General features: G+C 38.8%; 2 protein-coding genes across 9 annotated transcripts; both read right to left on the bottom strand.

The window, feature by feature from the left end:
- Positions 1-15,261: 15,261 nt before the first annotated feature.
- On the bottom strand, positions 15,262-47,689 carry arap3 (ArfGAP with RhoGAP domain, ankyrin repeat and PH domain 3). Of its 6 annotated transcripts, XM_079629985.1 has the most exons (35): positions 46,956-47,516; positions 39,009-39,092; positions 36,391-37,427; positions 35,604-35,650; positions 35,148-35,230; positions 34,990-35,051; positions 33,843-34,061; positions 33,516-33,585; positions 32,427-32,547; positions 31,654-31,838; positions 31,307-31,413; positions 30,237-30,436; positions 29,797-29,882; positions 29,472-29,654; positions 27,351-27,492; positions 26,724-26,828; positions 26,097-26,253; positions 25,892-25,994; positions 25,619-25,814; positions 25,430-25,493; positions 23,895-24,058; positions 23,581-23,793; positions 22,884-22,989; positions 22,659-22,806; positions 22,192-22,260; positions 22,006-22,080; positions 21,447-21,564; positions 21,176-21,304; positions 20,594-20,730; positions 20,433-20,515; positions 20,297-20,332; positions 18,797-18,860; positions 18,565-18,714; positions 18,431-18,469; positions 15,262-16,825 (listed from the first exon to the last, which is right to left on the bottom strand). In XM_079629985.1, exons 3-35 carry the CDS (start codon positions 37,353-37,355, stop codon positions 16,415-16,417), a joined length of 5,037 nt encoding a protein of 1,678 aa, XP_079486111.1. In that variant the 5' UTR covers positions 37,356-37,427; positions 39,009-39,092; positions 46,956-47,516; the 3' UTR covers positions 15,262-16,414. The 6 variants fall into 6 exon arrangements, with proteins under 6 accessions (XP_079486111.1, XP_079486109.1, XP_079486110.1 ...); XM_079629983.1 differs by lacking the exon at positions 39,009-39,092 and having other exon boundaries at positions 26,097-26,256; positions 46,956-47,689; XM_079629984.1 differs by lacking the exon at positions 39,009-39,092 and having other exon boundaries at positions 46,956-47,689.
- An 805-nt stretch (positions 47,690-48,494) lies between these two features.
- Positions 48,495-57,394, bottom strand: stard15 (StAR-related lipid transfer (START) domain containing 15). Of its 3 annotated transcripts, none has more exons than XM_079631007.1 (7): positions 56,869-57,392; positions 54,426-54,573; positions 53,606-53,709; positions 51,128-51,245; positions 50,292-50,344; positions 49,337-49,599; positions 48,495-48,871 (listed from the first exon to the last, which is right to left on the bottom strand). In XM_079631007.1, the coding sequence occupies exons 1-6, from the start codon at positions 57,013-57,015 to the stop codon at positions 49,381-49,383; spliced, it is 789 nt and encodes a 262-aa protein (XP_079487133.1). In that variant the 5' UTR covers positions 57,016-57,392; the 3' UTR covers positions 48,495-48,871; positions 49,337-49,380. The 3 variants fall into 3 exon arrangements, with proteins under 3 accessions (XP_079487133.1, XP_079487134.1, XP_079487132.1); XM_079631008.1 differs by having other exon boundaries at positions 48,496-48,678; XM_079631006.1 differs by lacking the exon at positions 48,495-48,871 and having other exon boundaries at positions 49,012-49,599; positions 56,869-57,394.
- Positions 57,395-72,089: the final 14,695 nt, after the last annotated feature.

Below are 72,089 nucleotides of genomic sequence, written 5' to 3'. Positions count from 1 at the left end.
TTGATATGAATTGCATTCATTTCAGGGTTTATATTTGATCAAAACTGCATTCAGCTCTTAGCAAGTTGAGGAAGAAGCACAAATGTCATTAGTCTAGCCTTAGGCAGCTTCTATCATTTCACTTCTTCTATCATATCACCATTTAAAGGGATTATGATACTACCTGTGGGGGTTGATCATAGGACTAGTAGTTGTGTAGCCTTTATTTGTCAATTACATTATCTAACTAATGTCAGGGGATTAAGCTGTGCCATCTGGTGTAAGTGCCAGAGTGCTGAAAATCACAAACATGAGTAGAAAAGAGTCATGTGACCGGAGATATGCACTGGCATGCAGCTAAAAATAGCTAATGAGATATTAGGACATTAATTCTAGACATATTTAGCCTGAATTAGAATGTAAACACTTTAAATCATTGCAAAGACAATTCGCCAAAGTTGGGAAAGAAGCAGAGAAAGAAGCAAAAAAATATATATTATATTGATATAATTAAATGAATGCCACATCGTTTATACTCATGAAAACCCTCAATGGTGGTAGAGATTAAGTTTGCAAAAAGGCATTATAAAAAGCTTATTTTAACTGATTTAGAAGGAACCAAAATGAAGGACCTGGGGCACAAGGTAGTACAGCAGCACCATTTCTGTTTTGGCTTGGGCTAGCGAACCAACCAACAACCCAGAATGCTCTATCATCCCCATAGCAAACACTTTATACCCCTCGGAACATTTTAGCAACCATGCTCACCCATCGGCAATACTCTATGACCGAGTTTTACATGAAGTGTGCAAAATGGAGTGTTATATATTTGATTAGTTTGACATTACATTTGTACATATGATTTCATGAATTGCTTTGTGTGTAAAATGTAGTCTGACAAGTTTGTTTTACATCGTTTATCCGGCTGCACAAAAATCCACATCCACAAGCAGAACCACCTGAGACCTCAGACATGATTGAAAGCGGTCATTTGCCCAAATTTGTGCAAACGTCCTCAATATATTTAGAATTAGACTTGAAATAAAAGGAAGAAAAGAGAATCATTTGCACACATGAACTGACACAAATGCTCACTGAACCCTCCATAACAAGGGTCTGCACGGGTGACAGTGGCTTCGCTCATCTCACACCCTCATTTTAGGCGGACGACAAAGAGTTAAAAAAAAAACTGGAAAGAGCTTTGTTTGATAGAACAAAAGTCGTCTCTCAAAATTATGAAAATGCACAAAAACAGGGAGTACCCTTGTCTTCCAATGCACCATCAATCATTCCCAGCTCTCAGTGTCCATTCCAATGCAATCTATGGGCATTTGACTGGAGATGTCAGTCAAAATGCCTGTTCTGTTCATCTGTCACTCGAAGAGTAATTGCTCTGTCTGTCTATTATTGCACGAATTATATTCTCTCGTAGAACTTTTAAATATTATCTCTGAAAGGATAAAAAAAAAAACTGAAAAGCCCACCTTGTTACACACCATCTGCATTCGCTCCTCAACAACGTGGAAAGAGCCAGACATGGCGCAAGTCCGGGGGGAGCCCGCCCGCCCGCCCGCCCGCCCGCCCGCCTGCCTTTGGCCGAGTGTCACACGGCCCATTGAGAGGATTTATGCTTGTGTACTTTATTTTGTTTTGTATAAACAACGGCGCTACGCAGTACCTTTATCGGCCGCGGCGCGTTCTGATTATTCCTCCCTAAAGTCCTCCCATCTGTCCCCGATTCTGTAGCCCGAGCCTCTTTCAGAAGCCTGACAGGGAGTAGCGCTGGAAAAAAGTAAACTGGTAGGGGGCCCTCATTTCACACCAACCCCTCGATTGTGCCCTTTCGAAGCAAAGCACTCTTCTATAGCTTTTTGATAGGCTTTCAATCCCAGCCCCACTGACAAGGTTTTCTTTAGGAGGAGTAGGAGTTGTGGCTTTTTTGGCTCTGGGGTAGGGGGGCTTACCGCGGAGACTTAAGCGAGAGCAGAGGTGATTTCTTCGGGGAGGGGGGCCGCCGGTGGAAAGGAAAAACTGCAGCAGATGGGGCTGATTGTGCTCCCTACGCAAATTAAGGAGAGAGACATCTGCAGCCGCAACATACTGGTGGTCCGAGGCAATTAAGGCAGGGGTACGAGCGTAGGGGAGGGGGGCGCAGGACAGAGGAAAAGACAGTCCTGCCTGCCGGTGCATAGAGATGAAGTCAGGCTCACATTACAATGAGCCGGGCTACAATAGAGGGAGCCGTCCAAGTGGAGATGGAGGGGGGGGGGGGGGACAAGCGGGGGGTTGAAGATTAATGTACGGAGAAGCCGGCAACAACACTTTGTGCAGCCAAAATAAGAGGTGGGGCCTTCGGGGCTGAATTGAGCCCGAGTTATAAAGTGTGTCCTTTTCTGCTGTCTTCCCCATTCGAGGCCTGAGGTCATTTACAGAGGTGACAGCTTAGACGTGCACTGTTGTGGATTTAATGTGGAGCGTTTTCCCCCATTTTTCTCCCCACCCGTCCCCCTTCAGCTCTGGAGAGGTGACGTGACAAAGCGGGGTCATCCCCGGGATTAGACCCCTTTAACGTTGCCTTTATTTATCGACTGGGCGCTGAGGGGGAAATTCGGGGCCGAGGGAAGAATGCCGCCATGGTGTTTACAGGCTCATCCCTCCAGGGATATATGTGTGCAACAATGCGGTCCCCATGCAGATTTGCATAATTCAGGCACATCTAAACAGGCTCAAGTTGTTTTAAATAACTGGGGCAACTAACAGGATGCAATTGTTTTGTGGGGGACGTTCTGGCCAACTAAAGACAAATCGTACTCTCATTAGTGCGAACGCACGCCGTGATCGGGAAAAATGTGCAGGTGCACTGACGCTTTTCAAGGTCACATAGAGATAGTGAACAGATTTACTTGTTTGATTGTTAAGGGGCAGTCAAACTACACTTTAAGCACGAGGAATTGCTTCAGACTTGGTCACGGACGTGACACGTCATCACACACTTTTTAAGAACCATAAATGTAACATAAATAATTAATTAAATCAAAAAATGAAAGTCTGTCCTGCAAGACTGCAAACCTTCAACTTTAAAGTTTGTGTTCTTTTAATTCAGTTTAAAGGTCATGTTGTGATGCATCCATCTTCTCATACAAATTCACAGGTCAGATTTCACCAAACTTGAACTTTGGAACACACCGAGCTTGTGTTTCCGGGCTCCAACGTTCGAATGTAAAGTTTAGTGTGGCCTCCCCTTTATATTTACTTCATCTCAAACTGCAGTTTGGTTTTTCAAATAACTTTTTTTTTAAAGAATTTTCAAGAAGAAAAGTAAAAAAAAATATGGAAAATTATGTTCAACCAGTCGAATTGTTTAGTCAGTAGCCTAAAAGATTCTACTCACTTTATCTACGTAATACTTTCTTGCTCGCAGAATTCATTATGTCTGACTGTCACTACTACAATGGCATGACTTAAATCTTTTGCACAAAATCCACTCCAATAGGTGCCAGTATGAGTTCAATATTGCCTTTCGAGGTTCTGATTATATCTCCAAGTGTTGATGCTTTCAAATGTTTTAATAATCTAGCAGTTTAATGAAGAATTGTGACAACTTGTCATATTGCATAATATTAGAATGATTTCTGAAGGATCATGTGACACTGAAGACTGTGATGATGCTGAAAATTCAGCTTTGCATCACAATAAATAAATTAATCACATTGTATATATTCAAATAGAAAACAGTTATTTTAAATTGTAATAATATTTCACAATATTACCATTTTACTGTATTTTTTATCAAAATAACAATAATTGCCTTAAACATCCAAGTTGATTGTACTTAAAAATGTAAGTAATTTCAACTTAAATTACACTAAAATTGTTGAAAATTGCTTATTTTGATGAATTAAAGTAATGTGTTTTGATCATAATTTGTACATTGAGAAAATCAATGGAAAATGGCCTAAATTTGTTCATGACGTTTTTATGTACTATATAGGCTAGCTTGTTTTTCTTCAAATAGCATCTCTAAATAATATAACCATATATTCCAACGCCTTGCCCACTTACTGTATGTGGCGTCCCTTGAAGCTACATTATAGAGTGAGATGTGAGACCACATTAAAATCTGAAATTCAAAATTTCATTTTACCTTGGGCAAAAAGAGACAAAGTTTAAGGATTTGGAAACATGATTATCTGGTTTCACACATACTTGTTCATTCACTCCGTCCGAGTGTTGCCGTCATAAAGCAAACCCAATTATTGAGACATTCTGGAATTCCTGAACGTCTTGTAATTCAACCTATGGTTGCACTTTATTTTACAGTACATCCAGTTATGTGTACTTACCTAAGAAAGTACTGTTTAATATAAGGTAACTACAGGAGTTATGGTAAGGTTTAGGGGTATCTTCAGGGTTGGCTAGTTATTACCCAGTTAATTTAATTACTATAGCATGTACATGGGGAACATGACTGTAAATTAAAGTGCTACCCAATTTTTTTTTACTCAAAATGTTATGCTAATAATATGATTTGTAATGAAACATTTCACATTACATGAGCAAAATGCAGAATAGAAGCATTTTCACTCGTGCTCTCATTGTTTGTGTGTCGCCCCAAAATCAGACCGACTGTACTCCAGGGTCATATTAAACGAGTGTTAAGGGTTTGGTTTGTGACCATCTAATTCAAATCCTAATTGCCAGGCCAAAGGACAACTATAATGGCGGTTATCCGAGAGGCTCCCTTGTCTTTGAAGAAATGCTACTCAGACAAAAGTCCCAATTACACCCAATTGTCGTGGGGCTCGGAAACAGGCAGCGCCTCCTCGAGACTGAAACGAAATCCTGGTCTGCGGTAAGCCTGCGGTTTCTTCACCTTTTTGTAGCTTCCATCTCTCTCCATTGGGTCAGACACCCCGAGTGTGAGGCTTACTCCAAAACCACTGTTAAATGGGTGTAGAGTCCCCCTTCAGATTCACACTGAAGGAGTCTGCTTTCAAAGACACACTAGAGGATCCTTTTGAAGAGCGAGCAGCCCGAGGTTACTCATCCATGGACTCAATGAATCCTTTCAGAGCGGGGTACTCATACACAGACAGACTCAACAATAAGTGTTTGCTCACAAGAGGGTGCCCAGTGCAAGAAGACCGAGCCGTGTCATTACTCGACAACTGTCCATCATCTCAACGTTAGCTTTCAAGGTGATTCAACAGCCCAGAAGAGAAAGAAACGCTCGAATATTTAAGCATTCGAATGATTTGAGGTCGTTGCATTTTCCTCAATTGGTTCATGGAGTTAATAAAGTTGCACCAAAGAGAGATTTCGGTCCTGAGACCATGCATATTGGGTCACATGAGCATTAGATTGACAATCTTGACAACAAATCCTCATAATCAGCTTTTTTTTTGGTACGAGAAAGTAGTACAGAACTGACACATTGATACAAAGGCTCACTAAGGATCTTCTATACTCTTGCGGGCCGAGCAGCTTGCGTTCAACTTCATGATTTAGCGCTTTTTTTTTGTCCCCTTGTATTCGACGAGGGACTAAAACCCCGAGGATATTTTCCCTCCTGCTTTTTGGAGGAGCTGATGTTTCTTATGATTGTTCACTGAAGTGAATCAGCCACCACAAAACACTGCAGCACATTGAGACCACTAGCAGAGGGCACAAGGAAGGTGACGAATTGGCAGTGAGAATGAACTTAATCCCCTAAGCTCTTGTTGGGGCTTGTCTTTGCTGTCCCTTCTTCCCGAGAAAAGACCCCAAACTTACAAAGCAACTCAAACAAGAGCTCCCACTCGGAGCTTGCTGAATGCTCACAAAAAAATATATATATATCACACATATCTGTGTTCTGCCAAATGTAGGGGGAATGAGCGTACAGCTGCAATTTTTTCTGTCAAATTTGGAATTGGTAACATTAGAAAACCAATGGCAAGAATTAAAAACCAATAAAAATAAAAAATAAAAACGAAATATGAAAAATAAGTAAATATTTAAACGAATACATGGCTTGTAACAATGTTTTTTTTAATGTCAGTAAATTAAGTTTTTCTTTTCTTCAACATGTGAAAGGGGTGCTTAGCTTTTAGATGTAACCTAATGTTGATCACCGACCTCACAAGGCTTTGGGACATCTTTAAATATAGTCGAGAACCCTGATTTGTGGAATTGAGCTACTTTATAGCAGTAAATAAACATCAAACTAGACATTTATAATTGTAAAGACTTATACAATTAAAATACAATACAAATTTAATTAAGAAATACATTTAATTAAAAAAAAAAATCAATAAATGATCAAATTAAATCTAATATTTAAATAAAATATTTTAAAAATAAGATTTATTCAAATAAAATAGGTAACAGTTAGTTTGGGACCAAATATTGGTTCTGTAAATAGTTTATTAAACATATCTAACAGTTCTCATAATAAAAACATGGGATGTGTGTTTCTTATGTTTCAAAATAACAATAATAAATATAGCTGCAAGCAGCGATTACGGGCCCAAGCCGGTGGCACCGCCACCCTGGTGCCTTTAGTTACACTAAAGGCACCGGGCTGGCGCTGCCACCGGCTTGGGCCCTCCATCGCTGCTTGCAGCTATATTTATTTATATATATATATATATATATATATATATATATATTATATATATATATATATATATATATATATATATATATATATATATATCTATAAAAGCCGCCCACCCCCGTTGCCTTTTCGGTTCCTGTGCACGACGGGCAATAACGTAACCCCGCTTTGACTGTCGAGAAGAAGTCTGCTTTAGAGCTTGTATCAGTGTGAGTCTTTCTGCTCCCCTCCAAACACACACAGAAAAGGGGGGGGGACTCACATTAGTTACATCCATGTGATCGCTCTCTTACAACAAACACGCTACTGAAGTTTCATCAAGATCAATAAATGTATTAAGACGTTATAACAGATCGTGTTTCTCTTTTCTCGCCATAATTTAGTTTCCTCGCCACGGCCAAACTGTTCGAGATATCAAAAATCCGTCAGCAATTTAGTATCCTCAATGTCTTGTCGTCAGGCTGACCGAGTTTGGTTGCGATTGGATGAATTTTCTAGAAAGAGTGTTTCAAATTCCAGGGGCATGCGTTTTCATACCACCCACAATAGCCGACTTCCTGTTGGGCTGGCGTAAAACTTAGAGCACGAAAGTTGTTCGGAGCCCGATGAGATCTAAATGTGTACCGAGTTTCATATTATTACATGCAAGCGTGTTTGATATACGGACAAGTGTTTGAATCCCATTCCAGGGGGCGCTGTCGAGCCCCCCTGCCACGCCCGGTTACCAGCTTCAGCCCGGCCCTGATGGCCGCGGGTTCTGACCTGTGTGCAAAATTTCAAGAGTTTTCGAGCACGTTAAGGGCCCCAAAAGTGCCCGAGATTTTGCACACAGCAGAGAAAGGGTTAAACTAAACTAGCCCCCCTCCTCACACACACACACACCACACATACACAGATCCCCCCCTCCCCTCCCCACCCCACACAGACAGACACACACACACAGAATGGCAGAGAGACAGAGAGAGACAGAATTCACATTCAAACCACGATATCTGACTTTCTGTTGGTCGGAGCTAATGACTGTAAATTAGAAAGTTGTTCGGCTTGATAAGATCAATATACACGCTGAGTTTTGTAACTGTAGGTAAAACTATAACTAAGTTATAACACACTTTATGCATCCTTTTTTAATCATAAATTCGTTTCCTCGCCACGGCCAAACCGTTCGAGATATCAAAAATCCGTCCGCAATTTAGCATCCTCCATGTCTTGACTTCATGCACACCGAGTTTCGTGGTCATCGGATGAATTCTGTGGAGAAGTGTTTCAAATGCCAGAACATGCGTTTCCATACAGCCCATAATAGCCGACTTCCTGTTGGGCTGGCGTAAAACTTAGAGCACGAAAGTTGTTCGGCCCGATGAGATCTATATGTGTACCGAGTTTCATATTATTACATGCAAGCGTGTTTGATATATGGACATGTTTTTGAATCCCATTCCAGGGGGGCGCTGCCGAGCCCCCCTGCCACGCCCGGGTACCAGCTTCAGTCGGGCCCTGATGGCCGCGGGTTCTGACATTTGTGCAAAGTTTCAAGAGTTTTTGAGCACGTTAAGGGCCCCAAAAGTGCCCGAGAAGTCCCACACAGCAGAGAAAGGGTTAAAATAAAGCCCCCCTCCTCTCTCACACACACAGACACTGAGAGAGACTGGCAAAATTCCCATTAAATCACATTCAAACCAAAATATCTGACTTCCTGTTGGTCGGAGCTAATGACTGTCAATTAGAAAGTTGTCCGGATCGGGGAGATAAATATAGATACCGATTTTTGTTACTGTAGGTAAAACTAATACCCCATTTTTGACTAAAGGTGGCGCTACTGAGCCCCTTACCCACGCCCGTTTCTGAAACTGTGCACAAGTGTACTAGGCAATAAATGTAAAGTGTCTGTCGAGTTTCATGCAATTTGAAGTATGCTAAGAGTCTCAAAAACTTTAAAAAAAGAATATTAAAGTTTGATGCGTTGCCATGGCGACAGTATTAAAGATATCAATAATCCTTTCACAGGTCTACATCTGCCGTGTGTTTACATTATACAGATGAAGTTTGAAGCAAATCGGTAAAAATAAGAGGGTGATTTCAAAGCATTTTGAAAGTGACACACTTCCTGCTGCCAGTTGGTGGCGCTATAACTTTGACTCACAATAGTCACATCCATGTGATCGGCCTCTTACAACAAACACACTGCTGAAGTTTCATCAAGATCAATTAATGTATGAGGATGTTATAACACACTTCCTGTTTCCAATATTCGCCATAAATTTGTTTCCTCGCCACGGCCAAACCGTTCGAGATATCAAAAATCCCCTCGCAATTTAGCATCCTCCATGTCTTGACTTCATGCACACCGAGTTTCGTGGTCATCGGATGAATTCTCTGGGAGAAGTGTTTCAAATGCCAGAACATGCGTTTCCATACAGCCCATAATAGCCGACTTCCTGTTGGACTGGCGTAAAACTTAGAGCACGAAAGTTGTTCGGACCCCGATGAGATCTATATTTGTACCGAGTTTCATATTATTACATGCAAGCGTGTTTGATATATGGACATGTTTTTGAATCCCATTCCAGGGGGCGCTGCCGAGCCCCCCTGCCACGCCCGGGTCCCAGCTTCAGCGCGGCCCTAATGGCCGCGGGTTCTGACATTTGTGCAAAGTTTCAAGAGTTTTTGAGCACGTTAAGGCCCCCAAAAGTGCCCAAAAGGTAGTAAAATAATAATAATAATAATAAAGAAGAAGAAGAAGAATAAATATAGCTGCAAGCAGCGATTACGGGCCCAAGCCGGTGGCACCGCCACCCAACGGTGCCTTTAGTTGCACTAAAGGCACCGCGGTGGCGGTGGCACCGGCTTGGGCCCTCCATCGCTGCTTGCAGCTATATTTATATATATATATATATATATATATAAAAAACCGCCACCCCGGTGCCTTTAGGGTTCCTGTGCACGACGGGCAATAACGTAACTCCGCTTTGACTGTCGAGAAGAAGTCTGCTTTAGAGCTTGCATCAGTGTGGGTTCTGCAAAAGTGCGCATCGAGGGCACATATCAACCACAAAGTATGCGTGAGCACCCTTCTGAAACCTAAAATGAAAAATTAGACACCCTACAGTCTCATGGACTTAACGGACACATGAAATCAGCAGCCATTGTAAGTACACAACACCGAAAATTAACCAAATGTTTTTTTAAACAAAATATGTTATTTATCTGATTCATCCAACCCTATACTGCACTCTTTTACTAATACTATATTATATTTCATCGTTTTCATGTCTTGCCCTCAAACATATCTGTTTAATCTTCTTATTTTTAAGTTACACATAATACATTGATTGAAAAAGAAACTCAAACTTTTTGTTTATGGTAATATTATTTGATACAGAAAGAAATAAGTGAGACTGTGGGAGTGAGGGGAGGGTAATGACAGCCAAAGGGAGACAGAGACAGATAACTTTTGAAACTAAAAAAATGACATCCTAACTTTGATAATGTTTAAATATACATAAAAATGCAGCATATCATTAATTGAAATTAGTGTACTTTAAAACACTTGTTTAAAATAAAAAACACATTTATACATAGTATAAAACACTAGATGGCACAATTGTTCATAGTCTTTCTGCTCCCCTCCCCACACAGACACACACAGGGGGGGCTGTCTATTTGTGTGTGTGTGTGTGTGTGCCCTCCCTCCCTCCCCTCCCCACACAGACACACACACACAGATTTTGGCATGTCTTTTATATGAAACGGATTGATAGCTGAATGTTCACTCACCAAAGCGATATAGAATCAGTTTCATAAAAGAAAGATCATTCACGTCGATTCACTCCGAAATCCTTTACATCTGCTCTCCTCCGATCATCAATTCACTCTTTTCTCTCTTCGACGACTTTTCAGGCTAATGTATCCAAAGTCCAACTTTCCAGATGCACTTAATTCTGTACAAGATTCATTCATGCTGTTTCATCTAATGCGCTCTCATCTGCTCACTGCTGAAGACAGCGCCCGCGCGACCTGTGGGCGGCTTCCTCAATATGCTGCTACTATTGGCTCACAGAGGTGTCAGTCACTGCAGCACGATGTGTGGTTGGATACATGTCTTTTCCGTCTAGAACACTCTTTTTCCTTTAACCCTTTACTGGTAATAAATGCTATCTGGGTTACATATATATACCGGTATGTGTGTATATCCCCCCCCCCCCCCCCCCCTCTCTATTTTTAACATGTATATTATTATTCTATATATAATAATATAATAATATAATATATATACTCAAAAGTGCCAGAGATTTTGCACACAGCAGAGAAAGGGTTAAACTAAACTAGCCCCCCTCCTCACACACACACACACACACACACACACACACAGAGACGCAGAGGGGCAGAGGGAAAATGCTCCAAAAGTACACATTCAAACCAAAATATCTGACTTCCTGTTGGTCGGAGCTAATGACTGTCAATTAGAAAGTTGTCCGGCTCGTGGAGATAAATATAGATACCGATTTTTGTTCCTGTAGGTAAAACTAATACCCCATTTTTGACTAAAGGTGGCGCTACTGAGCCCCTTACCACGCCCGTTTCTGAAACTTCGCACATGTCTATTACACAATAAATGTCAAATGCATGTTGAGTTTCATGTAATTTGAAGCATGTTAAGAGCCTCAAATGCATCCAAAAAGAATATAAAAGTTTAAAGCGTTGCCATGGCGACAGTATTAAAGATATCAATAATCCTTTCACAGGTCTACATCTGCCGTGTGTTTACATTATACAGATGAAGTTTGAAGCAAATCGGGTAAAAATAAGAGGGTGATTTCAAAGCATTTTGAAAGTGACACACTTCCTGCTGCCAGTTGGTGGCGCTATAACTTTGACTCACAATAGTCACACCCATGTGATCGGCCTCTTACAGCGAACACACTGCTGAAGTTTCATCAAGATCAGTTAATGTATGAGGATGTTATAACACACTTCCTGTTTCCAATATTCGCCATAAATTCGTTTCCTCGCCACGGCCAAACCGTTCGAGATATCAAAAATCCCCTCGCAATTTATCATCCTCCATGTCTTGACTTCATGCACACCGAGTTTCGTGGTCATCCGATGAATTCTCTAGGACAAGTGTTTCAAATGCCAGAACATGCGTTTCCATACAGCCCATAATAACCGACTTCCTGTTGGACTGGCGTAAAACTTAGAGCACGAAAGTTGTTCGGCCCGATGAGATCTATACGTGTACCGAGTTTCATATTATTACATGCAAGCGTGTTTGAGATATGGACATGTTTTTGAATCCCATTCCAGGGGGCGCTGGCGAGCCCCCCTGCCACGCCCGGGTCCCAGCTTCAGTCGGGCCCTAATGGCCGCAGGTTCTGACATTTGTGCAAAGTTTCAAGAGTTTTTGAGCACGTTAAGGCCCCCAAAAGTGCCCAAAAGGTAGTAATATAATAATAAATATATATATATATATATATATATATATATATAAATATAAATAAATATAGCTGCAAGCAGCGATTACGGGCCCAAGCCGGTGGCACCGCCACCCTGGTGCCTTTAGTTACACTAAAGGCACCGGGCTGGCGCTGCCACCGGCTTGGGCCCTCCATCGCTGCTTGCAGCTATATTTATTTATATTTATATATATATATATATATATATATATATATATATATATATAAAAAGCCGCCACCCCGTTGCCTTTCGGGTTCCTGTGCACGACGGGCAATAACGTAACACCGCTTTGACTGTCGAGAAGAAGTCTGCTTTAGAGCTTGCATCAGTGTGAGTCTTTCTGCTTCCCTCCAAACACACACAGAAAAGGGGGGGGGCTGTCTGTGTGTGTGCCCTCCCTCCCTCCCTCCCCTCCCCCCCCCCCCCCCCCCCCCACACACACACACAGAGAATGGCAGGGGGAACTCTGTCAGAGAGAGACAAAACCACATTCAAACCAAAATATCTGACTTCCTGTTGGTCGGAGCTTATGACTGTAAATGAGAAAGTTGTCCGGATCGATAAGCACAATATAGAGACCGAGTTTTGTGACTGTAGGTAAAAATAACCCACCCACTTTAGTCAAAAGTATCTTGAAAGTAACACACTTCCTGCTGCCAGTTGGTGGCGCTATAACTTTGACTCACAATAGTCACATCCATGTGATCGCCCTCTTACAACAAACACACTGCTGAAGTTTCATCAAGATCAATAAATGTATGAAGACGTTATAACACATTGTGTTTTTCTTTTCTCGCCATAACTTCGTTTCCTCGCCACGGCCAAACCGTTCGAGATATCAAAAATCCGTCCGCAATTTAGCGTCCTCAATGTCTTGACTTCATGCTGACCGAGTTTGGTGGCGATAGGATAATTTTTCTTGGAGGAGTATATCAAATTCCAGGGGCATGCATTTTCATACAGCCCATAATAGCCGACTTCCTGTTGGACTGGCGTAAAACTTAGAGCACGAAAGTTGTTCGGCCCGATTAAATCTATATGTGTACCGAGTTTCATATTATTACATGCAAACGTGTTTGATATATGGACCAAGTTTTTCGGACCACGTTCAAGGGGGCGCTGTTGAGCTCCCCTGCCACGCCCGGGTACCAGCTTCAGGCCGGCCCTGATGGCCGCAGGTTCTGACCTGTGTGCAAAGTTTCAAGAGTTTTCGAGCACGTTAAGGGCCCCAAAAGTGCCCGAGAAGTCCCACACAGCAGAGAAAGGGTTAAAATAAAGCCCCCCTCCTCTCTCACACACACAGACACTGAGAGAGACTGGCAAAATTCCCATCAAATCACATTCAAACCAAAATATCTGACTTCCTGTTGGTCGGAGCTAATGACTGTAAATTAGAAAGTTGTCCGGCTCGGGGAGATAAATATAAATACCGATTTTTGTTACTGTAGGTAAAACTAATACCCCATTTTTGACTAAAGGTGGCGCTACTGAGCCCCTCCACCGCGCCCGTTTCTGAAACTTCACACATGCCTAGTACCTAATAAATCTGATATGCATGTTGAGTTTCATGCAATTTGAAGCATGTTAAGAGCCTCAAATGCACCCAAAAAGAATATAAAAGTTTAAAGCGTTGCCATGGCAACAGTATTTAAGATATCAATAATTCTTTCACAGGTCTACATCTGCCGTGTGTTTACATTATACAGATGAAGTTTGAAGCAAATCGGGTAAAAATAAGAGGGTGATTTCAAAGCATTTTGAAAGTGACACACTTCCTGCTGCCAGTTGGTGGCGCTATAACTTTGACTCACAATAGTCACATCCATGTGATCGGCCTCTTACAACGAACACACTGCTGAAGTTTCATCAAGATCAATTAATGTATGAGGATGTTATAACACACTTCCTGTTTCCAATATTCGCCATAAATTCGTTTCCTCGCCACGGCCAAACCGTTCGAGATATCAAAAATCCCCTCGCAATTTATCATCCTCCATGTCTTGACTTCATGCACACCGAGTTTCGTGGTCATCCGATGAATTCTCTAGGACAAGTGTTTCAAATGCCAGAACATGCGTTTCCATACAGCCCATAATAACCGACTTCCTGTTGGACTGGCGTAAAACTTAGAGCACGAAAGTTGTTCGGCCCGATGAGATCTATACGTGTACCGAGTTTCATATTATTACATGCAAGCGTGTTTGAGATATGGACATGTTTTTGAATCCCATTCCAGGGGGCGCTGGCGAGCCCCCCTGCCACGCCCGGGTCCCAGCTTCAGTCGGGCCCTAATGGCCGCAGGTTCTGACATTTGTGCAAAGTTTCAAGAGTTTTTGAGCACGTTAAGGCCCCCAAAAGTGCCCAAAAGGTAGTAATATAATAATAATAAAGAAGAAGAATAAATAATAATCCCATGGAAAACAATAGGGCCTTCGCCTTTTCAAGGCTTGGGCCCTAATAAAGAAGAAGAATAAATAATAATCCCATGGAAAACAATAGGGCCTTCGCCTTTTCAAGGCTTGGGCCCTAATAATCCTTAGAAAAACAATAGGGCCTTCGCCTTTTCAAGGCTTGGGCCCTAATAAATCATGGAAAGTTCCTCATATTGCCAAATCTGGGTCAAGCGTTTGATTTGTAGAGCCACATTCAAATAATCACAAAGATCGTATTTTCCATGAAATTGGTGACATTTAATTGTTAGTATTCTCATAAAAGGCTTCAGTGTCTCACAATTTAATACAACCCCAGCTTCAACTTTTGGTCCTCACAAACTTTTTTTTATGAGTGTCCCATTTCCCAAAAGTATAAAATCCGTAGCATCAGATATCATAATGATAATATAATATCCAAAAAAAAAATCTCATGTATCCTGTGAGGGAACAATTGAATGCTCCAAATTAAAATGATATTTGACTGATTTGGACATAAAGAGAAAGATTATCTGAGAGGAAATGAGAGGCATCCCTTCCATGACAAGGTTACTTCAGAGGTGTCCAGTTAAAAGCGTGGATAATAAGATTACTCTTAAAGTCAAATCTCCCCAGAAGACACTTTTGATTGACTGATCCTCAGCCAGGCCTACATGCTTGCTCTCATAACCAAAAATAATCCGGTTTTACTCAAACTGCTTCCTCTACACCTGAAGACTCAAGTCAATACCTCAACCCCATTTATACAGAAGTTTCACCTTCAATACATTAGGATACTAATTCATGTGACAAATAATTATCTTGATATTGATGCCTCAGCATTTATTTGTACACACAATGACTCAATATAAACCACGAAGATCTCAGAGGCAAAAAACATTTACATTTAGACTAATTCAATTCAAAAAGTTAAAACACAGAAGTGCATATGAACAAAATTAATCAATGCATGGAAACTTTTTATGCTAACTATAAACTATAAAGTATCAAAGTATCCTTATGGAGTATACCATGCGATACCATACTATACAAAATCCATTTTAGCACTATATCATACAAGCAATTCTAGCAGTAAGGAATTCAGTACAGTAGTGCTCATATCTATTGGAAAACGAGTGCCAAAAACTAATTTATACATTGGAAGAACACTCAAAAATGTTTTATTGAAATACAAAGAAAAATTCAGGGTAGGAACAGATTTATTTTGTTATGAGACTTTATAGAACTGTACATGCCTTTGATTAATGCCTGTAAAGAGAAGTGAAAACGCTATAGATTGTCATGACATCGTGTGCTGTATCTATACTGCCCTCTACTGTTCCCGTCCAAACTGAAGAAACTGCCTTCCTTCTGATAATAATGTTCCTTCACTGCGTTTCCAAACACTGAGAAATATCAAATAGCCTATATAAATAAATTAATAAATATAATAAACAGTATACATATAAAAAGATCTGGTCAAAGTCACAGGAGAACTGAAATGCACACATACGTACAGTACTCATTTAATCAGTCTGCAGTCCGGGAATATCTCTGTAAAATTATGTATTACAGACCATGCATAACGAATCATTTTTTACAGTTATAGAGAAAATACAATGTTACTGAGCCATGTTTTTTTTTTAGTTACTAAGTGAAACTTATCTTTAGGTACAAATAATAGACCGATAAAATATAATAATAACAAAAAGTGAAATTCGTTAAAATGTCGAGAGGTCAGTTTTAGTGTAACAAAGTCAACGAATGTGCATGCCGACATAGGTTTAACCAATTTATACAAAACAATTATAGCACAGATTTGTATCTTAAATCCAGTGACTGCTTTGGCACAATACTTTGTAGTAATGTTTTATGTTAATAAACAGATCATTTTAATACTAGCCGGTTTCAAACATGGCAATTTCATAACAGCAATTTCAAGTTCCAAAGCAAACATACTCTTGGGATCTGTCTAGTCTCTAAGGTTCTCGGTACTGTGCTGCTCTTCAGACTCCGCTTTCTTGCAGAACATAGTGGAGAGTTCCTGTAACAGCAGTTCCTGTTGCGGGCTACATGATCTGTGCGACCTGTGCCTACCTGGGACGGGCAGAGAGTCGTCCTGGCTCAGGGTGTCTAGAGATTGGCCAGAGGAGGACAGAGAGTGCACAGGGTGAGACCCAACCATGCGATCCAGGGAGGCGGTCTTCCTCTGTCCCAGGCTGACGGGCCGTGCGGGAACCTCCTGTGTCTCTGCGGGAGCACTGGAAAGGAAACTCGTCTCCAAAGACTTGAGCACCTGCAGACCGAAGTCGCCCACCTCCTCATACAAAGGCTCGGGGCTTTCAATGCGCTCCTCGAACGAGTCCTGCTGCATCTTCATGGGCTGAGAGCGAAAAAGAAAACAATGGCAAGGCATACCAGGAGGTCAAAACCATATCTGTGGTACAGTTCACACAACAGCACTGAGCTCAGTTATTAAACACATAACACACCATTACAGTTATAAAAAGTTGTGAAAAACACCATAGAAATAAGTTGAATTTAATTTAAAACAACAGCAACATAAGAGCACAATATTCAATGAATAATGATAATAATCATATAAATGTATTTTTCAAAAATAACATATGTATCTGTACCGGTAATTGCTATATTATTATATCATTGTAATAAATAACTTGGTGTTTATAATTTTTTTTGTAGTTTTTTTTTTTTTTTTTACTATTTCTTAATTTTATTATTATGTTTTATTTATTTTTATTATACTATTTTTAAGCTCTTTATATTACATTTTCATAATACAGTGAATATACTATTGTATTAACCTCATAATATCACATAATAATATAAACTATAAATATATTATTATAGTATGACATCACATTTTTCAATATATGAAATGAGCCAATATATTAAATTGTGTATCATTATATGGACCTTATAATATTACACTACCACTACTACTTTATTTTAATAATTTTATAAATAACTTTGTGTTTATTAATTTTATTGTATATTACATTTTTTTTTTTCATTAATTTTATTATACTATTTAAGCTCTTTTAAATTATTACATTTTCATAATACAGTGACTATAATAATATATTTTATAGTTTATACATTATTATTATTATGTGTTATATAATAGTATGCCATTACATTTTGTAATATATTAAATGAACCATATTATATTGTGAATTATATTGTATACTTAAAATATAGTGAGTACACTATTATATGAACATTTTATTACATATTATTATTATTACTTTAATTTATTATTTTTAATTTATGCTATAACTATTGTAAATTAATAAATAATAACTAAATATCTCTGCATAAACAGCTTTGAATGTATAGCGCATCCAAACACACTAGTGACTATAACCTCATGAAAATACCTAATCTGCCAGATATCTCGTTAGATGATCTACCATTATGTGAACACAAGTATTTGTGGTTCAAAACAAATGACTTCCTTTTCTGAGTTGAAACTTTTGTCTCAGTATCAGAGATAATTGCCGAATGCATTGAGGACAAAAGCATGAAGCCCGCGGACAATTTGCTCGCGAACGCTTTTGGGCTGGGACACACCAGAGGCTGCGGCACTTTCCCAAAACCCCCTGCCCTCCCTCAAGGCTACAGTTGCAGGACAATGCAGTAGAAGCATTCTTCCCACAAACGCATCCTGTCATACCAGGAAACCCTGCTTTCCCAACAGGAATGAGGGGGAAGGAGCGAGGAAGTCAAAGGGAGTTCCTAAATTAAGTATAGGCTCTTTTGTAGAGCGCACTCCTAAACTTTTGAGCGCTTGTTAAACGCAAAGGTCATTCGATACTTTTCAAACCTCCTACTTTTACATTTTGACCAGCCACTGTAATCGGAGTAATCGTATTGACCAAACGGCAACAAACTTGCATGCAAAGGTGTGAAAACTGAATTACATGAACTGCATTGGGTTCATCTGCAGATAAAAAGTAACACTTACAAAGAACATAGAGAGTGCTCTTCTCGTGTGAAGCTTTCTCTGCAAAAACACACACACAAAAAAGGTTAATCTCAAAGCAAAAACAAGCAAGCGTGACATGCACCGAGCCACTAGAGGGCGCTGTCGTGTTCTACCAGAGTCTGGTTGGCGGAGAGCATGGTGGAGTTGGAGTTGGTGTTGCTCTCCTCTCCTCGGATGGGCACTAGCGGCATGGTGCCAAACTTCTGCTTGGAGATGTCGGAGGAAGAGTGCCGTCTCATCACGGGTGGGCGCAGATCATCGTTCTGAGGGAGGACGTCATTGTGAAATTACGACTTTGAAATCTCGATGAATGTTCAGATATGTTCAGTTTAAAATGTGCTGTACCTGTGCTTTTAGTAAATTAGTCATCCAGTCCCATAACTCCGTTTCACAGGAACAGCTAAGGTACCTGTGAGGTCAAGGAGAGCGATTGTGGTTAATTGTAGCTATAAATAGACACTTTCTATAAAGCCTATAGCAGTGGTTCTCAACTGGTTCGGCCATGGGACCCACATGTTCATATGGTCATTAAGCCACGACCCCAATTTTTAGGGATTTGAACCAAAGCTAATTTATTTCTCGAAATTGGTTATTAAGTTATTGAGACTAGTCTGGGACTGCTATTTAATAGCCTAAGTTATTAAGTTGGTATGAGCCAATAGTTCCGGCAAAGAGTATAGAAGAACAAGAGGCGAAACTCTGATGCTTTCTGGGTAACAGCCACTAGGTGGCGCGGCCACCATTTTGGGGTGAAGATTCCAACTGGAGTTACTGGACAACAGCACAGATAACAGTTACCGTAACAGTTACACATAAACAAACAGAATGACAACGAAGTCCAAGTGGAATAAAAGAAAGCAGTGCTCGGCAATAAACTGCAAAAACTATCAGTGCAGTACAAATCTTGCCTTTCATCGGTTTCCCAAAGACCCTGACAGGTAAATTTGGCCTTTATGGCATGCAACTCTAACGTTAACTGTTTTTTTAGTCTAGTAACGTTAGTAAACTTAATTCCTTCTAGGAACTGCTGGTCCTAGCCATAGAAACCATAATAATGATTTATGACATGCAGCATGTCCACTTAATTTTATATATTGGTATTAATTCAGTGTTTGAAATGCTAATACTTGAACTTCAAAGAATGTCAAACCAAACTGAAGGTTTTGTGGGGAAAAGAAGACTTGTCTAAGTCTGTGAAATAAACTGTTAAACGGGATTTGATGATCACTAGTCTAGTGATTGTACGTTATTATATGTTGTCATCATTCAGTTAGGATTTGATCTTTAATGTACTTTTTATATATATAAAGCAGCTGATATTGCCATAGCGACAGCAAGAAGCTAGTGGATAGTGATGGGAAGTCCGGCTCTTTTCAAAGAATCGGCTCTTAGAGCCGGCTCCTTCGCGAACGACACATCACTAGTAGTGGACTGCCGAGTCGCTTTCACCCCAAAATGGCGGAAACGTAGGGCTGCTGCTGGGCGCTGGTGTTGCAATGGAACGTTCTATTGGCTTTCACTTCTTGTCAATATACGTTCTTTGGTTCCGGTAGGAAGAGTGACCTCTGACCTGACGTAAGACATATGACTATTGGCGAACGGGGAAGCACAGAGGATAGAGCAAAACAGCGTACAATTATTTTATTAAATGAGAAGTAATGGAGACATAAAACTAACACTGGTTAAATGTACAGTTTTTAGCCATCCTACAAAATTTAGAATGCAGAAACTGACCAATCAGAATAAAGTATTTAAAAGGCAACCTTTATATATGCATTAAAAAACATGGATTATGGATTCCTGATATATTCCATGTACAGTATAACACATTTAAATAATACTTACAATTGCTGTTTATCCAGCAATACTGTTAATCCCCATCTGCAAACAAATACACTCATTATTTCAAGTTTTATAAGGTTCACTGATGGAAAGAATGTTCATTAGATCTAAAAGCAGAATTGTGAAGCATGCATCTTACTTTGTTGGTGGCTTTAACTTCTTTCTGATCCCCATGTAAATCTTCAAGGTTTTCAGTTGCCACTCTTTCTCGGGCTTGTTGCTCTGCGATGTGGGAAAGATGCTGAAATGTTGAATTGCACCATGAATTATGAAGGAGCTGAGGATGAACTGTACACATACCTTTTTGTCCTTCAGCAGGAGTAGTCTGTGGTCTTTAATTTGGAATGATCGCTCCTGGAATTTGTTTCCTTGCAAGAGTTTGGGCGGCTCTTCCCGACACTTCAGTACTCCAGACTTCACAATCTCACTCTTATAGGCTGCAACCCACAACACAGAGATCAAATTAATGCATCCTTGTAATATATATATATGATTCAGCTTTGCATCACAAGAATAAATTAGATTTTAAAATATAGCAAAACACTAAATTGTAATATTTAAAAAATTTACGTTTTTACTGTATTTTTGATCACATAAATGCAGCCTTGGTGAACATAAGACACTTCTTTCAAAAACTCTTTTTTTTTTATGTTATCTACCCCAAACTTTTAAAAAGTCAAATTTTTATACATTATATGACCTCAAATTAGTGGAGAGATTATATTGGATATTTGTACATAAAAAAAATAGTTTGTCACAATGCAGAACCGGAAAATTGGTTCAAATATTTTCAACTTGGATTTTAATTTTGAAATACATTCATCACTTCATTATATTCTCTGAAAGAAGATAGTTCATCTAATGAAATGAATATGCTTTCACCTGTGAAAATGTCTATAGCTTCTCCTCTAGGCACCTTCTTCACCACCAGATATGCCGAGCTGGGGTCGGCCATTTTACACCACTGTAGAGCTTGTTCCAGAACCTTCTCTTTGGGGTGAAGAGGTCGCTCTGCAGAAATGACATCCTGCATTTATCTACTGTTTTTACCCAGCCTTAAAAAAACATTGATTGCTCTGCTGTTTCCTCCTAATTTTAGTAGTGATCAAAAGTAAAACTGTGCTTAAGCAAATTGGGGTGTAATTTGTTTTACCCAGCTCTCCTTCCTCAATGGCCTCAAAGGTCATCCACACGTCTTTTTCCCCAGGAGGAATATTTCTCATGTACAGCACCTGATTGGTCAGCTCCTCAGCACACATAGTGGGGGACACCTGTGGAGAGACACATAAGGGTTTGCAATAATGGTTTCAATCTGCCACCATGTGGTAATGATGTGCAACAGCAACTCTAAGTCAAAAATCAGTCACAGACATGAAGCAGACTTCTCTATAGATGAAATAAAGATTTGACTACAATATTATTTTATATATGTTAGCTTTGAGTCCATCTATATACTAGTGTACTACTAATAATAATAATAATACATTTAAACTAAATTTTTACACAATGTAGAACCGAAAAATTGGTTAAAATAGTTTTATTAAAAAAAAAAAATCACAACATATCACATTATATTTTCTGAAAGAAGTCATCTTCATAAAAATATATATATATATATATATATATATATATATATATATATATATATATACACACACATACTGTATACACACACAAATGCATTCATAATTTTTTCAAATATGATCCCTTACTTTCAGAGTGATGCAGCAATCAGGTATTTTTTCTTCTAGATAAACTTCAATAATCAAGTCCCCTGCCTGTGAAAGCTACAAGAAAAAGAAAGAAAATATAATAATAATTATATATATATACACATTAAAGAGAGATAGGAAGAGAAATACAATATATGATAAAAAATTACATATAAATTGCTCTACCTGCGTGTCCCTCCAAGTGGTTATCAAACTGATTTCCAGTTCAATCTGAGTTTGATGCTCTTCATCAATCTGATCAAACACACACACACACAAAAAACATTAAAAAAATTACAAAACATTATTAACAAAAAATATTCATATTCAAACTAAATTAAATTCCATGAAAAGTACCAAATGTTCAATGGTACTACCATATTTTTTGTGAGGTTTTTTGTACCACTGTATCATTATGGTATTCTTATTAATTTTATTAATTATATTAATTTTATAATATTAATTAATTAATTTTGAATACCGTGCAAATCATTCAGTTACATTGTATATTGTATATCAAACTACTTGGCTACTGTATCGTCATCTAATATTACCGTATAACTGCACCACAGCACTTTTTTTGCAAAGGTCTTTAACACCGTAAAATGTCATATTAGATCTTAAAATATCATGCCATGAAGTTATCCACTTACATCAAATATATACAGATAGTTATCAATGAGGTCTTCTATGATTTTGACCTCATGTTCTCCTTTTCCATCAGTCTGAAACAGGCTGGGTGCAAACAGCAGTGACAAGTTCTTAGTGCACATCTGATTCAGATCAGCACACTTCTGTACCCTAAGAAAGAGGAAGAGGCCGCAGTGTAAGAGTTGCTAGAATAACAAAAACAGACCTGATTCAGAATGAAGACTCACCTGTAGAGATGACTGATGAGTGCTGCCAAAGTAGTCCTGTTGACCCGTGGCAAACCTCGAATCAGCTCTTTGTATCGGTCCAAGCGCTGCGGCTTTAGAGGTATCTCTGAATATAGTATGAGAAATCACTGAGACAGCACAAACTATACAAAATACTGTATCCGTGTTGTCAGTTATTTTAATATTCTGGGTTGTTTTCAGCTTTATGTCTATGGTTGCGAAATCCATTTTTTTGTTATATACTTGCATTTAACAATACACATTCAATGTCAACAGATAATAATGTTTTATTAATTTAAAAATAATTAATAATAAAAGTTTCTAAAGCATGAATAATCATATTAAAATGATTTCTGAAGGATCATGTGACTGAAGACTGGAGTAATGATGCTGAAAATTCAGCTTTGCTATCACAGGAATTAAATTAAATTTTCTATATATTTAATCCGAAAACATTTTTAAAATGGTAATAATATTTCACATTACTGTTTTACTGTATTTTGATCAAATAAATGTAGAAAATAAAAAGTTTTAAAAACCCCACACTTTTGAACAGCGGTGTATGTTCCATCAAAATTATCGTTTGCAATTAGTAAGCATGCCACAGATCCACGTCATAGACATTATGCTGATAAAAACCCATAATAATGATCAATCTTCTTTGTTTAAAGGTTTATATGCAGTTTACTGTACTAACTGGCAGCTTCCCTCCAGAAGGGGTGAAGATCAGCCATGAATATGGGATCATCAATCTCCCGAAAGAACCTTTTCAGTACATCCGTCACGTCCTCTATGAAGTTATCTCCAATGCGTAGCTTCACATTACGGGCATCCCTACGAAATTCTTCCATCAAAAGCTTGATTCTGGACTTTGCACCATTTTTCCTGTATATACCCTCATGGCCCAGACCTGTGTAAGAGAGTTATACATCAGTTGGATTCTAATGTTAATGTTATAACCCAGGGAATATAATATAAAGCACATGAATCAGAAGGACATCATCTTCTCACCATACTGGGTTATGAATGCAATGCAACTGTCTACAATGATGGGGATGTCATTTCTGCTGAGCTGCTGGTCTTTAAGGTTGTTTCCTTTCCCTCCCGCAGACTTCTGGATGTCTGCGTACCACAGGGAGAAATCGGTCCTTCCCATGCCCTGCAGATGCAGAGTCCTGCAGGCACAGTCATTCTTTATTTAGTGGGACTTTTTCTTCTTTGTAATTAAAGTGCCCATATTACGCAACCTAAAAGGTTCCTAATTTAGTTTTGGAGGTCTCCTACAATAGGTTTACATACATCCAAGGTCAAAAAACACAAAAATATATATTGCAGCATCACCTCTTTTCTCTCAGTGTCTGAAACTGTTTGATAAAGGATTCATTCTCTTTAAACCCCTCTTTTCTGAGAGCCAATTGACCCTTCGCAGGGAGCTTGATTAACACGTGATCTGACCAATCGTACTTCGCCATCCACCATTTTGTCCGAGAAAGCAGTTAGGAGAGTTAGTAGATTGATTTGAACTTGAAAAACGGTGTGTACTGACGCCTTTCCGCGGTTAAAACAACATTCCTTCTTATGTTCATTCATGTTTATTTGATGCTATAAATTAACTAGAAGGAAGAAATGATCGGTTCACGAGCAGCTTTAACTGATTCTAATACAGCGATCTGTCACGACACATTAAAGAGCCACAACTGTATTTATTGTTTAAAAATTTTTATTTCTTTTAAAAAATGACCAAATTTGAAAGGTGAGACTTTGTTTAATATCAAAAGTAACCGAAAAGTAATCTGGTCTGTCCTGTCTGTCAGCGTGTTGTCAGTGTCCTCTCTGCTCCACGATGTATTTTTCACTGCGTGAGAACATGGTGTGGCGTGAGAGCGGCGTAGCTTGTCGGACATAGCGACAGTAACTAAGGGGGACGGGTCTTTGCGAATGGTCGATTCAGCTGATTGGTCAGACGGCCCAGTCTGTTGTGATTGGTCTACTGCTTACAGCGCATGTCGAAAAAAAAATCGCCCATTACTATATCTAGTATATACTATACTATACTATACTATACTATACTATACTATACTATACTATACTATACTATACTATATCTATATCTATCTTGATTCACAAGGATACAAACAGTAGCGATGGGGTCAGTTTTCACGTATCAATTCGTGCCTCAGTCCTCATCCATGCAAAGTGATTTTGCTTTCCCAGCGCAGAAAACAGCGTCTTCTTGACATGTCAACAACATTCTTGTTGTTTGAGGTTCAAAATAGATGTTCATGGACAGTCAAAGTAGACCATAGGCTGGCAGTATGCAAATTTATTAAAAACCTACGTATGTTTTTGCAAGAAGACTGGAATTACAGAATTTTCAGAATCGGTTCTTTCTTTTGAGAGAAAATAACTAATTTCTCTGCACTTTTACACTCTGCAGACATTTATTACACACTACATGAAAGGTAATATTCGAAAAAGCATAATAGGGGCACTTTAAAAAGTTTAATTTGGCTTAAAATAAGCATTCATAGAAGTCAAAGACCCACCTTCCTTTCTCAACAAGAACCAGAATGTCCTTCTTCTCATGGTTCTCCGTTTCTGACGCAATGCCTTGAACCCAAGACAAAGACGGATAAGTACATAGCTCCTTTATTAATCCTCGAGGATACATTTAGCAGCATTATTTTCTCTGAAATATCGAATCAGTGTCACAGTGATTTAGCCAAAAGACTCACTGAGCTCCTGTAGGCGTTTCAGGTTTATAATATCCTCAGCGGCTCCATCATTCCCAGGGCATATGAACAGGTTGGACTTCTGCAGAACAAAGAAGCCTTCTTTCCACTGCGGGTCTAGCATGGCCTTGTAGCGCAGTACGCCCACTCGCTCGAACTCTCGCGCCAACAGACAGTGACAGCTGAGAGGTGTGGTGGCCTGCCAGAGATCAAAACCGAGGTGAGATCTAATGCACTGATGTGACAACATATATCTTGTGACTGATTCATATTTACCTTCCCTATTGCTTTCGCCCAACTATGCAATGCCTCTGGAGTCTCCAAGCCAAATTGGATCAGTTTATCAGATGTTAGGTAAAGTTCAAAAGTGTATCGAAATCTGAAAGGAACAACAAGAATCAGATTGTTATGAATGTTCTGATGTAAGACACGGTGACCATTTCTAAATCTGAAAGATGTTCTGTTATGCAGTGACGCCCACTTGTCAATAAAGCCGCCGCTGTTGTTGCTGGAATCTGGTCTGTTCACTCCTAAACAGATGATGTCTTTCACATTGATCTTCATACTGGGCTCATGACATCTGTCAGACTCGTAGAAGAGAATAGACTTCTCCACCGAACACCAGTACTTTTGAAAATCTGCTGAAAAATAAAAAATACAACCAAAAATGTCATTAAAAACAAACAAATCTGCAACAACCAGGATAACATTCCTAATGTATACCAGTAGTAATTAAATATGCACAAAGTATTTTTTTCCTGTATTTTTTGTATTAGTTTTATGGATTCTTTGATGAATAGAAAGTTCAAAAGCACAGCATTTGTTTGAAGCAGAAATATTTTATAATATTATAAAAATGTCACAGTCACTGTTGATCAATTTCATGTATTTTTGCTGATTAAAAGTATTACTTTCTTATAAATAATATTTTTAATGTATCATAACTTTTGTAATGAATTTTAATTACTATGTGCACCTTTACAATACAGTGAATTTAATATTTTCCCATTTTTATGTATATGAAACAGTACTGAACAGCTTATACTGAAGCGGTACATTGGGCTCCTAAATCACTGCCAAGGCTTGTTTTTGTCACACAGTCGCCTACCGTCTCTGGTTCTGCGGGATAATGTCCCTTTGTTCAAGGACCCTGACTTGTAGAGGTATCCGGAGTACAGGATGGGCTGCATGATCTCATCATACACACAGGAATCTAAATCCAGAAAATGTCATACTTCACACTTCTTTCATATATTACAGGTGCGGTATGTCATTTTATTGACGCTAAATTCTGTCTCCTATAGTATACACAAGTACATTTTTCATAGGTTAACTTTCCCCTGTGGCGCTTTCAAAACTGAGTGGTCTGACGTGTTCGCTTATGGCTCAACCAATGCCTTGAGTCTGGGGCAGGATAACCTGTAATAATCTGTTTAACAGGAAACTGATTAGTGTGTCTAAACAATACAATAGACTACATATAAAAAATCTATCAACAAATGCAAGGACCAAAATTACAAGGCTTTCCAAAGTACAGAAAAACAAAAATATAAAAGCATTGGCACCATGTTCACATGGAGAGAGAGAATTTTAAAAGAACTGTCTGGATTTGTGTTGTTGTTGTTGGGATTTCGATTACAGTATTTTTTGAGTTTCCGTTTGGTACCAATTCAATACAAACTTCACATTTAAGAAATATGTTTGTAGTGAAGTACTGGAAAGGACTCTATCATACCTGCAGACTGTGTGTATGAGTAATGTGGGGACAGGCGCTTAACGTTCCCATTAGCGTCAGCGAGTCGAACGGCCTCAGCTTCCGCAAAAATCTGAGTGACTGTCTTCAGGAGGTTCTGCTCGGTCACGGCGGTGCACAGCGCCTGCAGGCAGACCACATACGCACACACACTTAAACAAATGCACTGCTAATAGCACATTCAGCCAAAGGACATTCAAAGCTTCTTCCAAAAATCCATCTATTCATTGCAGTCCTTTTATTAGCTTTCTTAATTATTTACAATTCACAGCACATGCTTCTCTTATTCTGGGGGGGTAGCCCAAAAACACAAAAGATAGCTTTGGTAAAGTCCTGAGAAAGAATAATACACACTAATCTTGGCTTGACCGCTGGCATAATACTTAGATGGCTCTGGCTATATTAAGACAGGATGTCCTCACTGCCCCAGTGGGGACTGATCTAAAAGTTTTCTTTTGAAGCAAAGCTATTACACAGAGAAATGGCCACTGCTATAGTTCACAGCAGCTCGCTTAAGGAAGTATTGTGTGTATTTCAAAATCAAGGGCTTATTGCAGAAGAGGAAGGGGAAACCATTTATTGTGCAAAGATGTTGAGGTTATGTAGCACTCAAAACATTCGCTCACTGTTATCTGTGCAAAAGACCTGTATGGGCATCTGCACGCGGTTTGCACAAAGGCTTCAGACACTGCTGACTCTTAGCAAGAATATATGATTTCTACATTTTTGAACAATTAATTCCCTTGACTTTTCCATGGCCTTTCCTATCATTCATGATTACTAAGCATTATTGAGAACCATTTATATTTACTGTAGAAATACCCATGACTTTAAGATTAATTTCACATAATAATAATTAGTAGTAGCAGTAATAGTACTAATAAATATTATTAAAATGCAAAATAAAATAAACAATAATTTAAAAATTCGCTGATATGTTGGTGCTTTTAAACTGTCAGTTTAAAATAAAACAGTGAAATAAAATAAATTGTACAGAGCCCCCATACATACAGTCACACACACACATATATATATACAGACTTTCACATGTGCACAAATAACTTTTTTGCGAGCAAACGAGAAACTATTTCACGAGCACAGTAATTTACAGTTTCCAGTTTATGTATAGGCTACTATAACCTATATCCTTTGTGCATAACTGCCATTTTACTATGAAGTAAACAGGAGTATGGATGCGTATGAATTGATAAAGATATATAACACAGCGCTTTATAGTCCTTTATATCTATGGCTCTGCTCGCAATAAGCGTTGTTAGAATTGAATGAAGAAAATCAGCATTTCTCTGTCAACTGTAAGGATGCGTTAAATCAGACAAAGTGGTTTAATAATGGGTGTTTCGATCTTGTGAAATACAAAATTTAAGTACATTAATTGCCAATCAGATAGATATATTGGTACAGTAAAAAGTTTTATATGGGACAATATAAATACTGCCCAAACGAAATCCAAATGTATCTGTTATCTGTATTTTACTGTACCAATGGGTTTTTTTTTATGAACCATTACACTTTGTCCGACGACATAGTTAAATTCGTTAAATCAGACATAAGGCCGTGATATTAGAGATATACTGCTCTTACAAAAAACACATTTTGAGCAAATAGATCTTTAATAATTCATGCGCATTCATACTCTCGTTTTCTACATAGAAAAATGGCAGTGACGCATAAAGGAAATAGGTTATAGTATACATAAGCCGTAAATTGTAATGCACGATAATGCATTAATGAAAAGTTTCTTGTGTGCACAGAATAGGTTCTCAGCACGCAAATGTTTCTCGTGTCGCGAGCACGCAAAAGTTTCTCGTCTGCACGTAAAAGTTTCTTGTGCGCACACGAAAGTTAAACGATTTTTTTTAAAGGTCCCTTTAGGGGATTTTTTTATTTTGTTCTGTACTTTTAAGACTTCTATATATAAATAATCTCTGTTATGATTGGTTAACTTCTTTAAATGTGAAATGAGCAATAACTCAATAGTTATTAAATAGATATTGTTATGTCAATACCTCATGAGGAATACGGAAGAAAATAAAAAATTTTGCATCATCTGTCCCCTGTGAGTGCAAAGGGTTCATGCTTTACCTTAAGAAGTTCCTCTTGGGTGCTGAAACTGGGATGAGGGTGGCGATATCTGCCTTCTTTGTATTTGTGGGTGATAAACTCTCTCCGCTGTTCTGGGGAGGCATCACAGTCCAGTTCCTCGGTCACAGGAAGTCTGGCTGCCCAGAATTCATTCGCTCTATCGTTCCCAAGCATTATGAAGAGCTAGAACATTTACAAATAAGGCCAAGATGAACCATTATGTTTATAAGACAGTGTAGTAAACTCACAGGGGATTTCATCAGGAATCCTGATAACTGGAATATAAGGATCATTTCACTGAAGAAAAAAACACGACAACCCATACCTGAACGATCTCATTGCTCCACACACTGGTGTCCAGTTTCAGACTTTGCACTTTCGACACCATTGTGCCAAGACTTCGATGCTGGCCTGCAGGCAGACAGAACAAAAGAGGCACCACATCACTCTCCACGCACCATTCATTCTCTTTGTCCCATAAAGACTTCCTGATATGGTGCCTCTGAGCCACATTTATCTGCAGTTTACGGCACGGAGGAACTCATATGAACTCTTAAATGAGCTTAGAAACTCTTAATACCATCTGTATCAACCAAGACACTGCACTGCTGTCACCCATGCCAGATAATCACTATTTGGAAAATGCTAAATATCTCACACCAGTCTAATTCAGACAAATTCACTGTGCTCTATCCATTTAAATTATAAACACCATCAAGCTGATAATACACCCAATCTTTACACAACCACATCAGTCACACACACCTGCGCAATTCTTGCAGATGACCACACAGAGATTAATGGATGCCCAGTCTGGATTGATGGCTTTGCAGTCTGCGCAGATCTTGTTGGACCTGTTGGACCAGATCTTCTCCGCCACCTCATAATCAGATAGTGTTTCTGCTATAGATTCCTGCAGGGCCTCCATCCAGTCCCGCTTCTCTCGCTCCGACTCTGCCGTAAAGCTGCGAGGGTGCACAACATCCTCTTAATGCTCTGCCTTCATGGATCCTATTAATTGTCTCTAGTCTGGCATAGTTACTTAGTGAGAAAAGACCTCTGAATGACGTCACCGCTTTAAGTGTGCAGTGAAATTTAACAGATCAAAATGTATTTTATTTCAACTATGTTTATAGTGTGTGTGTGCGTGTGTGTGTGTGTGTCGCTGTTTCCACAAAAATATTGAGCAGCATAACAGTTTTCAACATTGATAATAATAAGAAATGTTTCTTGAGCAGCAAATCAGCCTATTATAATGGTTTCTTTGTCATCACAGGAATAAATCACATTATAAAATATATTAAAAAAGAAAACAGTCATTTTATATTTTATATATTATTTCACATTATTACTGAGCCTTGGTGACTTGTTTTAAAAACATTACATTTCACAACCTTTTGAACGTATAAAGATTTAAAAAAATCATAATAGAAAATTAAATGTGTCAATATATATATATACACACACATTTTGTTGTATATAAAGGTTTTTATGTATTACCTAAAAATCTTTATTTTTCCATTTTTCTTAAATATTTGTCTTGTTTTCCAGTAAAAATATATAAAAGTCCCTTTAGAGAATCAAAGCTGTGCATGATAATATGACTTGTTTTTAGAGAATATACATTAAGTTTATTTTGCGAACCCCATTGGCTAGTTGATTTTTCTTCTTTTAAACTAAGGGGTAAGAAAAAGAAACTAAATTCAAGATGAATTAAATGGAAACTAGACAAATCACAGATTAAACAATGTTTTTGCAGTGTTGGAATTAAATGACATAGGGGTAAACACATACAAGCTACTTAACATAAGCATAGCGTGACTTGAACTGTTTACCTGAAGGTTTTATAAGGAGTAATGAGATCAAAGCTCTTGCCCTTCCCATCACGAATTGTAGCACCTCTGGCCTCAATTAGAGTAATTCCAATCCCATTTTTAAAGCACTGTAAAACACATATCACAAAGGGTAAGCCTTAATTTAAGAATTAGCAAGTCTCCATGAGGCAAATCATTTAAAGCTACTTTTGAATGCATTGTACATATGCTATAGGATGTTCAGAATACTTTCAAAACACCCAAACTGAATCACATTGAGAGAAGAAAGAGGTAAAGCAAATCCCTTGTACTAAATTCAGAGTAGTATGGCTATAACACTATTAACTATAACATGATTAACTAATCACCTGCTCACTCTTGTACAACCAGATCTGCTCCATTATAATTGCTGCATAGATCTTTGACTTGGTTCCTTTAAGCTCCAGGAAGCCGCTCTTTTGGCAGTGACTGCCGGGGCCAAAACGTGGACGGCCAAAAACCAGCTGTTCTTTGACTCGCTCCTGCAACATGCTGCACCATTTGCTCCTCTGGACTACAAGGCATAAAGAAGGATCATAAGGTTTCTTTTGCCCTAGTTAAATTTCAAGTAGTAAAACACTTTCTAAAGACCCATTCCAATTATATATTATCAGCCATGAAAAAAAGATGGTCCCACTGTATATGCGTCTTTAACTACTATGTAGTAACATTTAAATTAATCATTTGATACAATGCACTTATATCAAATGTGTGCATACATGTATTTACTTGCATGTAATTACAGCTGTAGTTAATTTTGTAATTATACTATTGAGCCTTCCCTTAACCCACCCATACCACCAAACCTGTCCCAAGCTTTACCCGTATCCCACCTCAATAGCAGTAAAAGTGTTTTTGCAATTAAATATGAACACAATAAGTACATTGTAAGTACATATGGACACCTAATATAAAGTGTGACCAAAAAGATTACAATTTTTTTTGCAAACAAGCATTTCTGTAGCTCAAGCAATAGTGCAACGGCAAGGTCATGGGTTCTATTCCCAGGAAATGCATTAACTGTATAGCTTGAATGCATCGTAAGTCGCTAAATGCGTCTGCCAAATGCATAAATGTCAATGTAGAAAAATGCTGCGCTTACCATCATTATCAGCTCGGAACACAAATGTCCTGTGACTTGTCACAATCTCAAATTTATTGTCTTTGGCTACGCGGGCCATCTGTATGGCAGCTAAGGGAATCACACCTTTGGGATAGACATCCTGAGAGAAAAAGACCAGTTGTGTTAAGAATAACAGTGTACCAACATATGTGACATCTGCAGAAAAACACAATTGAATTTAGGAATTGTTTATATTCTGAGGGTCTTCAGGAAGTGTTTAAAGGGGTCATATATCATGATGAATCAGTTAATTCTACTATGAAAGCGTGCTGTACTGTAACAGTGGGAACACGAACCATTCTACTCAGCCCAAAAATGATTTATTGAAACTTAACTAACTTGCAAACCTTAAATGATAACAAAGTGTAACAACTTTTCCCAGACCAGCTGAGCTGAAAGGTTCAACACGCAGGTGAATTTGGTTGTCGATCGCCACCATCTATTGTTCTGGCAATTTGCTTTTCATTCAGCTCAATGAATATAGGTTTCGCTCTTGGTGTAAATAGACTATTCGTCATCAATTCATTCAGCTTTCCTGTTCCACGTTTGGTGTAAAATGGCCTTTACACGTCAACAACATCCATTCAGTGTTGTTCAGCTGTTTAACACACTATTCAATGCTCGGGGTGGAGCAAGCGGTTAAAAACTATATTTGACAGTAAACCTGCAGTACACGCATGCAAAAACTGGGTTTACTTCAAAGTAAATTAGAGGGAGGGTGAAAAAACGACACTACTGTTCAAAGTTTGGGGTCAGATGTTTAAGAAATTAATCATTTTATTCACTGAGGAAGCATTCAATTGATCAAAAGTGACAGTAAAGACATTAATAATGGTACAAAAGATTTCTATTTCAAATATTATTACTGCATTTTTTATCAAATAAATGCAGCCTTGGTGCGCATATAAGACTTTTAAACTGTAGATAATATTATGACTGTTCTGGTGTAAAAACCTTGACATTAAAAGTGGAAAAAGTAAAAAAAATACTGAATGATAAATGTATGATATGATCCCTTTAATAATACAATGGAATGATGGCATTGAGTTTGATCTCGTGCAATCATACCTTTTCACTACCATAGTACATCAAGTTTTTCCCGTCAAACTTCACATATCGTTTCTGGAACACATAGTTTCTATAAAAGAGAAATGTGATGTCAGAGAAAAACAACTACATTACAAAGGTCACATGTCTGAAATTATTTAAGGAGGAACTGAATCTAGACAGTGGAAGACGTCAAGCAGAGGACAGGAACAAACAGCAGGAGACACAACAACACGTGAAGTGATGACAAACCGGCCGGAGAGGACAGACAGGGAGCAGAAACAGCCATTGAGGAGCGTGCAGGAGATGCAGAGATGAGAGGAGAGTAGCAGCCCCGATGGGGCGTACCCTTGAGGAGAGAGCTTGTCCAGCCAGCCGCTGAGGATAGGTGCCACCCGCTCGGACAGCGAGGTGAAGCTGGCGTAGGGAGAGATGATGTGGTCCTCGTCTGCTTCACTGGAGCAGAGGTTATGAGGGAGGGAGAACGAGTGGGAGCCCGGTGTGGGTTCACCCACAGTGCAGTAGCCTGGAGAATCGAGACGCTTGAGCCACGAGTGATTGTTCTGCCTGTGGGAGGATTCACAACAATTAACAAAAATAATAATACAAGTTATACAAAATCTTTCAATTTAAAAAAAATGTTTTTAAATGTTTTTAAATTAAAAAACTTTTGTAATGTCCATTAATATACTTCCTGAATTTGAGCATATTGCCTAATATAATTTAAAGCAGGACATTGCAAGAAAATGTGCTTTGTAGTCAAGGAAGACTTACAAAAAACACATAAAAGGCAAATAAAGGCGCTTTCAACAATAAATATACACGAGTAAGTCTTGAGTGACCAACTCGACATCTTGTATATACACAGTCTAGTCAGTTCTATTGTCAGAAAGAAAATAATGGTGAGGTCTTTCATTTATAACTGGATTCACTTCATGTGATCATTTGTTTATATTTAGAAGATTTGGAGTATAGCACGAGCCATATAGACAACTTTTATGCTATTTTTTTCATATGGTAATATGAGGACAAGAATCCTTCCCCATTTTCATTTTATAGACAAGAGCAGCTGGGAAATTCAGCTAAACTGCTCTGTTTGTGTTTCATGGAAGAAAGTAAGTTCTAGGGTTTTTAAAATGAGGATGAGTAAATGACAACAGAATTTTCATTTTCGGGTGAACTGTTCCTTTAAAACGGAAATGAGATAATTTCAGATCGCTTTAAACCACATTACGGAGATCACATTGCTAAATCATGCTAACTAAGGCATCAACATGACTTAAACGGATACTCAACCCCCCCCCAAAAAAAATATTCGCTCATCATTTACTCACTTTCATGCCGTCCCAAATGAGATGTACAGTATATGACTTTCTTTAGAAATACTCATAATCTAGAATTATTAGCTGGATATAACACTGTGGGGATACCAGACATTCTGCTGACTTTTGCGGAAACAGTCAATTTAAACTTTCATGGAAATAATTGGACTTACCCATGATCTCTTGTTTTATCCTCTTTATTTGTAGTCTTTTCCTCAATTTTGGTCCCATCAACCTAAACATATTCGACCATAAATAAAACACACCTATTTGAGTACATAAAGTTAGAAATTCACCCTAAAATAAAGTTTGCTCACTTCAAGTCTCTCACCTCTAAATGTTGATATTGTCGCTTGCTGTGGAAGACAGTTTCACAGTACGGGTTGATCATTTCATCTTCATCCTCAGCAGATGCTGTGCCAGTTGAACAAAAAATTTAACAGTAGGATAAGATAAAAAACATTAAAATAAATATCAATTCTTTGATGAATAGAAAAAGTTCAAATAAACAGCATTTATTTGAAATCCAAATCTTTTTTAACATTATAAATTACTTTACTGTCACTTTTGATTGATTTAATGTGTCCTTGCTAAATTCATTTCTTTCCAAAAAACAAACAAAAAAAAACAATCTTACCAACCTCCAAATTTTGAATGGTAGCATGTATGTATGCATGTATATCATTGTTCAGAAAAACTAAAATATATGTAAGAAAGTTAACTTATACATGTTAGGAACAAATTTCAGGGGAGTAAATCGTAAAACTTTGTGTGTTAATAAACCTACCAGACGTTCTTTTGGGTGTTCCAGTTGAGTTGGACTTTTCTAAAGTGCTATTGGAGGAGAAAGTTAGTTAATTGTGGAGGGATAGTCATAAGAAACAAAATCCAGCAGAATCTTTGAAATTAAATGGCATGGCATGCTGATATGTTCAGCAAAAACAATAGGGCTTTCGCACCAGGTAGTTCTAGGAACTCCCTTAGGAACATTTTCCTGGTTGCATTCGCACCGCCAGTAGGAACTCTGTCTAACAGTCCTGTCTAATCCGTTATTAGGTAGTAGAACTGTTATACATAGAAAGACAGTAAATAAAAAGGTATTAGCGTATGCCGTGTGGTTGACGTCCAGTGTTTCTAGCTGAGCAGAAATACATCATGTTTGGCTTGGTCCCCTCAAAGTTGCATTGGATTTACTCCTTAGCGTAAAGGTTAAAAAGGCCCATCTATCAGGGTTTTCCATGTTTGTAGAGTTAGATTGTGGAGTAAATCTATAGGCTATAATCTGTGCATGAACACATTTAAAATGGCAGGTGCTGGTGTTTCGAGTGCGTCTGGCCAATCAGCGTACACGAACGTCACGGATAGTTCCTATAGTGCTGGTTTAGACCTTACTCTGATGTAGGAGCTAAATTAGTTCCTCCAAAAGGAGTTCCTAGAACTAAAATCATTCCTAGTTCCTCCGGTGCGAACACACCAAAATCCGGGTACTTCCGCCAATAGTTCTAGGAACTATGAAAAGGTTCCACCGGTGCGAAAGCCCCTAATGTCATTTCATTGAAGGCTTAACAGTTTACCGTTGATTTTCAGCGGACGGGCTGACCTCTTGGCGCGGAGGGGGAACGGGTAAAGAGCGACTCCAAAACACACGTGGAGTGCCTGGTAAAGTGCCACTGTAGATTTCATTAGAGACCATCTCTAGCCCTGAGCAGGGAGGACTTGGAGGTGAACCAGGTGTGTTGGTGAAGGGAGAGCACTGATAACTAGAGGGGGAGTCGGGTGGAGTGCAGAGGGGTGGGGTGCTGAGACGCTCCTGGTCCGACATTTTCCTGAATGTGGATGGGGGAATTCCTCGATTTAACCTAGGGGGCACTGGAGGTAACAGTCCACCAGTCTCTGGGGTTGGCGTGGTATTACCCAAACCTGGTTCACAATGGACGTTTTTTGATACAGTAAATGTTTCAACAGTGTCTGTACTGGACTCAGTAGAGGACGAATCTTCTGCAACTATTACAAGCAGGTCCTGAGATGACTTTCGGCGAGGTTCCGCTTCATGTTGTGTTGGTAAAGAAAATTTCTCTGCTCTTAGTTTGTGGAAGACAGTTCTTGGTTTTGGTACCGGCTTTACAACACTGGTGCTACGCTCGGAGAATGAGCGCTTCACTTGTGCACAAAGATTCGGGGCAGAGCTGTTACGTAAGGTTTCTAAAGAGGTGCCAGGATGTCTTGAAGGAGAAAGAGGCTCCACATTGACAGGGGTCACCTCGTGAATAGCGGACTCTGAATTACAGCGATCTAGCAAGGACTCTTTCCTTTGATGTTGACAGATCAGCTGAATGTGCTCGACCAGTTTGAGGATACGCTTCCTGTGGCCGGTGGCAGTGACTCCCACCCTGTTCAGAGCGACATTGTCCACGTGACAGAAGTCTCGGGCGAGGAGAAAGCCTGCCTGACGGAAGTGGTCCAGATACCTCTCGAGGTGGATGGAAGCCAACAGGTCCTCTGCATCTGAGCATGGACCGATTGTTGCCATAGTGTGCATGGGTGCTCTTTAGGCTGCATGCAAAACAGCAGCAATTCCAGCCAAGAGCAGCAGACGACACCAGTCCTTCATCTGAGAAAACAGGTTAATGGTTAATGGGAGGTAGATCAAATTCTTGGTGGATTAAAGAGGTCTTTTTCTGCGTAGTAAATTATAGGAGTGTAACGACACCCTCATGTCACGATTCGATTCACATCACAATACTGAACTCACAATATGATATTATTGCGATACTCCAAGACATATGGTAAAAGGTTAACAAAAAATGTACTGTTGATTGAAACGGTAAATTTTGTTTTACATTGGGGGTGGGAATGAATAGGCTTGGACTAGGTGCTGGTAACCCAAAGCACAGGACAATAATGACACCAGAATAAAAATATTCATGATTCTGAAGCTGAAAACACAGAATTATTTTAGACGAATATGCTTGCACTCTTTCACTGGCTAGATATATTTAAAATAATGTAGGCCACTTTTTACTGGTAACATAAGATATTTGGTATTATCAGGACCCGCAAAAATTCCCCCGCTGCATTATTATACAGTATAGGCTAGTAGTTTAATGTAGTACTGTACTGACACTAAAATTATTAAAATAAAATAATTATTATCATTATTATTATAGAAGCATTGTGCCTAAATGTAAAGACAACCGGCAAGTTATATCTTAAAAAACTAAATGTGTAATGTCCACCTCTAAATTTGATGAACAAAAGACATGGCTGATAGTTGCAGGGAGGTTAATGGTCTTTTATGACAAAAAGCATTTTTCAGCGGGCTGAGACTGAATCACCCAGACATTTCCATGACCCCGCTTATAGACGCTTAAAACCACTGCATTGGAACAAAAAAAGTCAGTGACTGAATAAAAACAAATCTTTGTACCATGATTTGAAACTAAGCATTCAGTCGAAACACATGGGAATATTGCAGAATTGCACATCATGATAAGCTGTAACTGAGAGCATATGCAAGGAATGACAATAAAGTCATATTTCTTTGGACTATTTTTAGAAGCCTCCATTCATTGAAGGAAAGCCGTTGAAAATTGTGGGAACTAGCATCAGTCGAGAAAACAGACTCCACCAGGGTGGGCCTGGGAGAAAATCCACATGGGTGGGGCATAGCTTGTTCGGCAGGCATGGCATAACTTCGGGAGTGAGACGGAGAGAACGCTTTCTGTAAACATTTCTGACTGTGTGTCCTATGGAGAGATAGCACTTGAGAACAGTGGCTGAGGAATCTCAAGGCTACGAGTGCCATACGGCCAAACCCAGGGACAGAGAGCTGCTACATTTCGTGACCTTGAAAAAGGGGCGGAGCCTGATGAGTGGGTGTGATGATTGGATAAACTGTCATCACAGGGTGTACAAATCCACAAAGGATTCGCACTGTTCTCTCTCAAGGACATCTCAATAGGAGGTACTTTTGAGCATGTACAAATCAAGCAGAGATGAATAAATCAATCACTCCACCGAAATTATAAAACGCAATAAAAGTCAGAAACGTGTTAAAAAGCCTTGATAATGTCATCAGGGTCTGTTTCACTCAACAACTGAGTCCGAGTAGAAAAGCAGACGTTAGAAGGTTGTTAAAAAAGGTTGATGAGTCATATCCTCGTCTTCCTTTGTCTGGACTCTGGATGCTAACCTTTGGCTCAGGCACTCTGATTCACCGGATCCCACGGTGAGGGGGGAGGCAGGAAGCTTGTGAGGAGGACTGATAAAGTGTGACCTGAGGAAAGGAGAGAAATGGGTCTGGGTGTTTTCTTTTTTCCTCTAGCAGCGATGCAGAAAAACTCCCTTCAGCAAGACTGTCATCATAAAGCCAACCAGTGACAAAACCTCTGCAATTAATTCAGCCCAAATCCCTTAATCTACAGACTCCACTCAAATTTGTTCTATAGATCATTTCAGTCCTAACTGGGTTTTTTTACATTTATACTTAAAGTTTGTAACCAGCAGTGATGTTATTGTAATATTTGCCTATTGAGTTGCATCTATTTGCATACTGAATTATGATGATTCTTGTGTGGAGCCAAAAAAAGACGTATTGTTGAGTGTCATGAAAGTCGCTGTCATGCGGCATTTTATTTACAGTACAATACCATTCAAAAGTGATCGTTAAGATTTATTTGAATCAGCAATAATGCATTCAATTGATCAACAGTTAGACTCGACATTTGTAACGTTACAAAAGTGTTCCTGAAAAAAATTTATATCACTGTTTTTCCACAAAAAAATTAAGCAACCGTTTTCAACATTGATAATAAGAAATGTTTCTTGAGCATCAAATCATCATATTAGAAGGATTTCTGAAGGATCATGTGACACTAAAGACTAGATTAATGATGCTGAAGATTTAGCTTTGCCATCACAGGAATAAATTACATTTTGAAATATATTAAAATAGAAAACGGTTCATTTAAATTGTAATAATAGCCTATTTCTAATTACAGATAAAGCATTCTGGAAATTTCGCGTATCTCCCCGTAGTGATAAAATAAAATAAAATTCTGTATCAAATTTATAGGCAGGACAAGTAGTTTAAGGCTTGGTTTGTAGAGAATTACAAACATGCGCACATATATTCAAACGCACATAACTATAGAATTCATTCTTGATGCGTACGTGAGCGCCATCAGTGTTTCTCACAGGTTCGCGTTTAAAGTCTGTGTAGAGAGAACGGTGTCGTCTTAGCGGCCTCTAAATTAATAACAAATTATCCTTTCGAAGGAAGTGAATCAATCAGAACTAACTTTAGCTGGAAAATAACATTATTCAAGAACCACTATCTATAAAGCCAAAACAATCTGTTACCTTAAATTATACGTTTATCTCTGTAAAGCAGCATTGAAACAAGCGCTATATAAATAAAGATGACTTGACTTAATTAATGCAGTATTTATGATATAAATAAATGTGAGATAAGAGACTTCTTTCAAACATATTTGAAAAATATCACAGATCCCAAACTTTTGAACAGTAGCATATAGAGAACCAACTTTAAAACCAAGCTTGCACTATTTTGGCCCCTTGCAAGCAGTGGCATTTCCTTCATTTCCTTCATTTCCTTTTGGATTTGCTGCACTTAATGCAGCGCACATGGTTCAAAATTAATACCAATTGACTATAAACGCAACAAACACCTACCCATTTTACAGCAGCATTTCTCAACCCCTACACAAAATAGCTGTACTATTCACACATTCTTTTGAGTGAAATCACACAACCACATTACCACATTATATATTATGCCACATTTTTTGGGGGTTGATGTGCAGGTTCCTCGTGTTCGATTTAGCTTGCAACCGCATGTACTACAGTTGTGCGGTTAAGACAGGCACTATTTTGCAAGGGGAAATAAAGCCACGAAAGGAAAACAACAGGACACAGTGCAATGCGTAAGACAAGACAATAGATTTGTTACTCAACGGACAGCACAGAAAACCTCCATCTGTTCATTATTGGTTTAACTAGTAATATTATTGCTTAACCTAATAATATTAACGGGATAGTTCACCCAAAAATGAAAATTCAGTCATCACTTACTCACCCTCAAGTTGTTCTAAACCTGTATGAGTTTTAGGGATGTGACGGTGAGGAAATTTTCACACCGGGTAATCGGGTGTGACAACACTGGTAATACCGGTATCACTGAGGGGGTTTGGGACATTGGAGTTTTTCCCTCTTTTCCAACTCGCTTTTAAATCGCTTATGAATACCCATGCAGCGATTAGCTGCAATTTGGGTGCAAATGCTTGAATGGTAGGTTTGTTATTATTCTTAATGAAAAAAACAACAACAACAAAACAGTACAGTGGCAAACTCGCTTATTAAACATATAACTTGTATTCATGTTTGCAGCAGGTTCCCTATTAGCATTGAATTTGAATCGATTTTACATTTTTACATTTACATTTCTTTGATGACAGAAGACATTGACTTCCATTGTAGGAATAAAAAAAAAATCATATGGAAGTCAATGACCATCGACTGTCTGGTTAGGTTACCAACATTTTTTTAAATATCTTCTTTTGTGTTCAACAGAAGAAAGAAACTCATACAGTTTTGGAACAACATGAGGGTGAGTAAATGATGACAGAATTCAGACAAACATGAATGATACCTCAAAACATGCTTGTAGAATGTAGAGGAAGGGTATGCCATTAGTTTTTGATTTACGGGTACAGAGCAACCAGACTGCCATTACTTACAGACTTACAATTTTTGCATTTATCGACAATTAAATGGTCTAAAAATAATAATTCTATAGGCTTTGAAGATTCAGGAGCGGTCAAATATAATTGTTTTGACTTATGCCAGTAAGTAACCATCTCAAACAACACCCTACAGCCTTATAAGAAAGCACTGTTATGGACGCAGAGGAGTGACGCACTATAAACGGGGTGGTGTTTGTCTAATGACCGCATTCCCTCCATGCTGTGACCTGAGGATGCCGGGGGAAGGGTCGCTTGCAGACAAGATTGAGACGGTCTCGGGCAGGCCTGTTCTCGTAGATGAAGGTCTAGAGATGGTAAGGCAACCAGCAGGACACTAGAACCAACTCATTCCAGCAGCACCATATCTGTATCTTCAAATCATCCTCCACATCTTGACTGAGCCAGTAAACAAAGCAAGATGGCCACCGTCTCAAACAACAATCAACATGTATTTTGCTGGGAAAACTGTGTCCCTGCTCTGCTCTGTCCACCCTGCCCTAACTATATTTATCTTAATGGCCGATCTGGGTTTTCTCCGAACTACTGAATACACAGGATACAGCTGTCCCTCAAACAAAACCCTCCTCCTCTCTCCCACTCTAGAGGAAAGAAAGAGAACGTGCATGATACAAAGAGGAGATCATCGCAGCCATCTGACACCATAAGAAGGGTCACCGTGATCTCACGAGCATTCATATGTAATGTACGTATGGTAAAACCAAACTATGTAAATTTGCATTAACACTAAAACGTACAACATTGATATTTATTGACAAACTAAAACGTAAATTATTTGTGTATGAAAAACTTCACAGATGTACAAATATTTACGAATACTTATTTCATCTAATTCATGGAATTAAAGGGATAGTTCACCCAAAAATAAAAATTCTTTCATTAATTTACCCTCATGTCGTTCCAAACCTGTAAGACCGTCAAAGATATTGTTGATAAAATCCGATAAAAGTTCGTTCATCAGTAATTAAGTCTCCTCAGAAAATTTTGGACTAAACCGCTCAATTCATAATGGATTAGTTTCTCGATCCCTTTATGAAGTTTTTGAAGTGTCAATGGAGGGACAGAAATCTCTCAGATTTCATCAAAAATGTCTTCATTTGTGTGAAAAGATGAACGAAAGCCTGGCGGGTTTGGAACAACAGGAGGTTGAGTGATTAATGACAGAATTAAACATTTTGGGTGAACTAGGCCTATCCCTTTAATCGTTTAATAACTGTTAAAAATGTGTCTGTCATTGAATCATTCATTCAAGAGATTTTGTTTAAAGGTCTGATTCTTCCAGTAATGAAACAAGTGAAGTCTTCGAAATGAGAAGAAATTAGTGATTTTTGTAATAATTAGGCTAATATTTAAAATGATTAATAGAAAAAAGAAAAAAAATAGTGATTCTCAATTTATCCAGAATCGTGCAGCTCTAGTTTACATTAGCAATATCAAAGGCTAATTGGCCCTCGCCTGCTTTGGACTTGTCCCAAATGGCACCCAAAACACGCACAGTCTTCCTACGAGTCTGCACTCTCATGATGCAATGTTGTTTTGACTGTCGGGATGAGCACCCTTCTGAAACCTACAATGACAAATGGGACACCCAACGGTCTCGTGGACTTCACGATCATGGGGTGGCAAGATCCACAAGTAAGTGCATTTTAACAGTGCCATTTGGGACAGGGCCTTTGTCAATGATTGCGACATGCTGTGTTTTGGGTGATATGCATTTCAATGAGTTGTGCGTGTCCTGACGGAGTAGATCGGGATAAGATATTCAAGGATTAACAACTTAAAGAGAGTATTGAGAATGCAACACATTGTCGTTTGGACTGCTTTGGTACTGCGGTTTACATTTTGGCAATAAATAAATGAACGTAATCACTTGTCTGTGTTTTTTATTTATACCGGTACAGTATATTTTTTAAGAAACTGTAAGGGTTAGGTTTAGAGGTAGGAGGGGGATTAAGGGCTCAAAATATTTATTTCACAGTATTCTGTTACTAAATATGTCATGTACATGTTTTATACTATCAATAAAAGTGGTTGTGTTTAGGTTTGGGTGTAGGGTTAAGGGATCTAAAATATAATCTATAAAATGGTAGAAATTGCAATACAATTATATTTATGATTTAAAGATTTTGAAATATGTTGTTTTATACCTGTAAAAAACGTAATCATGTTTTAGTTTCGGATTTTGTCAATACATCTAGCCTATATTGTACATTTCAGCATCAATCCAAACATACAAAAGTTTATGTTTTGTGTCTGTAAAAGTTACGTAATAATATATAAACAATGAGGCCAGGCTGGTGTTCATGAAAAGAAACTGGTTTGAATGAGAACAACTAAAACCTATAAAGAACTTTCACAGAATCTACAGACTGTGTCCTTGACATGCTAAACCTAGACAAGCTCATCTGATTTTTGAAACCATCAAAATAAATGAAATTTGAACCATTTTTTACAGACATCAAAATGCTAGACCACAGCTGCTAACAGAATAAGATGGTGTTGCATGGTCACGGGGACAGCAACAAACACATTGAGTTTATGCAATAAAAGAGCCACTCATATATACGCATTTCCTGTACTCTTTCAAAATACTATTACCAAATGAAGCCAGTGATGATGCATAATGAAGGGAGTAAATAAGACTTGCGCTAGTATTCTAACGTACACACAGTCACTGTATAGAAAATGACATAAACATTACCACACACTTTTCGGTCACAACTGTTCCTTTGCATGATGATGCATTTCAGATTAAAATGTTAACATGGTATTAAAAAGGACACCAATTGGACACACACTTTATCAATACTTAGAGTGTGATACTCCATTTTTAAGAGTTAGTCATTGATGACATAATTTAAAGTTGTTGGGTGAACTAACCCTTTTAAGCTCTCTTAAGCTGGTATTTCTGCAACCTAGATTTTTCATGTCTGCAGACATTTTGGCAGGTCTCCCAAAAATAAGTAACTCAAGCAAAACATGCATTTAATTTTGAATTGCTTATGTTGTTCATGCATGTCTTCCCATTTTTATTTATACATAAGTCGTAAGTCCTACTAATACCAACGGTGATGGCAACTCATACTGTACGCCCTGTTTGGGAACAATTTAACAGCGGTGTTTCAATTCCACCCATTCGATTCATAGGAAGTTTATTTGAAAAAACAACACTCTCTCAAACCAAAATGGAATGGAACGGACTCTCCAGAACTTAACAGAAGGGGACATATTTATCTGACAGAACGAGCCCTGAATGATTGCGATCTGAACAGCAATTTTTATCAGCAGAAAATGACTATTTACATTTCAAATGTTAGTCTCCAGAGATTCAAACCACTTTGGAGATTTTGTACATCTAGGCAATGCATGCACACAGGAAGTGAATACATTCACAAATAAATCAAATAAAGCCTTGGCTAGTGTAATTCGGTCTCATGAGAGTGTTTTATTTTTTCATTATTATTATTTCGCATGATCATTCGTTGTTGTTTTTATTTTCATTAATGAAAAACATGCTCCAAGACCCATTGATTGCACTGCTTTGTGAGTTATGATGGAGCCAAACGAGAAAAACATATTTCCCTCTCATATCCTACTCAAACATCCCTGGGCTTCCAGAACGAACAATTAGTGGAAGCTGTAGAGTCAAAAGCAATTTGTGAAACGCAGGAATCAAGGAGGCTTTTTGGATGCAGTGTGCTGGGGGGTGTGTATAAATAACAGTGAAGCACTATTGTGTGACACAATACGTCATTGTTCACAACTGGTGGAGGCCGCGTAGCTGAGATGACAGAACACACTTGTGTTTTAATATGCTGCTGGACCTCTGCTCAAACACATATTCAGATCTCAGTTCCCCATTGAAACCACACTGCTGCTAGATAACCTTCGCTTTCACATTTAAATCAGATAATTTAGACTAATGTCCAACAGAAATGGAGATAACTAAGAAATATACAACTATTGTAGCAGCCATTGCATGCATACATCAAAACGCAAGCAAAAACATTCACTACAAACTTCCTCTCTCTTTTAAATTTGTTTGTTTTATGCAACTATGTTTATTTTATTTATTTATTGCATTTCTTTACAATTCAGTTTTGCCATTACATGAATAAATTACATTTTAAAATTTATTAAAATAGAATACTGTTATTTCAGTGTGTAATATTATTTCACAATATTACTGTTTTTATTCTATTTAGGATTGGGTAAACATAAGAAACTTCTTTAAAAAATCATTAAAAAATATTTTTACCAAAGCCAAACTTTTGAATGTTAGCCTATATTATATTATACAGCCTAGCAAGTTGTTTTCTGTTTTTTTAACAGAAAAAAAAGTGAATCAGATGAACTAGCCTAAATGTCTGTATTATTTCAATAACAATCATACAAAATAATAACACTGGATTAGATTACACTTGAAATGAATAATCTAGAACATTTTCCAAAGGTCACATCTCTGCTAGATTTGAATATATTTCCCATCCTCCAAGTGTCATGAAGAGCACAGAGGGAAATACAGGTCAGATTATGCAACAAGAGATTTATCATAATTAATACACTCGTCCACGTTGTGAGAACTTAATCTGCATTTGGGAATCTGCTCAGTTAGACATATGGCATATGCAGGGGTACACGAACAATTTAAAAGTACACACTTGTTGCTACTTTAAAAGTAATAATTTCCCCTAAAAAGTAGGGGGTACACGTAGAGTTTCTCCACATCAGGCATTTGCACTTGCTGAATGAACATGTTTTCTGTAGAGTGCGGAGGCCTTCAAAATGGCATGTTATTCTTGCAAATTCCCTGGAGACTCCCACTGTCCCACAGTTGTTGTGTCTGTAAGGAACTGGCAAATTACCTCTGAGTGTTTCTAATTCAGTTTAAACTAAACTGTGCCATTCAGCGAGTATAAAGCCTCTGGGTATCGGATTCCTCCGTGAGCAACACCCTACAGAGCGAATCTTTCGTTACACTGCATGACTGCACTACACGAGGATTGAATGCACTGCTGATCCTGACATGAGAATCAATGGAATTCCATCTGAACAGTCAACACTCTGCTGTGTAACGTTAATAGTTAAACTCGCGACCTTAACTAAAAAATAACCTTTACTTTACAGTCCACCTTCTTCTTTACAAGGTCTTGGATGATTTCAGACCACAAAGAGATCTGTACTATGAAAACGAGTTGTAAATAAAGTTGTATAATAAACGTGTGTATTAACGTTACATGTTAGAAGTACTTACTGTACACACTGTGCAGCCTTCAGATTTGAATAAAACTGCCTGCTATCTGACAGCTTGTTAGATGTTGTCAAATATAAGTTTGAATGTAAAAAGATTGCCTTACCTTAATTAGATGGCGTTACATATTCCGCGACATCGCGTTGTGTTGATGCGGAGCGTTTTAAACTCCAGTAATGTGAGAAGTGCTGGAGAAAGTTTGAGTGCTGAGCTGCTGATAGTTGTGTTTGTTATGCCGGAGACTCAGTGCACGCACAGCGGCGCTGCTGCTGAGAACTGACTAGTCTGAGCTCTTAAAGGGACAGCGACGCCGAATCGCCGATTGATTATCTTCGTTCACTTATAGCGCTGGCCAGGCCACAAACACGTAATTAGGCCCATCCATCACAGTTTAAAAAATACACAATTAACCACGTAAAGAATGGTTAAGTTGTTCTTCCATATACAATAAAGAATTAGCCTACGCGTTAATGGAGAAATTATGTGTAAACAGCCTACAGCTATAAAACATTTTCCATTTTCCCTCAGGAATTTCCTGTGTCTTTTTTAGAATGGCGGTTTATGATTTACGAGTAAAATAAGGTTTGTGGTTAGCATTAGCCTAACAGTTACCTACGCGAAGAGACTTTCACGTGTTGTTCTACAATATAAACTACACACAGGAATCAATCAAACGTTTAACCAGTTGCAAAGACTACAACTAGCTGCTAACGTTACCACAAGAACGGACGAATCGTCAACGATTGTAGTCCTTTAAGGCTAATTATTATTAACATTAGCTGTTTGACCTAGCCTACAAATTAACACAACTAATGACAGTAAGCTAAACTCGGCAACATTAAATGGTGAGTGTATGGTAACTATTTTGACCTGGGAACTTAATTTTCACACTCTTGGTACATTATTTAACTAAGTTAGGTTTATTTAATTTGACAAAATCGATTTGGTCTTCTTTTTTTTTGTTATAATTTAACAAATGTTATTATTTGCATGTGTGTAATTTTCTTTGATTGAATAGTCATTTTAAACCTTTTTAGAATAAAATGTCCTCATTTGTCTTTTTAACATCATAGCTATCATTTTTGTGTATCATATCATAATGCGTTTTTAAATAATATTTTAACACTTCTTAATGCAAATCCTAAAGTTAAAATCGTTAACTGTCATATATTAGTGACGTCATGGAAAGTTCACAATAGGGTGCTTTTAGGTTTAAAATGAAAATAATCTGAAGAGAGGCATGATCTGTGCAGCAAAAGCAATAGGACTTTTGTTGTGAGAAAGCCGGAGGGTTCACTTATGAAGTTTCCTTTTCTCCCCTACAGCCCAATCTGATTGATGTAGGCAGGAACTGTTTCAAATGGGAAGCAGGAAGTGTCTGAGACAATAGAGGTTTTGAGGAGTGGTCCCCAGCTGTACATTTATGGATGAAGAAAAAGGATACCGTTTTGAATAAAATTTCCTCATTGCCAAGAAAAAAAAATAGGAAAGCATTTCTACTCAAATATAACAAATATTTAAAGCGGAGATGTATCAAAGTGAGTGGCTAAATGGTCATGTATAAAAATACTAAATAGAATTTCCTTAACTTGTTAGATACAAACTCTGTTTATACAAATAAATAATTCCAAAAAAAACTAGTTTTAGAAATACAAACTTTTTATTCTTAAGACAATACATTGAAAAAATGCCATGGAGTCAAAAGCACACAGAGATTCAAATAAACATAACTGATTTTTGCAGCCCTTGAGGTCTCTTCAAGGCAGATTTTTGTCACTTTAAGGAACGTTTAAGGAAGTCCTTGCTATCTGCAACCTCACACAGGAAATCTCACCACAGAAAAAAAAAATGTTAAAGTTATATAACTGCTTGACAGAATGAGGTGTGCTCCATACACTCTTTAAAAAATAAAGGTTCCAAAAGGGGGTTTTCGCAGTGATGCTATAGATGAGTAATTTTGGGTTCCCCAAAGAACCTTCCTTCCAGTGACCAGTTCTTAAAAGAACCAGTTTGAATCATAAACTGTAAAAAAAAAAAAAAAAAAAAAAAAAGTTTGAACTAAGAACATTTCAGTAATCTAAAGAACATTTTACATTATAGTGAACCATTTATTGAATAGAAACGTTTCATGGATGTTAAAGGTTCTTCAAAAAACCACAGATGCCAATAAAGAACCTTTATTTTTGTAAGTAGTGAATAAGTAGGCTAATAAAATTACATTCATATTGTGAGCTGAAACTTAGAGTAATAAAAAAGCTTCACTTCTGGAGTATGTATTGATACTGTGTAAGACGTTTTATACTGAATGAGTTCATCATAGACTATAAAAAGTATTAAACATGTCTAATACAACCAGACCCTTCTTCAGTGTGTGGACATAGAATGGAGGTCTTTAAATCTCTGCAAAAACACTATATTGTTATGAGTGTATGATTTATAGAATAAATGTAAGGGAACCATCCTCATCTGAGAATGAGACACACTCACTTTCACATGCACACAGAACACGAGGAGAGTCGCTGGGAGTTATCTTAGGTCTCATCATCATCACTGTGGTGCTGGGCCTTCTCCTCATTCACACAGCTCTCGTCGATGTTCTCCAGTGAGTCTGCTCTCTGCACCGTCAGGTCAGCTACACTGATGCAGGGCAGCGTGTTCTGCTCCGGGTACCTCCACGGCTTCAGATTCGGGTCGTGTTTCCGCTTCCACTCTGGGTACTTTAAGCAGGCTTTGTAAATCTTTTTCATGGCCTGTGAGAAGAAGAAGAAAAGAAGTTGAATAATCTGGACCATGCATTTGATGTGCTTCTTTTATTTTTAAACCTAACATTCTGTGGCTATTACAGAAAAGCTTGTATGATCTGCACATTTCTAACCACCAGATGGCAGCAAAGGAAAACTGATTTTTTTATTGCCAACATGAGCTTGACTGTTGAGTGATGCAAACATTAATCAGCACCGTAACTTGACCTGAAAGGAATACGTTTGTTTTTCAAATATATTCAAATTAAAAACTGTTTGTTTTAATTGTTATAATATGAATATAATTTAATTGTAGAAATATTTCACTGTTTTTTTTTTATATAAATATAAATTTTATATAAATGCTCAGTCTTGGTGACCATGAGACTTCTTTCAAAAATATTAAAAAGACCACAAATGTTTGAACAGTAGTGTACATATGTAACTGAAATGTGCAAAAAAAAATTGCCATACACTATCGACCAATATTGCAGTGATATTACACAATATTATTGTATAAGAGCACAACATTTTTAAAAAAAAAACAGCCCCAAAGTTTATGTAGCTATCATTCTTTAAAAAAAAAAAATTTAGAATCTCAGAATGCTGAACTGTTATTTTATTTACACATATTATGTAAATAATTGATCAAAGAAATATGTAAAAAATATATATTATCTTTCGATGGACTTAGCTCTTACCTTTGGTGCCACAAACTGTGAGACTCTGTTCACTACCCACTTGGGTAAAGATCCTGAAAATAAATCAAGATAAAGTTTTAAAACAATATATTCTTCTGTAAAAAAAAAAATAATAATAATATGCAAATACCACCATTAATGTAATAAAAATGTATGCACCCCTGAATGCTTTTTTTGTATCCTAAATGCACAGCAGCACTTCTAGGGAAATAAAATAAAATGAAAGTTTGGGGGTGTTTTATACCCGGATGTCATAAACCCATTTCATGGACATTGTATATACTGTAATTTTGCCTCTCTGTCCCTGAAGTCTACTGTACAACTTCAATAAACTGAATCTAAGTGTCTGTCCCACAGGTCACAAACAGCTGGTGCATCACAGCAACGGAAGACATTAATAATCAAAGCCATCGCTCAGAGCAGCATGGAAAAGATGACATCAGCAAATTCATATAATATGTGTAAAGTAGGAGTTTCAAAGGCTTCCTGGCTCCCCACTCTGTACAGCACAAGAGCATACTTGAACGGAGAAGAAAAAAAATGGATATGGCTAGAACTATAAGACATTACATAAAATGAAATACAATTTCAATCTAAACACATGCATTTTTGCACCATGATGAAGCTGCACCGCTCTTTAAAATATGACGTTCTTGTATATGGCAACAACTCTACAGGCCTCAAACTGTAAACAGTGTAAGTGTCAAGTAAACACTCATGTTCATGGTGTACTTTTCCACCAAAAGGAGCGATCTGACACTGTGATTCCAGCGTAAAAGTGAAACCTTTATTTATTTATTTATTTTTCCCCGTAAATGATACTGAGAAATGTTCACCTCGTGGATCCACCTGCGTCAAGTAATAAAGAGTACAGCAGTTTGCTCCATTGGATTGGATCAAGTACCCAGTGAGTAACGACACAGCTCTGACATAATCCTTCTTTGGTGGATATTCCTGAAAAAATAGCAACAATGAGAATTTAGTTTCATGGGAATAACTGAATGTTTAAATTTGTCAGAATGGATAAAATATACAAACAGTCTGACCATTATTTGACCTAAACAGCTGAGGTATTAAGTGGAGTCTGTCGTTATTGCAAAATAAACTCTAAAGTGAAGCTTATTATATGGCTACCCACAAAATTAATAAATAGCCAACGTAGCACACACGTAAAAATTAATAAGAGAGTCCACATAACAAATAACGAAAATGGCACAGATACAATAAAAAAATGTTGGAGAATGATTTTTTTTTTCAACTGATGAACCATAAAAACAATGACAGCCAATCAGAATCCACCAAAGAGCTCAAGCATTTAAAGCGGCAGACAACAAAACTGCGCCTAGAATAAACAGAACAATATCACCCGCTGTTGATATTGACGCTAGTTATCATTATTATAGTTATAGTTATCTTTATAGTTCTGTTTATCATTAGTACACGCTGAAGTTATCTCGTTATGTCTGCTTTAAATGCTCGAGCTCTTTAATGCAGGATGGATTCTGATTGGCTGTCAATGATTGTATTATCCATCAGCTGGAAAAATCATTGTGAAAGTGATTCCAACGATATTGTTCCTCTGTGCTGTAATCGTTGTGGTGTGGACTCTGCTATTCCTTATAGAACTATATCGTTATAGTTACCGTCATTTGTGTAAACGGCCTTTTCTCTGTATAAACATTTACATAGTCTAATCAGCAAGTAGTGTTCTGTTCGGATTTTAAAAGTTGTGTAGTGTATTCCAGCCTTTGGAAAAAAAATTGGCACAATGTATAAAACAATCAAGCAATTGATTGTTTACCAGCAATATGACAAAAAAAAAAAAAAAAGATAACTAAGACATAAGATAGCACCAGAATATGTTTGCATGAAACACTGGTTTCAGTTATCCGGATGAAAGGATACACAGCATGGCCATGGTCGACCAATCAGAATGAAGAGAGCTGTATAAGTAACCGATTTATTTCTGATTTAAAGGGGACCTATTATGCCCCTTGTTACAAGATGTAATATAAGTGTCCCCAGAATGTGTCTATGAAGTTTTAGCTCAAAAAACCCCACACCATGTTATTATACCATGTTGTAAATGCCCATTTTTGAGTGGAAGGAAAACCATGCAGTTTTCGTGCATGTATCTTTAAAGTCCCTGTGACCCGGAAGTTACAAACGACTTTTCTCCAGTGTTGTGACGTATTTCCAAGTGAAACAGAATATTGAATATTGAATATTGAATAGAGGGCAGGGTTTTACTTTAGCGCTCCTCCTCTCCATCTCTCGCTCATAGCAGACTAACGGTTTGAGGGGAGTTGCCACGCCCTCGCGCCACAGCACATGACCCGAAGAGAAGAGAAGTCGTTTCGAGGGGGAGGGAAGGGTAAAGTATTTGATTAAAGATTATAAGTGTACATACATTTTTTTCAAATTAATGAAGTGCACAGATAAATCATTTATAATAAACACTCCAATATTACATATAAAAATCCGAATTGTAAAATTTAATTTCATGGCGACTTTAAATGCAAATGAGCTGCTGCTCCCCACCCGCTGTCCAAAAGAGGGCGGAGCCTGTACAGCTTGTGCCTCGGATACTCTGTCAAAAAGAGTTTGGTTTTGATTATCATCTCTATAGCGGTATTGCTTACGTGACATTGCAGTTCTTCGTCATCGTGAACGTTTTTTTCATGTATTTAAAGTTTTAAAGTCATATGAGTGTGAACTTCTGATATATGGTTTTCTGAGCGTACACATCCGAAGCACGCGCACAGAGAGCTGGATGTCAGACGGCGCATCACATGAGTATTAAACAAAGTTCTCTTACACGTCTTATTGCGCTTAAACTTTAAACGGCTCATTCTGGGACAGTGCTTATGATTTATGGAGATTAAAAAAGGAGTGGGGGGATTTTTATCATTATAGGTGGGGTTGTTGTGTACACATTGCCAACACACATTTATGTTCAAACACTAAGTAAAGTTAATTTTGCATAATAGGTCCCCTTAAAAAGGAAGAAATCAACATCTTGAGTAAGATTTTAAATAGAGAAGATAAGGGAAGAAGACACAAGCCTGTTGATGCTAGACATGTAGTTATTCATTACAACATGGGGATTCGGTCACCCGACAGCGTGACTGATACCTCTGTCAGACTGTGGTCACTGATCTGGCCTCTTCTGTTTCAAGCGACTCAAGACCTGGAAAGCTGACCTACATACCAACTGACATACTGTGCTGGACTATATTTGTTGGTTGTGCCAAAATTTTTAATAAAATCAGTGCTCCTACAGACCGAACAATCCAGACCAAACACAGACATACCGGGTGTTTGACGGAGTAGTTGATTATCAGATAGTCATTGCCAAGAGGAAGCCATGACCGCATGGTGACAAAGTCTCTGTTCTTCAATGGACTTGGACATTTCCCTGTAAATAAACAAGGGCATGATTTAAAGGCCTGTTAAACCATGAAAATGACAAGAAGGTAAACTTGAACCAATGCATAATAATTTCATATGGTATACAATAAGTCTAAGACTTGTAGTATAAGATGTTGTTTTCAAGATGTAAGATGTTCTCAAAAGAAAACTTAAAACATCATTTTCTTGTTTTCTTAAAAAGGTACGCAAGCTGTCACTGGGGCTGTACCCTTTGTAAAAGGTACACTTTTGTACCTTTTAGGCACGAATATGTACCTTTTAGGTGCAAAAATGTACCTTTTCGGTGCAAAAATGTACCTTTTCGGGACGAATATGCACCTTTTTGGTACAAAAGTGCACCTTTTAAGAAGGGTACAGCCCCAGTGACAGCTTGCGTACCCTTTTTTCTGAGAGTGTATGAAGTATGTCTTTTAATACTCTTTCATCACTATTTTGCAATTGATTCCTCTTATATTATTGCTTTAAATTATTCTTATCCATGTGTCTTTATAAATTATTGCTGATATTCATGCACAGTATATCAAAGAGCACTACATTAGAATTATTCAATGATAAAAAAAACAATTAATTTATCATTGAAGTTATTTATCATTAAATGTACTGCAAACACCCACAACGTTTTACTCATAAGCACAAATATTGGCTTAATAATAAAAGTGTACTGGTGCTCGGTTCTAACACAGAGACAAAGGAGTGACTCACAGGAATAATATCCTACGTCTGCATTGACTGTCAGTCTTCCAATATCGAAAGTGTCGATCATGTTGGAGTCCCATTTTTTCCGGTAGCTTGTGTCGTGCAAGACGTCGTAGAGAGTCTCAGCGGTCACGTCCTTGCACACGATTCTCATCTAAGAGGAAAAACAGACATAGTCTCATTGACTCTTTCAAATCTTAAGAACTTTTCCATTGCAGTTGAATACAAAGTTCACAAAGTGTGTTCAGCGTTGAAAAATCTCCTGTAGTTTTCCCTCTGGTGCTGCCGTGATAAAGTGCTGACAGATTTTGAATGCATTCTGTTACCGGGCGGATGAAAAATGAAAGCATTTCACTGTGCTGACAAAGGCCAGCTACCATTTATACATCGATCTATTCATTCCCTTATCTTTAAAAGCCCTGCTTTCTGGGTGACTCAGCCATGTCAGGTCACAAAGAGTAAAAGTTGACACAGCAAACAGTGAGTATAAAAGGATCTTCAGTAGAGTGAGAGATACAGTGGAGCTTTAAATTTAAACATGTCGGCCTGCTTTTGCAATTCAAGCTTACGTAGCTTGTGTCGATTGAAACCTGCGTTTTTTTTCCAGGTATACTGTATAGCTAGAAGCTACCTTATCCTTTAACTCTGCCTGGGTTGGGAGGAGGGTCAGGTAAGCATGAATACATCAAATGCAATGTGATCAGATATTGTATGACTCCGCGACGCAAGTAACCGTGTAACTCAATCAACTCTTCCCTGGCATCATTTAATAATTTATGGCCAACCCCCTACAACCCCAGCTTGATCAGTCCCTCCTCATTGCCATTGGGTTCCTTGGAACAAGTTTTATTTAGTCTCTATGAATGGAATGTCGTCAAAGCCTACAAAGCTCAATTATTCATGAAAAGAACGCATCAGTGCCCCGGAGAGCTGCGTGAATTATTGAAGAAGGTCTGTCATCTTCTTTCATTTTTGCAGCCGTAACGGGTCTAAATAATTCGAACAACACCTGCCTGAAACGTTGCTGAAACAGCCCTCATGCATATAGGTCCTCACATCGGGACAGCTTTTAGCCATTGTCAGAGAGGTCAACAGAAGTGCTTTTACACACACACACACACACACACACACAAACACAGAAAAAAAGCCAAACTCTGGTAAGACAGCAGGAGGGGCTCAGGTTTCCTCATCTGAGCCTTCTGTTACCACAGTTTTCCGCTCTTAATTTTTCAGCACATCTCATGGGTGCAGTGTGTTCCTGAGAGACCTGTCTTTCATCTCAGAGACTGTGGATCATGAAGCAGTCAGGCCTGGCCTGCTTCACTGTACGCTGAGTTTCCCCTGGGCAAATGGCCCATAACCATATCTCTGTTTGTTTCTCTAAGATTTTCTCTGAAAAGGTTCTGGAGTCTGTGAGGAAAGCTACTGTTCAGGAGCTTATAAGATATACTGTAGTTTATACACAATGTCTGCCTTTTTGTTGCACTGCACACATTGATATACTGCTGTTCCACAAGCAATGTATATTTAAGTCTTTGGTTCACATGCTACTTTTTGTATACCCCCCTCTTTCACATACTTTTGACAAAACTTACTTGATTTCATGCACCATACTGGTTGAGGCTGAAGCAGATGTAAAACCAGCTCATTTACAGCAACAGCAAAAAAAATAATAGTAATACACTTATCATTAAAAAGATTGGGGACGGTAAGACATTTTTTAAAGATTATTTTGCTCACTATGGCTGCATTTACTTGTTCAAATACAGTAAAAACAGCAATATTGTGAAATAATCTATTTCATATTGTAATATATTTTTAAATATCATTTATTCCTGTGATGGCTAAGCTGAATTTTCAGAATCATTACTCCAGTCTTCAGTGTCACGTGATCCTCTAGAAATCATTATTTTATGCTGATTTGATTCTCAAGAAACATTTCTCATTATTATCAGAGTTGAACCAGATGAATAATAACTGAATAATAGTTGGAGGAGAATATCTGAACCACAGATCCTGTTAGAATTCAATGGCAAACATATGCAATTTGTGTAACAAAGTAGGTAGGCCTACTGGTATTTAATAAATAATTAGACCCACTAGTGACTAATTGAGCAGATAGGCTACTAGTCACTATTGTATTGGATTACTAGTATCCTATTAAAAAAAAAAAAAAGTAAAAGTAGCATATATTTATAAAGAATAGGCTACATGTTAAAACAGCTTGCCATCGCCTAGCTACCATACACTGCATTCAAGGTTTTGTTTACTAAGCAAAAACGAATTTCATATTCAATTTGTTCATATACAGACAATGACTATTCAAAGTCATTGATGATGTTGCCTAATACCGCAAAATATACTACAGTTGGTCGCATTTTAGACGCGGATTCCACTGTGGACTGAAAGCAGTGTAAACAAACTAGTATCCGCATTGCAACGCACTTGCCTTGAGTTTCTGCACAGTTTTGCACTCCTCGTCTCTACACCACACCGTCACTACTCCTTTGTTAAAACGGGCGACCCAGCCATCCTGACTTTCACATTGTTCTCGGAAAGATAAGAAATCGGTGTCGTCCGGTATCTGAACTGGCATCTTGCCTCCCGGTGCTGTGGATCAGTGTCTGCAGGGCTAAATGCTCCTCTCATAAATGCCACTAATCCGCTCGTTTGTGTTGTCTACACCACTTATCGTCGTTTTCCACTTAGTTTTAGTCTAAAAAGCCGTTTTCTAGTTTAGTTTAGTCTAACTGCTGCGCATAAGGTTACTATGTAGTGTTGTATCTAATGTATGATGGAGCAGGTGGATTTGAGCATCCTCTTCAGTCCTGCATCAGCCCCATACTGGAGAGACGCATTATATAAGTAAGGCATCACGTTACTGACATGTCGTTTTTCAGGTGGAACAGTCTGCAAGAGCTCATTTAGTCAGACTGGCTGATGATCTACGGATCAGGTGTCATGTTTGTCAATTCAAAGGATGTCTTTTCCGTGCCTGTTTTGTTTAACCTGTGCAGGTGTGTAGCCTGAATCCAGCGTCTACTGTTTCGTACTCTATCACCTTTTCTCAGCCTTACTCCTTTTTTAGCATATTGTCCAGGCGAAAAGTAAAAGTATGCTTTTTTTTTACAGATTAGTACTTAAGGATTTGAACAAACATCTCCCATCAGATCTAGAAGCACTATTTTTGTGTAATTTTAAAAGCAGATTTCTTTCAAAGCCCGTAAAATGCGTAGCCAGAACATTCAGGGAACCAGCAACCAAAAAATATTAATCCTTATAAGAAATATAGGCCTTTAAATGTCAGATGAACTGTAAAAGTCTACCTTAAACTTCCATTTGTCATAAAACAAAATTAATGTTGTTTTGTTTGGATGTTAAGGGAATGTTAATAAAATAAGGATATATTTGGATTTCAGGTTTGGCAATTACCTTCATAAACTCTGGTGCCCAGTTTAATAATAAAATGGGCTTTTGTGTGCACTGAAATGAGGTATTGGGTGGTTTATCTAAACTTGAGTGGTTGAGTCATCCATATGAAGCATTGCCCATCCTCAATTAAGCAGTCTGCTATTGTCAGTCACATCATGGGAAAGAGCAACGTCAGTCTTAAGGAATCCATTGCAGGTGCCAAATAATAGGCTGTCAGTCTGCTGCTTTCTTGAGCTTTAACAATGAAAATCCCCTTCCTTTGTTCATTTGAAAAACACTTACAGTAAAATACACGATAACACTTCATTTTGACAGTCCACTTTAGAAATTATACTACTAACTATAAGTAACTTTGACACTACGTGAACTACCAGTCATTAGAGTATCAGTACACTGTCTGCTTAATCTATCTATCTATCTATCTATCTATCTATCTATCTATCTATCTATCTATCTATCTATCTATCTATCTATCTATCTATCTATCTATCTATCTATCGTGATTTCACCAAGTACCACATGTTCCTGGATCAACTTCTTTGTTGATCCTGGAACAACTTTCAGATCAACCAATCAGATTTGAGGGACAAGTTTACAGTTTATGTCAACTTTAGGCTTATAACCAGAGTAAGGTGCTTCAACATCAGTGTTATTCATCGATCATTTCCCTCTGATTTTAGGGAAAAGTTATGGTTTGGTTTAGGGGTAGGGATAGGGTAAGGACTACATTTTGGGACAGAAATGTTGTTCCATGATCAACATGATCTAGGAACATGTTGCCATACTTGGCAAAATCACGGTGACCCTATATATCTATATATCTGTCTGTCTATCTATAAGTCTGTCTATATATGATTATATAAACAGTATATACATTTTATTATTACTTTTCAGTAAATGTGTTAGGGTAATAGTTCTCAACTAGGGGCCTCCGCAAACTCCCAGGGGGCCCACCAATATGTCTTACTTAAATGTAGTTAAATTAACATAATAATTATAATGTTAAAAAACACTAAACATAAAGGTGTACAACATTAAACTGCCATTATATTTATTTATTTTATTACACCAGAGGGACATATCAGCTTGTTTGTTGAACAGGTGAGGTGGCATTACCTGCTATGGCTTTCCAGCCTGTCGCACCTCCTCCGGTGCCTTTGGGACAGCTGCAGGGTCATCAGCTGGACACCGCCGTTCATAGATGTTTCGCCCCCATGACCAGTACATCTCCAGGCGGGGGGGCCGGTGGCATGCTGGGGACGTCTCCCCGCCACCCCCTGCAGCTGCCTTCACTGGGGTGATGATCCCCACCCCATTTCTTTCCTCCTCAACCAAAGCCAATAGCTCCCTTTCTCCGCTTCCTCTCCCAGCACCCCCGTGGCTTTCCTCAGACTTGAGCCTGTTACGCCCACTCCATGTAGCAGCTGGACTGCTGCTTTGCCCACGAAGCCTCGACAGCCGATCTCCACAGGGTGAACGGTTGCTTTCCAGCCAGCATCTTTGCACTCCGCTGCTAACTCGGCGTACTTCTGATGCTTCCTTTCGTGGGCTGCTGCCATATTCTCCTCCCAAGGGATGGTAAGCTCGATGAGGAGGGCCCGCTTCGCCACTGTGGACCACATGACTATGTCTGGTCGGAGAGTGGTAGTCATGATCTCTCTTGGAAAGACCAGCTGTTTCCTGAGGTCTGCCAGCATCTGCCACTCTTTACCTGGTGCGAGCATGCTGCTCTTCTTCTGCGCAGGAAATAGGTGTGTACCACCAGGCTTTACAAATCCTGTCAGGGCATGCTCTTCTGTTGCTGGTGACTGGTTTGCTGCCACCCTACAGCCCTCCAGGATCTCGGCCAGCTTCGTCAGGATTGTATCATGGCGCCACCTGAAGCGTCCCTGGGTCAGTGCCACTCTGCATCCCGACAAGGTGTGTCGGAGACTTGCCTTGGCGCTCCCACACAGATGACAGCCTACTTCATCACCATACCACAGCGTGAGGTTCCTAGGGCATGGAAGTGTGTCGTAGGTCGCCCTCAACAGGAAACTGCGCCTGGATTGAGGCGTCCTCCAGATATCCGCCCAGGTGACACGCCTGTTGATGGTAGCATCCCATCTCGTCCAGGCTCCTTGCGTGCCCTGGGATATTGCCTTCAGATGGTAGCGCTCCTTCTCCAGTCTGGTGATTTCGTCCACCACCATGGTCTTCTGCTGTCTCTTGGTGGCTTTGGACCAGAATTGCTGCACTGCTCCCCAGCCCAGCCCAGCACGACTGGTTTGGACAGCCCCCATCACTTCTCGGTGTTGCAAACTGGCGATGGCGCGATCCACCTCTGCTTGCACCTTCCATTTGCGGCCTGTGCGGATGGGGACATTCGCACTCCTTATGAGCGGGTCTGCAGAGTTCTTTAGTTCCAGCACAAGGCGAGCCTTTTCCTGCTTATATCCTAGGCTGATGGATTTGATAGGGAGCTCCAGCATGCTCCGACCGAACAGACCTGCATCTGAAAAGCATCGGGGCAAGCCTAACCACTTGCGGATGTAATTGTTGGCTAGACTATCCATTCTGCTGACATGTGATGAAGCGATTTCACAGACCTTCAGGGGCCACAGGATACGTTGGTACAGGATGTGCTGGTAGCACCACACCTTGTGCTTCCCGGGCAGTTGACTCTGCTCAATCTTTGCCAGACCTTCTGCGAGTTGTTGTTTGGTTATCTTTACCATCTGCCTGTCTGACAAGTCTGCCGTGTACTGCCTCCCCAGGCTTCGCAGTGGTTTTTCGTCCAGCCGTGGAATGGGCTCCCCTCCTGCGACGAAGCTGTCCTGGACTTGCACTATGCCTTTCCTTATCGACAGGCTTCTTGATTTTTCCGCCTTGACCTTCATCCTCGCCCATGTGAGAAGTTCATCAAAACGCCTGAGGAGCCTGGTTGTACAAGGAGCCGTTTGAAGGATGCTTGTCACATCGTCCATGTAGCTCCTCAGGGGTGGTAGCCTCACGCCCGATGGTAATTTGATACCTCCAACCACCTGCCTGGCCCCTATGAGGATTACCTCGAAAGCCATCACAAACAGGATAGGGGAGATGGCGCACCCCATTGCAATTCCACGTTCTAACTGCTGCCATCCTGTCGTGTAGCCCTCTAGCGTAAAGCACATGTGCAGGTTGCTAAAGTATCTGCCGATGATGTTCTTTACACAACCCGGGACATGGAAGAACTCCAAGGCGAAGTCAATCAACGTATGTGGAACTGAGCCATATGCGTTGGCCAGGTCCAACCAAACCACATGCACATCACTCTTCTCTCTCCTGGCACGCTGGATCTGATCCCAAATCAGAGAAGAGTGCTCAATGCATCCTTGAAAGCCGGGGATTCCAGCCTTTTGGCAGCCCGTGTCGATGTACCCATTTGCCATGAGAAAGTTGGTCATTCTCCTTGCCAAAACGGAGAAGAAAACCTTTCCCTCTACATTCAACAAAGCAATGCCTCTGGACTGGCTGATGGTCTGGGAGTTCTGCTCCTTGGGAATAAATACACCGACTGCTTGCTGCCACTCTGCCGGGACTTGCTGCTTCCTCCAAGCTGTTTTCATTAGCTTCCACAGTACCTTGACAACCTGCGGACAGTTCTTGTAGAGCTTGTAGGGAAGTCCATTCGGCCCTGGGGCTGATGCTGACCTTGCCCTCTTGATTACCTCCTCCACTTCTCGCAACTTAGGTGGAGAACTGTCGAACGGTAAAGTTGGGGGGGCTGGCCGTGGTACATACCCTGGAGAACCAAGCTGTGATGCTCGTTTGTCGTCACTATACTGGCTCTTGATGTATTGCTCCAGCTCTTCCTTACTGACGTTCAACTTGCCACTTCTCTTCTCGTCCAACAACTGCCGGGCATACTTGAAGGGATCTCTGAAAAAGTTGGTTCTCTCTTTCTCTCTTCTCTTCCTCCTCCTTCTAATCCTCTCCACTCTCCTCAGCCTGGCGAGGTTTTGTCTGACCTCGTCCCACAGGACCTTCAGACCTTCCTTCTCCTGAGATGCAGCCTTCCTCCAGTTCCGACGGAGCTGGCGCCTTGCTTTAATGAGCTGTTCAATCTCTCTCTCTCTTCTTCCTTTGTCTGGGGCTGTGGGCTCTTTCTTACTGACCACGCCAAACCTCTCTCTGCATACCTCGAAGATGATGTCCCCAATGATGTTCAGTTTCCTCTCGACGCTCCCTCTCAACGCCAGCTCCAAAAGTTGGCTCACGTCAGCATCCAGACTCTGCCACGCCACCCGGTCATTCGCTTTTGGCCATTTGATCTTATCGCGCCTACCTGGCTGCTTTCTTATTGGCTTTGTCGGGTGTGCCTCTGGTGGGCTGGTGTCCTCGTGTTCGCAGGGTACCTTCTCCATCATGGGGTTTCCTTCTGCCACTTCAAGAGACTCAGCACCAGTGGGTCCTGCAGCACTGTGGTTGCACTCCCGGCTTCTGGACCCTGTCGTCTGACCTGCTTCCTGAGCAGTGCGAGGTTGCTGGTCTGCCTGCTTCATACACTTCATCTTCCCTTGATGGATACGCAGCCCCCTGCTTGACGTCACCTTCTCCCATCCACACGCACACTTCCGGAGGATTTTCTCGTTGTCGTTATTCGTTCCTGTCGTTGCCATTTGGTCCGTCCTTGTGGGCCCATCTTCCATCCCGCCTCTCGGAGGGCCCCCGGGCTGTTTTTTCTTTTGTTGCTTCGTAGTCAAGGGTAGTCAACCACTAGCTTAGGTTAGTGTTGCCAGGGACAATTGGACTATTTTGAAAATAGTATTTTTCTTTTTTCTGGGTGGCTAATTTTGTACTGGCCACGAAAAAGTTTTAGACAAAGACAAATGTAAATCCTTTTATGAATTGACCCTTATGAATACCTGGCAACCTATAAGGATTGCCGAAAGAGCGAATGGGCGAAGGAATAAATAGAGATTTATGGGAGTTTTACCCAGGATTACATTTTCTTTTTTTATAAATAATTGAAGAGGTATAAAATACAGATTAAATAATAATACATGTAATTATATATTACATATAAACTAGTACATATAAAATCGCTTAAATGTGATTAAAATAAATAAATTAAATAAAGACTTTTATTTTAAGGACCTTTGTGGGAAGCATTCCATTTGGGCAGGTTTTCGGTCGGCTTTGGGATGGACATTTTTCTGGGACCAGGGAACCCTGGCTTAGATAGGAAGGCCTTCAACTATTATCTTAGAGAACGGGGACCTCGGAGTCAAAACGGTTAAGAACCACTGCAATAGGGGTTTGTTGATTTTTACTCTTATTTTTGGAGGCTTTTATACTGTCACAGGTCTGTGTAATCCAACAATAAAGACGCATGACACAAACAAAGAGACTTCAATGAACACCAGGTGAATCAAAATGACTAGGCCTACACAACATCACTGAACAAACAATTAATAACAAGAACTTATACTTAAGGCTTATATACACAAGAAATGATAATCACTGAAACAAGGAACACGTGCAAAACCAATTAGAAACCATAGTTACAAATGAACGAGAACTCAGGCAGACATACACACGAAAACAATGACAAAGAAACTAAACATGAAGCACCTTGTGTTCGCTAGAGTGAACCCTGAACATCCTAAACTCAAACCTTTTATCTTGTTACAATTTACTACCCCTAATGTAAATTAAATTGCTCCTGTTGTAACAGCTGGGGTCTGTATGTTAATAAAGTTCAGACGCCCCATTGCTCTGAAAGGGCTCTCAGTTTCCCACATCTGTTCCCATTCTACAATTGATGACCATTTGCTTAGGATTTGATCACCCCAAATAGTGCAGAAACAACATAACTATTGACTTTCTTCTTATAACAATAAAGCAATTTTGGGAAATGAATATCATCTTTTGGAGTGGAATCTGGGTTGGGACAGTCTTAGTTTCTTTTAACATAAAACTAAACATAATCTTCACATGTACCCTATATGACATTATTTTGCTGATATCAAAATTTTGCCCATATCAATCAGAAGCACAAGAAGTGGTTATATAACCATAAGAGGGCACTAATGAACCCCTCGAGTCAATGGTTCTCAAGCAAGGGGCCGGGGCTCATGAGTGAGGCCCTTAGATTACTTTAAATAAGATGAAATAAGAATTAAAATAAAACAAAACAAAACAACTGAAAATCAAGATTTTTCTTATTTTAATTCTTTGAAGAATTAATGTCCCCACTTTCTTGAAAAACCTGAGTATAAGCGGTATCCTAATTTTAAATTGTGATAGACGTGGAAAATTCTTATAACATCATGGGCATTTTTATTAGAACTCACATTTGTCTAGTGATGCCAAGCTCTGAAATAGTAGATTGTGAGAATTACACTCTAAAAAGTGATTAGTTGACTTAACTTAAAAAGTGAGAAAACCTGTTGCCTTCAAAATTATGAAGTAAATAAACGTCACTCTAAAAAATGCTGGGTTGTTTCAACCCAATTTTGGGTAAAATATGGACAAACCCAAATGTTGGGTTAAAAATGTAATGTAAAAATTTTACCCAACAGCTGGGTTTGTCCATATTTTACCCAAAATTGGGTTGAAACAACCCAGCATTTTTTAGAGTGATGTGTAAAAATAAGTTATGTGAACCTGACAATTCCACATAACTTTTTTTTTTTTTTTCAATTAGGCATGACGTTTATTTACTTGTAATTTTAAGGGAATGGGTTTCCTCACTTTTTTAAGTTAAGGCAACTGATACATTTTTACAGTGTAATTAAGCAAATAACTTTAACAAATAACAAATAATCACAAACAACTGGAAAAGTCATGAAAGGTTTAAAACAAAACTTTGTTGTTACAGCAGAAACATATTAACATGGGGGCCCTTTGAATATTGTTGTGGACAATGGGAGGCCTTGGAGTCAAAAAGATTGAGAGAACCACTTCGGATGCACAAATAAATACTATGCAAACTGCAGCAATACAAATCACCAATGCACTAATTACCCCCTCACCACTCCATGTTATATATTTAGATGATGGCACATTAAATTATCTCTTGAAGGGGTTTGTTTTTATCACTGCTAGATGATCTCTGCGGTTATCTTTAGACAGCCTCTGGTCACCTCCACACCAATATAGGCTATGTGCTGTCCAGCTGTCCAGAAAGGCTTTGCTGTGTTGCTGGAATGTTTTGAGATGATCTCAGCCTCCTCCTCCTCCATGTGGCGGGGTCATGAGATCACACAGGGTCTCCTCTTTCCCTGTCCTGTAATGTGGCTCAGCAATACAAGGGTTCACTGTAGACTGATTCATTCCATTAGGGTCACACAAGGGCATTCAGTATGACTCGTCTCACTCGTCTAAACATGCTGCCACTGAAATATATATTGTGGTTTACATTTAAGTGGTTATGAAGTGCACTGAGAGGTTCAGTAGACTTTTTCTCTTGTAAAAGTACTATGATTCTCATCAAACTTTTCCATAACACATGTTAAGGGAATCCTGAGAGTGAAGGCCCACAAGAGCACATTATATTGACCTTTTCCCTTAAGGCATCAGCTTCAGTAACCTGATCCTGTGTCTACTACAAAGTCTCTCAAATTTATTTCATTTAAATTCTCACAGCAGTCATTTTCCCCTATGAAAAGCACTTTTGTTGCTGCATTTGGTAATGGATTTATTTTCATGAAGAGTAGGACTGAAAAGATAGGGCTATTCCCAGCTAGGCTCAGATTTGTTACAGCCAAGTTTCTTATATTTATGGTTTTTGGCTTAATTTACTTAATTTCACTATAAACAAAAGCTAAATGCAATGATTATCTTTTTGATCTTCTGTTTTATGGACTTTTAGTGTGTAAAATCTCATTTTCCTGTTTGCCCATTGTCACACACTGGCTAGTAACAAAGAAGATGTAGCAGCTCTTTAATAGTATCCACCCATAACTCCTAACAGAGGCAAACAAGCACAACCACAACATCCGACAAGACACAACAACACTGAACCAGAACAAGGGGTACTTAAATACACATGTAAATGAGGATAATTAAAGACATACACCTGAACTGAATATAAAATCACATTAGTGTCCATGACGACAGATTAGACTGTGCAAAACAAACACAAAGTCCAAACAAAGGGAAACTGTGACACCCATGTTCCCGCTCTTCATTTGTTGCCACAGTAAATGATTATGTTGCACACCTGTTTCTAGTTTAGTTGTTTGTTCTCCTGTGTATTTAGCTCTCAGTTTTTTGCAGGTGTCCCTGCTTCTGAGTTTTGCCTTTTTGGATTTCCTCCTTACATTTTTGTTTGTATGATAAAGTTAAGCAGCACATGGTTCCACATATCATCTCCTTGCCAGCTATGACCAAACAAAAAAATGAAAAACATTTTGATAGTCAATGTTTTATTCATTTTATTAAAGGAGAACTCCGGTCAATTTTAACATTGAGCTCATTTTTTTGTAAATTTGGAGTGCTGTCAATACAGAGAACAACGACAAAAATCGGTGTTGCCTACACCGTGTTATCCTCTTTTTAAAATTTGCACCCTGTTGACTTCAATGGGGCAAGTTTTAAACCTGCTTTTAGCCTCTTAACATCCTTATTGTTTCATTACAAGTGCCCAGCCATGTTAGATGATAACTTCAGAGTGAACACGAGTGAATCTGACTGCATTAGATGTGAAAGATATGAATAAAAATGATGTTATTTCAGTCAGCGCACAGACCTGTATTTAGTTCCTGTTTTTGGTCGAAGTCCAAAGTAGTCGATTGTCGAGTTCACGCGCGTGATCATATGTAACTAAACCCATGCGCGTGAACTCGACAATCGACTACTTTGGACTTCGACCAAAAACAGGAACTAAATACAGGTATGAGCGCTGGCTGAAATAACATCATTTTTATTCATATCTTTCACATCTAATGCAGTCAGATTCACTCGTGTTCACTCTGAAGTTATCAGCGATTTTTGTCGTTGTTCTCTGTATTGACAGCACTCCAAATTTACAAAAAAAATGAGCTCAATGTTAAAATTGACCGGAGTTCTCCTTTAACTATAAATAAAGACAACTTTGAAAAACCTTAACCTTTAAATGCATAAATGTTTCCCATTATTACATATTTGGGTCTTTGGCGACCCGAATTTATCTAACATGGATTAGAACAATTACAGAGGAATAAATTCAAGCATTTTGTTACCTTTTGGAGCTTGTAAGGGTTCAGTTTGAGCAGATGATTTATACCATCATCATTGTCCTCATCAGAGCTTATTTCCCAGTACATTCAGCATCTGGTTCATATTCGCCATCTCAAACATATTCTCAATACTATAATTTTCAACATCTTCAAAAATCAATATTTTGATCGATGACAGTTTCTTCTTCAGATCCACCATCAAGTGACAGACACTAATATTTTATTGCGTTCAGTTCTTGCTCTGCAGTAAATCACTGAGCCGTTTCAAGTTTTGCTTATGATATACTTCCTATTCTTTTGTTTTCTGCCTGCGGTATCTATGAGTGAACCGTCATTTCATCATTGTGTATTAGACATTGCCACCTTGTTGAATAAAGGTGAATTGCACTTATTTAGTCATCAAAGATTAGTTAGTGATCCTATAACATTTTTACAAAAAAAAGTTAATGGGAAAAAAGGCATTCTTTTATAATAGTATTGTTGTTGTTTTTTGTTATATTGTTTATAATTAACTGATTGAGGAATACTTAGAAGGTTGATGTCTAGATTTAAAAAATAAATTAGGAAGAGGGTAGTGAATGGCGTCCCGCGGGTCACTAAAGACCCGAGGTATGTGTTTATGGTCTATTGTTTATTGTGATGTCTTTTTGTCATATTTTCTGTTTCTGAGTGTGGACACTTTTGAAGTGCCTCTGTTTTTGGATTTTTTTTGTCTACGCACCTCATGACTAATTTGAAGGCACAGAGAGTTCCTACCCTACACCCCTGTTATGTACTAACAAGAACAACAAAAAAAGCCAGAAAAAATGTATAAACACCAATAATAATTTCCTCAGTCAGCAATGTGTTCAACACTCTTGTCTATTTCAGAAAATTAATTGTATTTTTTTGGTAGTGTTATTGGCTTTTAGACAAACAGGGAAAAAACAGGTTTAAACCTTAAGCCATGATTTTTAATTATAGAATGCACTTTAACTGTGCGACAGCCCCTCTATCTAAACAGAAGTTAGCAATAATAATGACGTTTACTTGGAAAAATTGAAGTCACTTGAAGTATTAAGAAGACCTATAACAAATTAGATTAAAAGCCATATTACTCAGATACAGGCATAAACACAGACAATGTGGGAGGATGCAATCCGAGAAAAAATTGCAAAAATAAAATTAGCCTTGCTGGAGGACATTTTGAATTGTCTCCAGATTACCGCCCAGCTGACCTCTTCAGCCGATTCATCGACTTGACTGGAAAGATGCTCTCGTATTGTTTATAGCAGGGATTCCTTGCAACTTATGGTGTAACCATGATAATTTGCTCCTATATACAAAGCCACCTGTTATACATTTCTTTACTTTCATACACCGCAAGATCCAGTAACTCACTGTTTTCATGTCTATTTTGGATGTTTTCTGTTTAAATCGTTTTTAGGGTCAGCATTGTATTCTTGCTAAATTGTTTTCTGGCTTCAGTTAACCTGATCTTGGAAGCAGGAAGTAATGCCAGACAGTAAGGAGACCACTGGTATACCCAAAGAGAGTGGAAAAACACACTTAATTGTTTCCCCTTAAGGTAACCCATTCCCCAGTACACGTGACTTGATATGAAAAGCTGCTGTGATACAGGATGCTGTGATACAGGATGGCATTTTTTAATCCATTAAGATGATTCTGTTGACACACAAGTGTTGAATCACCAAAGGAAAGAACGATTAATTCAAGAAGTGTGAAAAGGGCAGGGAAAACACTGAGAAACGCATGCATGGAGCTTCAAAGGAGAGCTTGTATAGCTCACACTACATTAACACACAAAGGGATTTATATCAAATGTCTTGATGTGGAATGTAAAAATTCCACTTTCGCTCATTTTTTTTACCTGGGCATCTGAAGCATTGAGGTATCAAAATTCAAAGAACAAATGGGTATTCCTTCTCCCGTTGGAGGTTTTAGTGCAAAGGAATGTGCTCTTCCCTGGCTGAAGCTGAGCTGAACATTAAACGCTAGGCCCCATGGCAACTCCTGGACATGGCCATAAAAAGTAATAGAAGAAACAGACCTCAACAAGGTAATGTGCCATACTTCATTTCTGACATGAAATAACAAATAAGAAAATAGTGAGTAAATTAGACTGTCAATCAATGTTGATTTTTTATTTTTTATTTTTTTTATTGAACATATTCATTATTAGACATTTTTTATTGGAGATTTTCTTATTGTTTGTGTAGAACACGTAGTGTATTAAACAGATGCCATTCACTGAAATGCTATTAAGATCAGACAAGAATTGGAGACTGGATTCGCATTCTGTAGAATATAAAGACTTGTGGAAACATGAAAGATTTATGTTTATTGTGTAAGAAAAAAGGGATAGAAAAAAAAACAGTTGGCAGGTTTGTTGCAAAAAGTCAGTTTTAAATGGGTCTCCAGAGAATGTATGCGATCAAATATTTTCCCATTAAACTTAGAATCAAATTAAAATATAGTCTCCAAACATACTCTTTGGCAAAGCAGGCAAATTATTAATGTTTTAAACGTGTAATTGTTATTTAAGTTTTAAAATTTGATATATCTACAAAATAAAGTGATTGATTTAATCGCTGTAACAAAATATGCAACGAGATTCCTTTAGACTCATGCACTGAACAAAATTCAACTTTACTATTTTTTTAATATAAATCAAAGATATTTCGGATTAAACTGATGTCTTTCTTGTTCAAACATGTTTGTATGAATGATATGATATTTGGCGTGGCAGGCATCTGTGTTATAATGATTTACCGTAACATGCAGCATCCTGGATCCCCACTGCACAGAAAGAAAATTGGAATATAAACCCATTATGGTTTAGGTGTAACTCAGTAGATATTCCTGTTATTCAATAAACTTCAAAAAACAAAGTCAAGGATAAAAGTAAGGCTTTAATGCACATGCAGTGCAAGAAGGTAAACCCCTCCCCACAGCACTCAGGAGGAATCACCTCTCTAAATACCACACAGCTAATGGAGCATCGGGCAAGAGGATATGAGTAAAGGTCATTAACACTGCTGCTAGATTTATAGGGTAACCCCAAAATAAACCAAGTACCCGTTCTAAAGGACTCACTGTAAAATAAAATAAAAATAAAAACAATAACACGTCCAAACACACCATCTCCTGCCTTTGACACTGTGTTAGTTTTAGATAATCTCTTGGACTATTGTCAAAATCAGCCCAAATTTTGGGTGGCACAGTGGCTCAGTGGGTAGCACTGGCGTCTCACAGCAAAGAGGTCCCTGGTTTGAGTCCTGGCTGAACTAGAAGGCCTTTCTGCATTTGTGGAGTTTAAATGTTCTCCCAATCTGTGGGTTTCTTCTGGGTGCTCTGGTTTCCCCCATAATCCAAAAACATGCAGAATTGGGGATGCTAAATTGTCCGTAGGTATGTAATGGGGAGGCTTGGGGATGACCTGGCAACCTACCCAGGAAAAATCATTGCCAAGAAAATTCATGGACAGTCTCTTGCATATGATATGGTCCATAGATCACTAAGCGCCGGATACGGATGAAATGGTCAATGAATGAATTCAGTTTTGGAGGTCTCCTACAATAGGTTGACATCCATCCAAAGTCAAAAATACTTAAATTTTCTCATAATATACATTGCACATCACCTAATTTCTCAAAGAGTCAGAAGACGGTTCATTAGAAGATTCAGTCTCTCAGAGCCCCTCCTTTCACAAGCCGAAGGAGGCTTCCTCAGTACATGAAACACAATGATACGAACAGTAACAATGGCGTCAGTTTTACCGTATCAATTCCTGCGCGAGTCCTCATGTATGCAAAGTGGATTATCAGCGCTGATGTCAACAACATGAACCAAACTCTTCCAGGCCAACAGTGTTTGAGGGCAGGTCAAAGTAGAGGCTGTTCACAGTCAGCCAATGAAGACCATAGGCTGGCATTATGCAAATTTGTTACATTAAATAGATATGTAACAATAAGTGACACTGAAATTACTGACAACTTGTTTCAGTAGATCAGAATCAATTCTGTCTACGAGAAAATCACTTTATTTGTCATGCACTTTGATCTTTAAAATTTGCCAGACCTTTTACATTCCCAAACAGCTATGTAACACACTTCTCCGTCTTCTTCTTTAAGTCTTTCTGCGCTACTAGGCACATTGGACAGCCAGCGTATTCCGTTGGTTGCGATTGGCTCCATGGGATTATTTCTAATTAATGCGGGCTCGCATCCTCTTTGAATGCACGTTGCCAGGTCTTCTTTGGCCTTCCTCGTCTTTTGCGTCCATTGGGCGCCATCCATTCCGATTGCCCCAGAATGTGACCTGCCAGTTTGATGCAACGCTCAGACAAAATGGTGGAAAGTCTGTGGGTTTTAGGCTCAGCCCTGCGAAGAATCCCTTCGTTAGTGTTCATGAGTGAATTATACTGTGGACTATGTGGAAGAAGAAGTCTGAACTGTTGAAGTGTTGTGTTCTGACATAATGTGTGTGAGAACGGAAGTGAATAAAGTAAAAAAGATGGATGAAGATCGCTACTCCTGTCTCGTCTGTTTCATTGTTTAATCATTCCTGACAGACATCACAAGCTGGCATAGATTGCCATCGGTAACACAATGGACATATAGAGGTGGATATTGAGTGACATGCTAATGAATCACATTGGCTGCCTTGCCATTGCGTTGGTTTACATCCAGCTCTGCTTTCCTGTCCTATGTAAACCGGTCTATATCATTAAACAGCTGGTTGCCAATGATAATTGGCATTGGTATCTTCGTCTTCTCCGTTCATTTGCATCACTTGGGTCTTTTTGATATTGATCCGCACACCGATCTTAAGTGCAAATCTTTCTAACCTGGTGGTAAGGTCCTATAGCTTCTCCTGCGACTCTGCTTGTAGTGCAATATCATCTATAAAATCCAGGTCGGCCTTGGCACCACTCATCTTACTTGTTCTTCTTCCCAAAGTTTATTCATCAGCTGTGTCAGTGCTTGTATCACACTAGATCCGCCACGTTTCACAAGTTCTGCGGTAATCTGGTCTTGACCTGCTGTCTTGT

This window comes from Phoxinus phoxinus, assembly GCF_949152265.1.
Source record: "Phoxinus phoxinus genome assembly, chromosome: 12".
Classification (NCBI taxonomy): Eukaryota; Metazoa; Chordata; class Actinopteri; order Cypriniformes; family Leuciscidae; genus Phoxinus; species Phoxinus phoxinus.
The sequence above is the reverse complement of the archived record's forward strand: the minus strand, read 5'-3'. Positions and strand labels throughout refer to the sequence as shown.

Coding starts and splice junctions, on each gene's coding strand:
- arap3 (XM_079629980.1), bottom strand. CDS start 37,355: ATGCACACTATGGCAACAATCGGTCCATGCTCAGATGCAGAGGACCTG. Junction 22,081..22,191: donor CCACTTGGAGGGACACGCAG/GTAGAGCAATTT, acceptor TTTTTCTTGTAG/CTTTCACAGGCAGGGGACTT. Junction 20,333..20,432: donor AAGTTAAAGCCACCAACAAA/GTAAGATGCATG, acceptor ATTTGTTTGCAG/ATGGGGATTAACAGTATTGC.
- stard15 (XM_079631006.1), bottom strand. CDS start 57,015: ATGCCAGTTCAGATACCGGACGACACCGATTTCTTATCTTTCCGAGAA. Junction 51,246..53,605: donor ACTACTCCGTCAAACACCCG/GTATGTCTGTGT, acceptor CTATTTTTTCAG/GAATATCCACCAAAGAAGGA. Junction 50,345..51,127: donor GACGCAGGTGGATCCACGAG/GTGAACATTTCT, acceptor ATTTATTTTCAG/GATCTTTACCCAAGTGGGTA.